This window comes from Nelusetta ayraudi, unplaced genomic scaffold (assembly GCF_046127955.1).
Source record: "Nelusetta ayraudi isolate G7.1 ecotype Tasmania unplaced genomic scaffold, CSIRO-AGI_Nayr_v1 ptg000092l, whole genome shotgun sequence".
NCBI lineage: Eukaryota > Metazoa > Chordata > Actinopteri > Tetraodontiformes > Monacanthidae > Nelusetta > Nelusetta ayraudi.
The window spans coordinates 3,180,754-3,250,000 of record NW_027466142.1 but is presented as its reverse complement, the minus strand read 5'-3'; the positions used below and the strand labels follow the sequence as shown (position 1 = coordinate 3,250,000).

Sequence of the window (69,247 nt, the reverse complement as noted above, 5' to 3'; positions counted from 1 at the left end):
AAGATTGTTATTTTTGTCCTCATCCAATTTACTTAAACTTCACTATAGCGTCATGTTTCATGGATGTATCCACCTCGTGTTCAAAGACTCGCGTGGATTTCACGTTGAAACCTGATGTACGTTCATATCCAGAAACCTACGTTCCTCCGAGAGAGAGAGAAAAAAAAAGAGAAAAAAAAGATGTGGACGTTCAAAACTTTGCGAATACGAGTACGACTCTTTTGTATGTCCTGGTCATCCCGGAACTGAGGACACATGAGCGCGCGCCCCGCTCCTCCCTCGATACGCCTCCATAAATGAACTTTGCAGGGGGGTTTTTTGTTCTAGGATCGATCTCAGCAAGAAAATGATAAACGGAACTGACTGTGAACTACTTACGAACGAAGTAGGAACTCAGAAAAACGCAAATATCTCAGTTAATTAGTTACTAAACGGGCTTCATCGTATCTCTGCTCTCAGTCAGTCAGTGGTGACACCAATCACATCTTCCGCACTGGGCACGGTCACCCCAGGTCGATTTAGCAATAGCATGTTAGAACGAACGTTCCGTGCAGAAAGTATTTTTGGCTTGAAAAGAGTAATTTTACATGTCACCAAGATGAATAGCACCATGAACGTCACACTGCGCCGGAGAAAATCAAGTCACTAAACATTACGCATGTCTTTTACTGATGTACTTAGGCCTACTAAACACACACACAAACAAAATCAAGTTTTTTAAAAAAAAAATAAATAAATAGAATTTGTAGTTTGACCCACAAAAAAACAGCTTCTATCTTATTTTAAAACACAGGCAAGTAATGCTGGTGTGAAGACAGGAGGAACATGTGCTCAGTGTGCATCAGTGGAGTTATTTTTATTTATTTTTTAAAGAAATCATGACATTGTGATGATGTTTCTAATAAATCAAACAGCTACACGAGTTGAATTGTGCCTCCTTCATTGTTTATTGACAAAAGACACACAGAAAATGGCGTTACAAAATTCCAGGTAATATAAAAGCAGACAACATTTAAGAAATAATATAAAAGAGCTTGAGGTTAATAAAAAAAAAAAAAGTTTGGGCAATATTTAACTCTTCACATGCTTGTGTTTTGTCAGTGGATTAATATATATATATCAGGACAAGCAGATAACTTTTTACTCACCAACCATGCCAGCTTGTTCCCACTATGCTGTTGGTCAGGATCAATGAGTTGAAGCAGCCACCTCACCTCAACATTAATCAGTTAGATGATCTGCAAATTTCTCACGGAGATCAATGAAGTATCTATCTATCTATCTATCTATCTATCTATCTATCTATCCTGTCTGTCTGTCTGTCTATCCGTGCATTGGAATGAAATGCGGTTATAATATGGGGTTGACGTCAACATATTGAAATAAGGGCTGCTGCTCAGAGCTCCAACAGAACCACCCTGGAGAACCCTGAAACGTCTTTGGAGCCAGTCATCATCATTTGCCAGAACGTCCAGACGGTCTCTTATTTTTTCATGTCCTCCAATAGTGCCAATGCTGCCACGGTTAGAGTTATTTTCTACACCTCTGTGTGCCTGCTTTTATCCCTGTCCATCTAATTGAATGTGTTTTCACCATAGCCTCTTTGACACCGCTTCACCGTGTTTCCAACATTACCAGTGAGTGTTCCCAACGGAGCAACACGTGTGGAAACATATGGACACCAGTCCGGGAGTTGAGGTGAAGGACCGCACATTTCAACAGTTAAGTCATTTTTTTTTTTTTTTTAACGTGGAACATGCAAATGGGCGTGCAATGAGTTTTTGTGCGTGAGTCCCCAGCTCTTTTCCAAGAGGTTGGGCCCTTTGTGGTTGCAGTGGCTCTGGTGGTTGCCTGCCTCCTGGGCTGTTTCCCCTTTGGCTAGTCTCCCTTCCGCCAAACAAAGGGACGTCTTTCAACTCTCCATCCCTGCAGTCGACTCATCCCACTTACCTGCTGTTTCCTGATCTGACTTTGCCTACCATTTGTTCTGCCTATGGGCACAAGGTGGCCCTCTTGATGCTTCCGAGGTGGTTTGAGAGAGGGCGGCGGGTGATGTTCAGGGACTCCCACTCCATACAAGAGACAATTACATCATTGGAGTGCCCCCTAGTGACAGACTCCTTCACCCTGAGTGTGTGAAGGAGCGGGTTCCGTGGGTTCCTTCCTCCTGCAGTCAGACTGTACAACCAGAGCCTGTAGACCTTGACCACATACACACTTATGGACCTTCTCTGTGCTTTGCACCTTTTGCACTTTAAAGGCCACTGACCTACATAATATCATCCCACAGCTACATGTGCAATTTTATATGTTATCCAAGTTGTGATAGATGTAGTGTGTGTCATACATTTCCTCCCCCTCAGTACATATTGTTTAGATTTCATATTTTCAACTTCAATCCATCAACTTTTATTTGTACAGTGCGAAATCACAACCAAAGGCATCTCGAAGCCATTTGTCCGTGCATGCGTGGATGAGATCTAGATCTAGATCCATGTATACCTTTTCTCCTTACATTTACTACATGGCTGCCGTATACACTGCCAATTTCACAACTGTGGGACAATAAATGCTCATGTTATCTTATCTCAACCAATACACTAATAAGCACAAGTCCAATAAAAATAAATTAGATTCTAAATGACCAATCCTGTCTAAACCTCTCTGTTTTTGACTTGCAGGATAGCAACAGACCCCAAACCTAGGTCTGTAGGTCTGACTCTCTTTTGATTAAGGTGAATATGGCTCTAACACATAACATTAGCATTTTTCCTAAAATCCAATACAAATGCCAATGCCACACTAAAACTCCCAACTGAATGCTCCCATTGTTCTGTGTTGCTTACCAAGTAGCAAATGTTAAATGCGCACATTAGCTCTCTCTCTCTCTCTCTCTCTCTCCCTCGCTCTATCTCTCTCTCTCACACACACACACACACACATATGTATGTATATATATATATATATATATATATATATATATATATATATATATATATATATATATGTATATATATATATATACATACACATATATATGTGAGATAACATGTGTGTGTTTCACATTTGCAATATACTGTCAAAAAAAAAAGTGTTTCTGGCGTCAGAGCGACTCTCTCCTCCCTGAAGAGCTGATGATGAGGTGTGTGTGTGTGTGTGTGCATAGAAAAATATCATACACACCATATTGTATATAAAATAAATACTTTATATTTTTATTTATATATTAATTAAGAACACAAAACATTGATAACTGACAAGTTAATTTACACTTGAAACCTGAACTTAATCAGATCAGCTACTAAACAGCTACAAATCGCACCCAGGTGGCGGTACCTGTAAGATATTTAACACAATTTAAAAGAAAATACATAAAAATACTGACGCGCCTTGACTGCCTTCCAATCATGACAGCGCTCATAATCCCAGGAACGCCCAGGAGCACCAGAGTTTCTCTTTTTGAAATCAGGCTAATCAAAATTATTCAAAGGTTCAGGTTTGTTCTTGCCACACAACCAACCACACTCGTATTCACATTGTAACCTGCCTGATGTGAGTTAAGAAGATTATGCCCGTTATGTCACCACAAAAAACGCTGCAATTTACCGCCGCGCTCCATTCTTTGTGGATCTGGCCCTGAGTATCTTAGCGCGTATTCACACCTGCCCCTTTTGGAATAAACCAAAAAGGTACCTGGTGCGGACCTTTTGGGCTGGTCTGAATACAAACCAGCGAACTCTGGTGTGGAGCAAACAGCCGGTCCGAGACCTCGCCGGAGAGGTGGTCTCGGTTCGCTTCCAGACGAACCATGGTGCGGTTCGGTTGACGTGTAAAAGCGACCGCACCGTGGTTCGAACCAGCTCTGAAATCTCACACCTTTTCACACGTCACAGGCTTCCGTTGCCACAGGCATTATGGGAAATATTGTTTTGGTTAGCATAGTAGAAAGTTTAGTTGTAGGTCATCGGACCGTCAGGCTAACATGAGTCGGGGTTCAACGTGGAGCAATGAGGAGACGGTTCTTGCAACGTCTTCAATGTTGCAAAATGGTAAACATCGCGTCATAAAATTGATGTTGCATCAAAATCAAAAATTCAACATTTCCTGCAAACGCTTGTAACTGTATGAAAAAAAATCATTATGAGCACAACGAGTGCAGCACGCTGGAGCTCCATGATTGTTTACTTTCCGTATTTTACCGTTAACCCGTCCCCAGACCGTTTTGTCCAACGATTGAACGATCTTCGCAGACATGTGGGTTTGTTGTCAAATCCTGGGACTCTTGCGAAAATTGCAATGTGAAAAGGAACATTGGGTCTCTCTGAAAGCAATGTTCAATGAATTGCCACCAGTGGTAATTCTCTTAACAGTTAATGCTCAAATTATTTAGCTTGGCACTCAACGCTCTTGGGGAGGCTAATGCATTAGCTGCTGGTGAGCACAGTAAAACAAAGCTTGAAGCCATTTCAGCTAAGGACTGATGTCTTTGTTCATTCCCTACATACAAGTGCTACAAGGTTTCCACTTCTTCAGTATCCTCAGCCGGCAGACACATCCCTTTCTGTTTGCCGAGCATCGCTTCCTAGACCCCCCCCCCCCCCCCACGCCCCCACCTCCCTCCATCCCCCAAAACTCCTGGTGCTTCCATCTCCATCGCATCCCCAGACTCCCACAAGAAACTCCACGAGGGATCAGATGATGAATGAGGAGACAGCCAGTAGGGGTGTGTGTGTGTGTGTATATGTGTGTTGGTCAGAGAATGATGACCACCACTGCTAGAGTGATCACAATGGGATTCATTAAGGCGACAGACAGAGCCACCTCTAAAACACAGTGTGTGTATGTGTGTGTGTGTGTGTGTGTGTGTGTGTGTGTGTGCGCACGCGGGTGCATGTGTGTGTCTTGACAGGCCCTCCGTTAAAATGGTGCCAAAGGATTACACACTTTGCCTGTGTGTGTACGTGTGTGCGTGTGTGTGTGTGTTAAATTATTTAGATCATTGACAAACCAGCATCAACACTATTCATGCCTGCACCTGCTCTGCTGAGTGGTTCAAAAGATGATTTATGTGTTATGATCACATCTAATTTCAACAGCTATTGGTCTGCCGTCTTCTGGGACATAAATTGGTGGTTACAAAGTGCTACAGGCTCTTTTGGGAGAAGGCAAAGCAAGAAGCATGCAGCATCATATCACTGTACCAGGCAAACTCCTGTCAAGAGAGCTGTTACAACAGTTTGTTTGCTCTTATGCTTTGAGTCATAGGCGGTGGCGGTTCCAGCTACTGTGATACCCTGGGCGAGGTACACCGCTGAAAGCGTGATTTATGCTGATCAAAAGCAGAAAGGAAACGGGTCTATTGTGCACTGAAGGAAGATGGCTCTTCATCATGCTGGAAAATGCCAGGTGTTTCCAGGTCATTGTGTCGTTTGTCAACGATTGATTCGACAGGCTGAGGCTTTTGGCTTAAAGGTCCAGTGTGTAGTATTTGATTAATATTATTAATTCATATTAATTGATAAATACATCAACAAAAGTGTATAATTGCAGTACAATATAAGTAATTTGGTTTATATATATATATATATATATATATATATATATATATATATATATATATATATATATATATATATATGTATATATATATATGACCTCTGACATGGTTATATATATACTGTATGTAACTGGTGACACATACTCTTTCATGTCCATTGCACCTCAGACTGTTGCTGTGCCTACCTAAAGATCTGCCAGTGCACACCCCTGTTCACTGTGGCACTGAGAAGAAAGCAGCGTGATGGAATTATGATTCAGAGATTCCACCCTCACCTCTCACTTCCTCTCATAAAGTTTGATGTTGCATTAGTCCCCCACACTCGATCTAAAATTGACTGCCACTTCCAAATTAATTTGCAATGAGCTTAGCTTTGTCAGCTGGTCTTCGTCTCCTTCCCGAGCCACAGGAAAAGTCTCCGTCAATGAGGTGTTTTATAGGATTGCAGGTAAAAGAGAATACACATTACAGGACAACTGCTACCAGTCCTAGCAGGATTACCATTGCTTTGTGTTACAGGTTTCAACGATGTCGTCGGTGCATGGGACTGCACGCCCATTATGATAAAAAATCACCCTCAGGTGACAATGAGATGGATTTTATGACTAGGAAGTCCTTTCACTGCATTAATGTTTAGGTGAACATGACTTTTTGGTATTGTCAATTAATTAACTTTACATAATGCTTGTGATGTACGTTGATAGGTCTTTCTGATTTCAGCTCGGGTCTGCGTCGCTGACTGCCCAAGGTTGTGGCCTGGCTCAGTCTATGACTCTCCAGTCTTTTGGACCAATCACAAGGTGAGCCACACATTTTCTGTTAACCAGTTTTTTACATCATGCCAGTGCCAAGAATGCCACTCTATATATGAGGTTGTGCTGATGAGATTTTGTATGGACAGGTGAATTCTCTGCTGCGTTGCTGGGACACAGGGGATCTGCCTGCCCGTCTTCTCTTCTTGTCTTCATATACAGACCACCAGGAAGCACAACAGGCCTACAGTGGCCCATGATCACCATGATAATAATCATGGTTTCACAAGGGTTGGTCAGCCCTTTGAAGATATGTGACATCACCGTGGCCTGTGGCGTCCTCCACACTGTGGTCCGCCTGAGGAAGGAGATGACTCGCAGAGTGCCATCACACACAGACTGGGACAATCCTTCCATCTTCCCCAATGGCAGCAGTGGTGTTAAATTGTTTTTGTTCAGATGTGTGCTATACTTATTTACGTATTTATTTCCCTTGTCTGTCTGGCCATAACAACACACAGGAATGGCTCTGAATGTCTTTACGATGGCTGACCGATTTATTCTTGTGACCCGAGAGTGAGAAGCAGGCTGGTGAGATCAGGAACTAGCTGTTGAGTGCTGCTGGTTAGTGCAGCCGCTGTAGCCTCATGGCACCATGCCAGATAATGGCCCAGGCGGTACCGCGAGCGGGGAGCACCACCTCTCCCCAGCACCGCTGGCATCTAGGCCGAAGGACACCCCGCCCCGAGAAGAACCGGGTCGAGAGGGCAGAGTGGCAAACCCTCCAGGTAAAACAGGGACACCCCCCCGGGGTGCACAGGCAGCAGAAGCCAGGCCCCCTAATGGGGACCCTAAGGACAGCAGGCACCAGAACTACGCCCAGGACATGAACCCAGTCCATTCACCCACCCAGTAACTCGCCCTCACCCTCCACCACACCCCCAGCCAGACGCCCTCACCACCCAGAAGCACCCCGATAAGATTGTGTGAGTGCATATATGTGTATGTGTTTGTGTGCTTTCAGCCTTTAAAGGAGCTGAGGGTTTTCCTGTTCTTATTTATCCTTATTAAATACAATAACATCATATTACTAATTATCTAATGATTTCAACTTCATCTAAAAGCATTTATCTACAATGATTGAAATTAATGATCAAAAATGGTTCAATAATGACAGTGGGTCAAGTTCAGGGTTCAGTAACCCGCGGCTCTTGTGTGGTAAAAGCGAAAGAAGAAGAAGACCTGGAGCCCGGTGTATTTACAGAAGTAGCAGCTCGCTAACTTAGCACCACGATGACGGTGAGGTGCGCCTGTGAAAAGACGGCATGGATAGACGGCAGAGTTGAACTTCTGCTTCGAGTTACTTTAGAACACAAAGCCTCGAAACTCCACCACTTAAAGTTTGCTGACATTTTAGTCTCAAGGTTTTCTGGCTCGATATCCCAGTCCGCGCTAAAGTAGTTGTATGTTGTTTTCAGGCTCAGCGGCTGATTGCTGTACACTTTGAGTCCGAAACAGAAGAGAGGTGACAGCACATGCATTACTACCCTACTAGCGCCACTTCTTAGCTCTACGACTCTGCTAGCACTGCTTTGCTACTGCAGCACAATGCTAAATTTCATCCGCAGCCCCCACATAACGGAGCTAACATAGAATCAGCATAAATTAAAACCACAAAAATACAAAGGACCATACACATCAAAAATGATGTGAGCGACAACGTATCAGCTTCACTTTAATATTACTTTTTATTGCATCATTTTCCCTGTAGTCTTTCATATATGCCAGTTATCATTCTTCTGCTGCAGATAGTGGTGTGACCCAACCATTTACATAAAGCCCTCACAACACAGACATGCAGCAGTATCACATCAACACACAACAGCTCAATATTTCATAGACATATGAAATATGCCTGAATATGTGATCTGCATCTGCCATCTTTGGAGCTCCACAAGCCACAGGAGGCTTGTTTGATCTGTAAGTGGGTGTTGTGTTGAATTAATCAGCAGTTAATCTACTTTTAAGTTGAAATGACAATTAAAAAAAACACAAAACAAAACCAGTGGTTACAGCGAAAAACAGCAGTGATCCTTCCATGTTGCTTTTTGTCTGTTGTTACTGCTAACTCATGGTTCACTGAGATTCAGGGGGAAAATGACAAACATAGATTCACAAAGAACAAGGAAAAAGATCTCTGTGGTGAAGTCAAAACATCGTCTTCGTGCTCTTCACAGAATTAATATTAAAGGTTGCACCGCCATATTACTAGCAAGCCAATTTGGACAATCCAGCCTACCTGGCAACACGTCTCGTATTTAGAGGTGTGACCAACCTAAATACGAAATTATACAAAAATTTATTGTGAACGCGCGTCTTCAAAGAAACTCATACGGGTGGATGGAATATTTAGATAATAAAATCAGCACAGCCTTTCCATGCCTGCTCCAGAATAACTGTGACTAAATGTAGCATTTGACCGTTCCGAGCTGTGCCGTGTCAAGTAGAGCTCCTCCACATTTTTTTCAAGAAACATTTATTTATTTATTTTTTAATCAAAATATAACCCCATCACCCTTTCATTTTGCATTTTTGTTTGTTTGTTTTGTCCATATGTGGTTAAAGTAATTGTTGTACAACTTACTGACCCACTGACTGTATGGAGTCATCGTACCATTTCAGGTTTCTGGTTCATTTGAAACTGGAGCCTTTTTTCTTTGGATGTGTTGCTGGCCAAATAATAGAATGCGGGTTTTTGCCACTGACGTGTTGGCCTCCTTTTTTTTTTTTTAAACCAGATGCTCCATCAATCTTTAAGTACAATCCATGCATCAACCCTAAATTAGCCACAGTTGTGGTGTTTCATTTAATGTGTGCAATGGAGATCAATGTCTGTTTTAGGAAGTGAGTGAGGGGCCGGGTTCCATTGTTTGTGCACTCTGTGTTTTCACACTTTAACACAGATCCCCCAGCTGCCAAATGACAAATTACAAGCATTTTAGAGTGCCCGTTTGGTATTTGGCATCATTGTGGACTGGAAATGCAGGTCTGAGACAGCAGTTGTCCCAAGTGCTCTCCAGGTGGGAGCCCCTTGTGGCCCTTACCGTGCCTTGAAGGAAAGGATGTGTTATAAATCAGCCGATCTAGGCGACTGTGCTCTGCCTCACCATCTATCTCAGACAATGGTTCCTGGTTGGTTTGGATGTAGAGGGGTTTTCATACTATAGGGTTGGGGGTAGGGTAAGTAGGGAAACACAGGGATTTCGTCTACCCCCATGTTAGAGTTACCAAGGGACCGAGAGATAAGATGAGATGATTGGAGTACTGCATTACTCAAATTATATATATATATGTATATATATAAATAAATATATACATATATATATATATATATGTTTGTTTAACAGATAAAACACAACCAAATGTCAAGATTATTTATCATGTGAAAGAAAACGTGGGGACTATATTGTCTACACAATATTTACAAGATGCAGACAACTCTGTTAACTGTTGTATGCACAGAAATGAGTTGGCACTAAAACAATATGTAAACGAACATTTAGCAAATAAGTAATAGGCCAGAGGCTGCAACATTACACAGCAGACTCACGCTGCCATGCCAGCTCCATGACTTGGCGGCAGTGTCCCACCCAGTACATGGAAGGTTACGAGGCCTCAATTACTGAGATGTACGTCAGCACTCTGCTGCAACTGATCTAATTTGTGTCAAGACCAACACGTAAGGCAGGTGCGAAACAGCACCAATGTGTATCTAATCAGTACCAACGTGTATCTAACCCTGCTCTCCTTTCAATCAGTGGCTTTGTCACAATCTTTTTTCTGAAAGTTCAAATGAGAGCACAGCCTCACTTAACATTGCGATTGGCTTTTCAGATAACTCCATGCAAACTTTTGTGTTATATGTAATGTCTATATGTTCCTTCTATGTTGCATATGTTGAATTACATCTTCTGTTTTTTTGGGAATGAAAAACACAACGTAAGTGCTCGATTCATCTCTTCCAAGGTGTGATTAGGTAGTGATGCTAGCTAACCCAATGGTTTTCTCTTCTAAGTTAGAGGATTTTAGCAAACTGCCACATCTGAGACTTAACTTGTCTGTCGCCTGGTCCTGGTTGGATTGTTTGTCTGATTTCAGCTACCTGCTTCATTCCGCACACCTGCCACTGACCCTCTTGTTTGCCACCACTTACACTTCTTTTATTTAAATCCAGTCAGATCTTCCAGTCTTAACCAGTTTATTCCATCTTCCTCAGTTCCTTCCACATCCTTTTTCCACTCTGCTACAATCTGCCTTTTTAATGTCTGTTGATCCAGGTCTTATTTGCCTATTTGCTTATTTGCTACACTCATCCTCTACTCTTCCCTCCACGATCCTGGACTTCAGATAATTATTTATATAACTAACATAGCAATCAAGAAACATTTCAGTGTGTTATTAGCTCTGAAAAATACCTATATTTCCACAACTGGTTAAATCATGACATACAAATTTTGGATTATTATTATTATTTATTTATTTTTAATCTCTATCTTTATATCTTGAACTGGACATGTAGCGATGTAAATTTTTTTGTCCATGTCCAGAAAAAAATTCTCCAGGAAAATGAGTGTTGATGCTGAATGTTACTGAGGAGGGGTACTCATCAGAACACATCAAAGTGTAAGAGTAGAAGCAAGAAGCTGATTTAGATTCTATGAGTGACAGTTGTGTTTCTTTGAGCATTTGCGTGTATGTATCTACAGATGTGTGTGTGCGGCTGTATCAGTCGCAGGGGTCGAGCACAGAGAGCTTTTGCTTTATGTCTTCAAACAGCCCCATGGTTTTTGCAACAGGACCCTGCAGATGGTGGCATTGCTGGAGGCTGATGAGGTGGCAGAGAGAAGTCGTGCTGCTTCAAAAAAAAAAAAAAAAAAAAGCAAGACTCAGCTGTAGGGCAGAGCATGTTATCCAAGAGAATGAGAGGTTGGCCGATGACTCTTTGAGTGATGGCTATCCCAACTCTATCGGTACAAAGAGGAGAGACAATGATAGAAACAACCGGTGTACTCCACTCAGCTCTATCTCGTCCATTTTGTCCTCCAGGAGACAAAGGAGGTTAAAAAAAAATGTGAGAGCTAAAAAACAAAAAAAACAAACAAAAAATGAAACATTATGTTTGAGACAAGAAGCTCAAGAACAAGGAGTCGGGTGGATGAGAGGCCATTGTAGAGCACTTCAACGCTTCATAGATAGATAGATAGATAGATAGATAGATAGATAGATAGATAGATTAGTCTAGTCTTAAATAAACTAGAAACCTTCCTTTTTCATTAGACTTACAGTTTGCAGTGAGCAGCAGTTTTGGCTAGTAGCAGCTTTGCTATTGGCCAAGGCTGCTGAGGGACTTCTTTCTCTCCTGCTAAAGGGAGAGTTCCTCAGTACATTGGGAGCATCTGTCACTTTCCTACTATCCCTGAACTCCTCTATCACCTATATATATATATATATATGTATATGTATATATATATATATATGCCGCAGCCTTTGTGTCACCCCGGCAGGCAATGAGCAAGACCTTAGTGGCGAGAGAACCCAGTTCTGTTATAGTCTCTGTGTCAAGACTCTATACACCGCCAACACAGGGCTCAATTTCAGCGACATGAGCCATCTTGTAGGAAGCAAACAAGTTGGGGAATTGAGAAGTCAGAGGGGGAAAAAAAGTCATAAGGAGCAAGATAAAGTGAAACTGTGGTCCCAGATTATTTCTTTATTATTTCCCCAGCACGACTGCTGTTTTCATTAAACCCTCATTAATTTGCCTCCTTATGCTCATTTGCAAGTCAATGGCTGTGGTTGTAGGGCCGTCAGCTTTGAGCCGTGATCTCTGGATTCTCCAGCCCCTCCACCCAAAACGCACTGGATGCAAGCCTTCCTGACAATTAGTATAAAAGAGATTCATGCTCCGAATAGCCAATGCATTATTCATACTTTCTCCTCACTTAAATAAATCATAATATACTTGAGGGTTTTTACTTAAACAACATGCGTTCTCTCTCTTCCCTTTCACAGCTACAACTCCTCCTCTTAGCTTACATCTAAATTGAATTAAGTTACCCTGACCTTGGCACACATTTGTGTTCTTTAGCTGCTCATAAAGGCGGGCCTGTACATTCCACTTCAACAGCAATACCTTAATTCCGTGGAACCTCCTGGTGTTCCAAACACATGAAACAACAGACTTCATTACTAAAAGGATACATATGTTAACCTGAACAGCTTCTGAATACAGATGTTACACTTTTAATGAAAAGTCGTATTTTTTTTCTGCAAAAATTTTGGGTTTACATTTGCTCAGAAAGCTAGTGATGCTTCATCTAGATGCTTACTGCTTTGTATGTCCTCCGTAGTGATGTGTTCAATGCGTTACTGAACTTGCTCCGTCTGGACAGCGCAGAGCAGCTGTCTCAATGATTTAGCAGCCCTTTGTACTATTATTCATCTGACTTGAAGGAGCCAGTCTCTCGGTGAAGGTGTGAATCTTTTATGACCATTTGCTGTCCATTCAGACAAAGGTACTTCCATGGAATACATTTGGGACACGTAGGGGCATGCATATTGATGCCTATGGCTGCATTTTGATTTGAACAGTTTTACTTTATTTCAGGAAAAAAAGACATTATTCTGGCTTTGCTAAAAAAAAAAATAAAAAAAAATCTTTTAAAAAAAAAATAAATCAATTTTTTTAATCTGATATTGATCCTGACAGATGTAGTCAAATCATGCCACACTTGTGTGTCAGTCAATCAACAATTCTGACAACTGTCTCTTTTAGTTAGATATTTTACTACTCATGTGGACAGTTGAACGGCAAGCTTAAAGAAATGATATCCTTTTCTTTCCCACTAAAGCTTCTCCACACAGACTGCTGTGTGTTTTCGCCCAGAACCAGGGGATCTAAGGCTTCACAAAGACACAGAAAGCCTGTCACTTGGAGATGAGGTGGAAACAGGTAGCACAATTATCCAGCAAAAAACATGTTCATACGTCAGCCCATTGCCGGATGTGATTTTGAGAAGAAGGGGGAGGAAGAATAGCGCTGTCCCTGGTATGTACAGCCTATTAGACTATTTCACACAACAAATTCTCAGACGCAGAAGCGGAATACCGGTGCGTTTACAGCTCATGCAAACACTTGCCCCTGCCCCCCTCCCACTCCCCACCCAATTAGGGATGGAATCTCCTTTCTTCAGCATTTATTATACCTATTCAGCATTCTGGATGCTGCCATCAGTTTTCCATAACTAGGCTGCACAAAGAGCAAACACTCCATTTGGTTTGATTTGTTGCCCCGCTTGACCACTTCTTTGTCTCAGCCAGCGCGGCTAAGCACTGTAGAATGTTGCACCCCTGCTGTTGTATCAAATCTGATGAATCCTTAATGAAATAAGTGAGGGTGACAATGACAGGGGGAGCATGCACTTGGGGGAGCTTATTTTCAATCATTTAGGCAAGATGCAATTATGCCAGAGCCAAGGTGGAGGAAACAGCCAATTTTAAAGGCAACACAAATCAATGGGTGAGCTGATGGTGATGTGTTTGACAGAAGTGCCTGTTAGCGGCATACAGCTGCTCCTGAGGATCATAACACACCCTGAAGACAATGTATCATCACCAAAAGAGAATAATGAAAACTGAATTGCTAGCAGCACTTGACACTGCGTTACTATTAGCAAATGAGACATATCTGTATTTTGTTGGCACTTTTCTAGCACTTTAAAGAATATCAAGTGAGTTTGTTCGTACACATGGAGACTACTGCGGGAGTTATGGGTGCGAAGAGGGGCCAATGGCGAGCCATCAAAGACCTCTCTCGCGCTGCATTAGACGGAAGTAAGTGGCTGTGGTCACAAATGACTCAACTTGGGCGCTCAGGTGAGCTTCTCAGCTGAACGGTCTGGAGGTGTTGTGGGCGTATTCAACTGAACACCAAGGATGGCGAGCCTGATGAGCCATAGGGTGCGGTCACTTGCAGGATCACCCACAGAGTCTAACGTATACAACAAAGAGATCCTACCGAGGTTCTGTTTTGTTATTTCACTTGATTCTTTATAATTGCCCAGCCACTTTTGTTATTACCAAATTTAGATTTACATTAGATGCCATGGTTCTAACTCTTACCACCCACCAAATTGAAGTCATAGTCTGTTCTTATGCTTGATACTCAGATCTTTACAGACATACATACATACATATGTACATATGTACATGTGTGTGTTTGTGTGCGCGTGCGTGCGTACACATCAAATGCATCAAAGGTTCAACACTTTCAACTCATGGATGACAGCTTAACCATCATCCTCCTCTCAACTACTACTGAGTCTAGGGGATGTCCCATGACAGAGCTGGCCTTCCTGATCAGTCTCTCAAGTCTCTTCCTGTTCTTCCTTTCAGCTGTCGAGATGCTGCTCCCCCAGCAGACAACCCCATAAAAGATGGCTGATGCCACCACGGTGTCATAAAAAGGTCTTCAGGAGTGCCCCTGCACTTCAAAAGACCTCAATCTCCTGAGGGGGTCTTGTTGTGGGTCCAGTCCAGTTTATTGTTCAAGTGAACTCCAAGGTACTTATAAGATGTCACCATCTCGATATCCGGTTACTTGATGTTCACTGGTGTCGGGGGGCAAAGTGCTCGTCGTGCGGAAATCCACCACCAGTTCCTTGGTTTTCCGCACGTTGATCTGGAGGTAGTTCCACTGGCACCAGTCCACAAAGTCCTGCATCAGTCCTCTGTACTCTTTGTCAACCCCTTTTGTGATGAGGCCGACGATTGCAGAGTCATCAGAGAACTTCTTTATTTAAAATCTGTCTAATTGATAATGAGAGATTTAGAGGAGCACTCAATGAATTGTTGTTTCATGAAATTGACAATTAATTTCAGCACTGGTCAGTAGCTTTACAGGGATTCTTTGCAAAGCACAGCAACAACATAGCTCATAATCCAAATGTATGGCGGAAGTGCTACAGCAACCATTAGAACTGTTGTTACCCATTCTCACTTGATCGCTGCGAAAGAAGCATGACGTACTGCAAGCAATGAGTGTCTCTCAGTGCCCTGTAACGTACGACTTCCTTGTTCGTCATCAAATTCTCATTCACTGCCTCACAGCATGGTCACATTTGGTTCGTTCGCGATTCATTCAAGATTTGTTCGCAAACGTGAACTGGACGGCAGATTCGTTCATTCCTGATTCATTTGCGAACGTGAACAAGACAGCAGATTTGTTTGTTCGTGATTCGTGCGTGAAGTAATTGCTGTCACGTGCTTGCAGCACGGTCACGCTTCCGTTCAGGAAGTGATCTCGTTCAGTTCGTTAACTAAAAAGATTAGTTATTTTAAAACGAATTGTTCATTAACAATACAACACTAATTGAGGGGTTTAATGACTGAATAACTACCTTACTGCTAACAAATAATCCAAGCTGCAGTGTAAATGTGAGGTTGTGAAAACAAGCGACTCCGCAGAATCACAATCATCATTATCGTACAAATGTATGCATATTAAAGATAATTTCTAGATTTTTACAGGTTGTTTGTTATTTTTTTTTGATTGGTAGGTATGATCTGATCATAATATAAAATACTATAGTTTTCAATTTCAGATACATGAGACTGCTTTGTATCCACTGTGATTGGTAAACTGAAATACACAAACATACACACATTCACGTATACTACGTTAATTCTTTTTAATCGCGATTAATCGCAGGATCTTTATCTCATAGTTAACTGCGATTAATCGTGGTTTGAATTGCATGTGTAAAATCCTGTTCTTTTGCATTTCAAGGCAGTTTTAACCCCATAAAGTATTTCTTAACAGAAAATATTAAAAGGGACAAAAAGGTTTACGCCGGGTTCACACCGGATGTGGAAGCACTGCAAAGACGGGTTCCACTAAGAACAGGTCTCCCCAAGATTGACCAAAGAAGTTAAGTGCCATGCCCAGCCTCATATTTTGATGCTTTGTCTTGGAAAAATGGAGTGCAGCCAGCATCGCTGTAGATGTTGAAGGGGTGAAAGGTCAGTGCTCAAACCATATGCTGCGCATTGCATCAGATGGGTCACATGGCTGCCGTCTGTCGAGGGCAGCCCTTTCTAAAGGTGATGCACACACAAAAAAAGCCTGCGCAGAGTTTACTCAAGACAGGTAGACTAAGGACATGGATTACTGGAGCCATGTCCTGTGGCCTGATGAGAGCAAGTTCAGATGGTGTAAAGCATGTGTGGCAGCAACCAGGTGAGGAGTACAAATACAAGTGTGTCTTGCCTACAGTCAAGCATGGTGGTGGGAGCGTCATGGTCTGGAGATGCATGAGTGCTGCCAACACTGGAGAGCTACAGTTCATTGAGGGAACCATGCATGGCAACATGCAGAAGCGGAGGATGATCCTCTGCTTCAGAAACTGGGCCACAGGGCAGCATTCCAACACGATAACGACCCCAAAAACACATCCAAGATGACCAGTGCCTTGCTAAAGAAGCTGTAAGCTTAAAGGTGGCCAAGCATGTCTCCAGACCTAAACCCCAGTGAGCATCAGTGTGGCATCCCCAAACGGAAGGTGAAGGAGAGCAAGGTCTTTGACATCCACCATCTGGAAGAGGATTCTAGTGGCAACCTGTGAAGCTTTGGTAAACTCCATGCCCAAGAGATTAAAGGCAGTGCTGGAAAATAATGGCAGACAGACAAAATATTGACATTTTGTTTTTTTTGTTGCCAGCGGTTTGTTGTTGTGTGTTGAGTTATTTTGATGGGACAGTGATTTTTGCACTGTTATTCAAGCTGTACATTGACCATCTTACATTGTATCAAAGTGCAATTTATTCAGTGTGGTCCTATGAAAAAATATGATTGATATACACTCCCTTTTGTGAGATACTGTATATATATCAGCATCAGGGTAAGAAGAGAGGCAGATGAAGTGATGCACCCACCATGCCAAGTGCCTACTGTACAAGCCTCTGGGGTTGCTGCAGTTGGTCAGGTCTAGGTTCGGCAACAGTATGTGCTCAAAGAATGAGGTCAGCTGACTACCTGAATATATACTGAATGACCAGGTTATTCCATCAATAGATTTTTTTCTTCCCTGATGGCACGGGCATATTCCAAGATGACAATGCCAGGATTCATCGGGCTCAAATTGTGAAAGAGTGGTTCAGGAGCATGAGACATCATTTTCACACATGGATTGGCCACCACAGAGTCCAGACCTGAACCCCATTGAGAATCTTTGGGATGTGCTAGAGAAGGCTTTGCGCAGCGGTCAGCATCATCAATGCAAGATCTTCGTGAAAAGTTAATGCAACACTGGATGCGGTCCAACGAAATATTAGAGTGTGTGACCTTTATTTTTGGTAGCAGCTTTTTTTTTTTGGCCAGGCAGTGTGTGTGTGTGTGTAATATATAATATATATGTATATATATATATATATATATATATATATATATATGTATATATATACATATATATACATATATATGTAAATTGCACTGTATGTGGCAGCTGATGTAAAATGAGTCTGACACCCCTAAAGCAGACAATCTTTGACTCCTCCTGCTATCTGGTTTCATTTTCATGGGCTCAATTTAACATTAAACAAGTCTCCATATCATGCAAGCCGTGCTGGATACACTAAGTTTGACTGAGCCCAGTACCTCAGGGACATGTTTAGCACCAGTACTTCTGTCTTATTCTCTTGTTGAGTTCCTTTTTTTTTCCCTCTCTGCCTGAGGACAAGGCCATCTGGTATGCATTACTGGAGCCAGGCATGCTGACTGGATTTGGTGCGGGCCAGGCCAGTCTGGAACACAACTTACTTTGAATATTGCCTCGCTTTGGCCAGTGAACATGGTTAATCCCTGTTAGTTGAAAGATTCTACACTGAAACATTTCTAATTTACACTTGCAGTGATGAGCCACGCAGCAGCTGAAAAGCAGCATCATAAATAAAATGATCACATCAAATGAAATTATCGGCTAAGAAATCATCAGCAATTCTCCATGCGTGCACTTCTTTCACTGGTGAAGGCAAAGCGGAGAAATAAAAGCTGTGTAAGAACTGTAGGAAATAGAAGAAATCAGAGACGGTGGATTGTCGGCTCAGTGCTTGCAGGACGATTGAGAGACTATGTACACGGAAGAAGAGTCTTTTGTCTGCTTTTTGGATGGCTTGTTTTCCAAATCTTTGCAAAAATCCATAGGGAAAAAAGACCCTGGAATCCTTTCAAATACAAATCATTTTGTGTATGTGGTTATCCCTCTTATCCGTTTTGTTTCCAGGGCTAACATGGCTCTGAAGAGAACCATGAGTGGCCGGCTAGGAAGCGTGCTGGTCCACCCTTTATTTATCAGTGACACTTCTGGCTGACAGAGCACTTATTCACATTTGCTCATGAATATTTAATTTATTCCGACTTCAAGGATAGAAAAGACATATGTATACACAGGAGAGGAGAGCGGCATCCCTCCTCTCCTGAAATATCACTTTCTTTCTCCTCTACCTAATTCTTCATATGTGTACAAGTTGCGCACATTGGCAATGGAACGCGGCCACTAATTTAATGCACGTTTAATTAGAGGCGCCGACCAGGAGACATTTTTTCCCTGACACTTTGAGTAAACCGACACAATCCTGCACCGTTTGCGTGAAGGAAAAATCCCCTTTGTCCTTTGTCAGCACAAACACTTTACTCGCTCCTGAGTAAGCAGCGGATATCCTCAGAAGCCCTGAGAGACAAGAGAAATTAATGTGGGTCCCTCAGTCTTTCCCTCATCAACAGTGGCACACCTGACTCGATGTGATCTCTGTGTTTTTATCAGACATGGCCTGCTGAAGTCAAAGAGAGAGAGAGAGAGAAGTACAGATGTGTCAGAGTAATAACAGCTATTGGGCTCCTGCAAGGTCCTGAAATGCATACGCTGTAAGTGTGAGCATAACTTTACATTTTCTTACATTCTTTGATTTTTTTTTTTACAATTGATATAGAATTTATCACTATACATTTCAATTATTCAATTATTTTGGCATTCTTCACTTACTCAACATTTTAGTGATACTGCAAGCTACTTGGCACAGAAGGTTTTTTAAGAATTGCAGCAGCAGCCTTTTTTGAGTTGTTTTTGTTATTAAAGACAGTTTATCTCGTATCCAAAGAGATTCAGACCACAACAAGGAAATGCGTTAGTTTCTTTTGTAATTATGTGTATTTTCAAAGCTTTTTTCCCCTTTTTTGTCAAACTCCTGTGGCACACGGCCTTCTGATTAGCTTGCTGACGATTCAGTGCTAGCTACGCAATTAAGCTAGCAGATCCAGATTTGTGGTCAGCCTTGGCCCAAAGTAAGTCCAAGTTTATCGTCTTTCGTAACAAAAAGCGATGGATGTGAATTTGTTCAGAGGTTCTATGATAGTTCATCAGTCTATTATTGTGTAATGAAATGAACATTAGCACATTGTGATTAGCTGAGGATTCACCTTTGAGTTGTTTGTGTTGGTCGGTGCTTGTGGCACTCTTTGTGTGATGAGTACTTAATTAACAATGAGTGGAATAGATACAAACCTTCTGTTCTCATAATTGCAATTCTGTCATTTGCCTGTTCATCTAATTGCCTCCTCCACGGCTGTCTCTATGGAGGTCAGCTGACTGGTCAGGTGACTGCAGATAATATTGGGCAGTGCTGCTTTCTAATCAAGAGAGATGTGCCAGGACAACAGGAAGGGATATTTTGACAGCTCCTCGTGGGTTTTATGCACGCGCGTGTATCACCGTTTTAAGTCTTACGCCAGGGCACCATCTAGTGGCGGATTTCAGATCTGTACTCAAACAGCTGTCATCCGTCACATCATGAACGTGTGTGTGTGTGTGTGTGTGTGTGTGTGTGTGTGTGTGTGTGTGTGTGTGTGTGTGTGTGTGTGTGTGTTTAATGTCCGTAATGCTGAAGTCCAAGACCCTACAGACACTCCAATTGACTGGTTTTCTATTCAATCAACTACTTAAGTTCTAACCTCACCTAACCTTCTGTTTAGTTGTACTAACTCTGATGCACACTTATGTATACAAGACCTAAAAAAAAATAATAATAAGACAGCTCCAAACATACAACACGAGGTGAGGAAATTTCTAAGAAAATCTATAAGTTAAATACAGACCAAAGTTGTTATACTTATAGGGCAACCACAGAAATTAAAAGCAATTATATGTAAATATACTGTTAAATTAGTGCTGCAATGTCATTAATTTAGGCTAGAATTCGGAGGACACGCCTAACACTGGCTGAGAAACAAAGCCGTGTGATGGAAAAGCAATCTAGTCAAACAATTCACAGCACAATGTTGCAGAATCGTAAAGTTTTATTTCCACAAAGATGTTTGAAATAAATTAATTTTGAATAGATAAATAAATTGATTATATGTGTGTAATTTTGTATAATAATTATATAAAAAAAAGTACACTTTTCTGAACTATTTCATTGAAACAAAAAGGCTTATGCCTAAAATATCATTCATTCATTCATTTTCCATACCCGCTTAGTCCCGAGCTCAGGGTCACAGGGGTCTGCTGGAGCCTATCCCAGCTGTCATAGGGCGAAGGCAGGGGACACCCTGGACAAGTCGCCAGTTCATCGCAGAAACGGACAACCATTCACACTCACATGCACACCTATGGACAATTTAGAGTGTTCAATTGACCTCACATGCATGTTTTTGGAGTGTGGGAGGAAGCCGGAGAACCCGGAGAGAACCCACGCAGACACAGGGAGAACATGCAAACTCCACACAACTCCAAAAAGAAAACTAGACTTTTCAAGCGTAAGAAATGTTTGTAGTTCCTCCCACAAATCGGCCCTTCTCATTACATCTGAGAACAATTAAATCGTTAAACTCTTGTTGTAATTTCATGTGCTGAACCAAAGCATGTAACTCTGAATTTCATAGTTTGCAAATTCTGCCATAACAGTTGTAAGATGGCTAAAATAATAGGGTAAAAATATTTCTTCCATTGCCATCGATCACTGACAGCAAACTATTTGCCACATTTTTCTTTATCAATATGTGGGATAGACATTTCCAACAGAAAGGGAAGAATAGCTATTAGCAGGAGAAAATGCAAATAGATGAGTGGGATTTACCAGTCCTGAAACTGATGACGGTGGCTACAGACACGGGTGGTCTGATTAAAAAGCTACTTTTCACAAGCTATTTGTGGGAGATTTGTTTTATTTACACAAATGATTCGTCCACTAGTCTATAAACATTCCAATCCGTCCAAAACTATTCCAACTCACAGATGACTATAGAGATGAGATCCACAGACTGACAGTGTGGTGGTCAGAAAGCAACCTGCCCCTGAACACCACACAACAAAATCCCAGAGATTAGAATAATCCTCGAGTGCTGGAAGGGCAGAGCTCATCCAGCCCCACGTTCCATCACTGGGGACCTTGTGCACTCCATCAGGCGTGCAAGATCTCCAAGACTTCTCCTGGGACATCATGTACAAAGACTTGCGTGGATTTCATACCTGACGTTCAAATGTAGAAAACATTCCAGAAAATTCTGTGCAGAACTTGCGAACGTGCAAATCCGAGCATGTTTTCTTTGTATTTCCTGATCATCATGAACTGAGCGCACATGAGCACACGCCACGCTCCTCCTCCACTGGCACGCCTCCACATACATATCCAGATTTATAGAAATTAACTTTGCAGGTTGGAATTTCTTTTGTTCTACGATCGACCTCAGCAGAGGTCGATCGTAGAACAAAAGAAATTCCAAGGCATAAGCGAAGTAATTGAGTTTAGGGTTCACTAGGGGGCCCCCAAGAGCAATAATAAAAAAATAAATAAAAATTAAAAAAAAACTATTTAAAAAAAAAAGAAAGAAAGAAAATTTCCATGTGTAAATGATGATTTCTATATGATCAAAGATATATTATTCTACAAAAACACACTTTCAACAGAGTGCAGCTGCTAATTAGATGATATACCTAACTTTGTGCTTTATCACTTGGAATGTTGTGTAAATCAACCCCAGGACACTCTTGTAGCTGGATGTGCTACCCTTTGAGATTGAAAACCATATGTGGCACCCTGGACGTGATCCATGATGCATTCATTGAAATTATTTGTTAAGTTTGCATTGGTATTACTTATGTTTCTGATTACTTTACCTTTGGAGATACAGCAACAGCATCATTTCAATGTGCAATACATACATGTGTAAAGACATGTCAGGCCGTCAATAGGATGTAAACAACACTGCCCGAGCTGCATTGAACTCATTGTAGGTGTGTGAATGATCAACAATCAATATTGGCTGAAATAGAGGGCCCCAAAATCAAATTTTCCTTAGGGTCCCAAGGAAGGCTTGGGCCGGCCCTGGACCTCAGCATAAAAATGAAAACGTCACTGAATGTAAAGTGGGAACACTTCCAAAAATATGCAAATATCTCCAAGCGACCAGTCAAATCTTCCAAGGCCACCACAGAGACACACGGCCCCCCCTAGGTCTTTTTGACAACAGCACGTTTGAATAAAACAAAATAAAAAAGAGTTTGAGGTTTGAAAATAAGTTTGACCAATATTCTTCTTTTCACATAGCCTTCTTGTTTTGTCAGGGGATTCATATTTATCCGGACAATTAGTAAACTTTTTAATCACCAAGGAGTCAACCGTCGCGCATCAAGCCAGCCTGATCCCACTGTGCTGTAGGTCAGGATGAATAAATTGTGCGTTGAACCAGCCACCTTGCCACAATATTATTTAGTTACATGTGTGCACCACAGCTGGTGTGCACATGGATTGAATGAAATTCTCACGGTTGACGTAAACATATTCATCATTTGATGGAACCTTTATGCCAATGTGTATACAGTCAATAGCGCTGATTGCACTTGGAAATGCGCTTCTCTCTCCAAAACTTTAATGTCGGCCTGATCAACTGCATTGTCCCGGAATTTCATATACCTCGTTGACTGGCTGTATAGATCACATGTGTCAAACTTGGGCTCGCGGGCCAAATTTAGCCCACCATAACTATTTATGTGGCCCTTTAGACATTAAAAATGATAGCTGTCTAATAAAAGCAGCTGCTCTCCATCACTTTCTACATTGCAGAACACAATTCGTGCAATGACGGCATCCTGCCAGCAGAGGGTAGTGTTCTCATATTGACATTTAATTAATGGAAGGTTTTTTTCTTTTTTTTTTTAGCAAGTGTGAAAAAAAAACACATTATCCCATTGAAATTGACGCTTATTGCAGAACATTTAGCAAGCAGTGGTAAGCCAAATACTTATTTGTGCCTCAAGTAGAAAAAACAGTGTGTCTGTTATGAGGCTGTGTCAGTAATGGACTACAACTTGTGCCGGCACTTTCAACACAAAAAACGGAGCTAAGTATGCTACTGTTAGCCTCGATGAAAAACGGTCAACTGGTCAAAGAATTAAAAAATAGTCTGCAATCCCAGCAGAATATGTATACAGAAGCCTCAGCCTGACTGCAAAGTGTTTTTGGGAGGGTGCATTTTTGAAGAAGTGCACATTCAAAGTATTTAAATATATGGGTATTAGCTGTTAATGAAAGCACCAAAAATACGGACACTGCAAAGTTGTCCATTTTGATACGCGGTGTGAGGACGGACATGAGTGTCAGTGAAGAGCTCTTGGATGTAACAACAATGCATGGGACGACAGGAAGGGACATATTTGAAGTGGTGGAGAGGTCAGTGAGTAAAATCAATATACCCTGTGAAAAGTTAGAGGGACTGACTACTGACAGGGCACCTACAATGTGTGTGTGTGTGTGTGTGTGTGTGTGTGTGTGTGTGTGTGTGTGTGTGTGTGTTTGGGAGGGGGCGGGCTTGTTAGAACTAATCCAATCAAGCAGGAACTCAAAGAAAGAAACTATCATATTCACCCAGGCTCGCGGCCTGAGTCACGTCACATCAATCAGTTCTAGCAGTTTTTTTGGAGGAGGTGAGTGCAGAGCATGGTGATGTAACGTTCCGTACAGAGGTGAGAAGGCAAGACCACAGCGCTCCAAAAAGTTTTTCAGCTTAGGGAAGAAATTGCCATTTTTATGCAAACTTAAGGAAAAGCCCAGCAGGCTGCTAGACTGTAAAACCAGTTTTCCTTTGGAGCAGAGCAGCTGTCAGCCGAGGTGTGGCTCCACTGAAGATGTTCAGCTGGCTCCATGGAGCAGAGATTGTTTTTGTTTTTTTTATTTCTTTGCTGCTTTCAAGCAAGCATCATACTTTAAAAGACAATTTGATGAAAAGGAGGCATCCCATTTAATTTGAGAAAAATTTGAAATCAGTTAAAAACAAAGCAGTATCCAGTTCCAGTTAACTCACCTCTCTGAAGATGCAGCTGACCACAATTCTCCATACCCCGCCCCCTCCCTTCTTGGTAAAAACAGCACCCCCTGTAGCACCCACTGGAATCTGTTCCCAAAATAATTGATTTTTTTTTTTCCTGAATTAGGACAGCCAGTGCTACAATGAGGACTCTGCCTCTATAAAGCATTTGTGGTAATAACCACTTCCACTTTTTTCCCTCTATCTTTTCCTCCACACCTTCCACACCAGTTTTTATTGACAATGGCTTTGTTACCCAGGGAGACACCAAGGTATTTTAAGTCTTCTGTTTTCCAGACCAGGTTCTGGGGGGGAGTTTGGGAGGCCACTTCACCAATGCCCGACAGCAATTGCTTCATTTTTTTTTTCCCCAATTTATTTTTGCAGCAGACAAGGTTTTATAGTTGAATTTAACTTCAGTTAAATTGGTTAAAATATTAACATCATTTTGCATCTTTACGAAAACAATCATGTAATCTGCGTAGGCAGATTAAACAATGCATCTGTTAAAACCAGATAAAAATCTGTTCACTTATACTGGATCATGTTTCAGAGAGTAGAAGTTCTTGGGAGAGTATTGCATTCCAGACAAATTGTCATTTCTGGGTCCAATGAAATAAGACCAGCACCAGTGCCCAATGAGCCAGAGGCCTCCAAAATTTATGTCTACTATGGACCTGCTTGGAGCACAGTAGGTCTGGTCCCAGTGGATGAGCTGCTCCACAGTTCCCCTCAGCCCTAGAGGCCAAAGCTTTTGATTGAATTTTGTCGTCCACACACTGTACACACACAAGATGTCAGTTCTTCACCTCTTAAAGGTTCCCTTTCTTTGGGAGAAGAGTCATCACTGCTCTGTGGCAAGACAGAGGGAGGGAACCACCTGCCGGACTCCCGTTCAGAACTCGCAGCAGGTCAGAACCCATGTGTCCCAAAACTCGTCAATGCCTGGAGCTCTTTGACCTTGCATGCCTTGTAAATGCAGCTGCTCCAGCTGGAGGAAGCAGCCCAGCGGAGAGTTTGTGTCAGCTGACACTTGAGACATTTCTCTCCAAAAGTCCTCCTTCTCCTCATACTCAGATGAGCAGAGCAGGTCCTGTGCCCATCAGCAAAGTGTGAACGTGCTTCCTCTGTCCATGTTTTCTCTCCAGGGCAAAGACAAAGCCAGAGGGAGCATCGACCTCCGTGATGTTCTGCACCCACGACTGGACTGGCACCCCCTGTGTTCTCTTGACAAGCAGGTTGGCTAAGGATAATTTTTATTTTGATTTGGGAACTTCAGTATGTCCTTGATTTCCTGGGAAATAGTCAAGTGCTTCTAATTCCACTATTTCACTATGCAGGTCCGTAACTAATCTACGAGTAGGCTGCGTGACATTGAGAGAGCCCAGCTGACAAAAAATCTTGCCCAAAATTTGAGTTCGTACAAAAAAAATCTTAAATATTCTCAATAGCGCCCCCTAGAGCCATTGAAGAGCGTCTACCCCATTTTGACCCCTTTAACGTTCTTTGATTTCAACAAAATTTGGGTCACATGTCGAGGCTGATGGAATCTTTCTGTGATGAAAAGCACAAGAACGCAGGTGCTCCAGAGCGCCACCTACAGGCCGAGACAGGTCGAGATGTGGAAGAAAGCGCTTCAAAACACTTCAAAAATTCTAACTTTCTCTAGGAGCGTAGTAGCGACCCGGGACCAAAACCCACGCGTTCCTATCTTCTAGACGAACATTTCGTACACTCTAATAAATGTAAAATTCCAAACAGGAAGTGAGATATTTCCATTTGACACACTAAACATGGTTATTTTGTCATCAAATTCAGCACACGTGAACGCAGGTCCTGACATTATGCTTGCAAAGTATCAGAAGAAGCGGACAAACATCGCTACCTACAGCGCCACAAATAGCTGCCCTAGCTATTCCTCTTTTTTTAAAGTGCACACACATGAATGGCTCCTTGGGTTAAATTCAATTCAATTCAATTCAATTCAATTCAATGTTTCTAAATGCGATTGAGATTAAGTCAGTGCTTCACCAGCTATGAACCTCATTGCACATCACTGCACATCACTGAGTGCCTTTGACTGGCTTTGCTTCTCTAGTGCTGTAACATCATCTGGTCTTTGGACAAATAATAGTTGGATCAAAAAAACAAACTGTTATATGGCTACTTCACAATCTTGGGACATTCCTTCACCTTGATCTGCCTGCAGATGGTTCTCTCATGCTCATTTCTCTGGTGGAGTCTTTAAAGATCTCCACCAGACTGCTGAACACCCTCCGGCTTTAACTGGCTAATGGGGAACTCCCATCCTGGGTTCTGAGACAAGGAGGATTCAGTTTTTGGCATTGGAATCCTGTGCAGGGGTGGTGATGTGAGATTAGCTGCTCTCACCTGAAGAGGTGAAGAGGTGACTTGTGCAGTCGAGGGCGAAGATGGGATCACCACGGGTATGGTAGAGATGCTGGGTGTGATGAACATTGAGAAGCAGCTACTGGGAAACCATAGTAGAGATTAAAAATACATCCAAATGAAAGCTGCAAGCAGCATTAGCCTAGGCGGTAGAAACTGAAAATTTTCATCAAATAAAGAGAAAATTGCAACTTCCAAACTAAGGACCCGGCCTACGAAGGACCCATCCTACGAATGACGCATCCTTTGAATGACCCATCCTACGAATGACACATCCTTTGAAGGACACATCCTGTGAAGGAGACAGCCTATGAAGGACTCATCCTCCGAAGGACACGGCCTCCGATTCTTCTTAATATTATTCAGTCACGCTAATTTGGCCCTCTGAACATGCTCCAAAAGCTCACCAAATTTTGCATGGCGGTAGAAACTGGTGAAAACTTTCATCAATTGAAGAGGAAGTTGAAACATTTGACCGAAGGACCCATCCTATGAAAGATGCATCCTACGGAGGACGCATCTTTTGAAAGACTCATCCTATGCGTCCTTCCTTCCTTTGTAGGATGCGTCCTTCCTTTGCGTCCTTCCTTTGTAGGATGCGTCCTTCCTTGGTAGGATGCGTACATACTACTATTACAAATACATAAGATTGTAAAATGACGGAATGGAACCCAATAATAATAATAAGTATGCGTCCTTCCTTGGTAGTATGCGTCCTTCCTTTGTAGGTTCGTCCCTCCTTTGCGTCCTTCCTTGGTAGGATGCGTCCTTCCTTGGTAGGACGCATCCTATGAAGGACACATCCGTATGAATGACACATCCTTTCAAGGACACTGTGAAGGAGGCAGCCTACGAAGGATGCATCCTTTGAAGGACTCATCCTGCATAGACTTCTTTCAGAGTCAGCAGATGTCGCCGGGCGTCGGTAGAGGACGGGGGTCAATTGCAGGCGTTGGCAGAGGTCGGGGTCATCAGGGGTCGCGTCGGCCACGGCGGCTCAGTCCCGCAAACGCTGCTTGAACGCTTCTTTGAAACCTTTATCTAAAATTAAACTGGAATTACTGTTTTACTCTTAGGTCAAACATTTTTAAATATTACATCACGTAAAACCAAAGAGTGACCAGAGAACCCACAAGGCAATCTTTGAAATGTTAGAATGACGACTAAAATAATAACCCTTTATAGTCTGGCTAAAGAAAGAACCCACACAGACACTGGGAGAACATGCAAACGCCACACAGAAAGGCCTGTGACCTTCATGCTGTGAGGCGACAGTGCAAACCACTGCAACACGACGTCGCCTCTGGCATTTATCGTCTCTAAAAATCTCTTCCTCTCTGCTAAATATTGGGTGTATAAGTATTGTTAAAATCAGGGTTGAAAGTTGACTTTGCAGTTTGTTGCTGTGTGTCAAAGTGTGTGTGTGTCTGTCTGTCTGCCTGTCTGTCTGTCTGTGTATTTCACACAATAAATCTTTTTTTGTCAGATTTTTCTCACTTGCTGTGATGCTGTACGTCATGTTTCGCTTGCAGTCACTCTGCTCTCCCAGAGTCACCTTTCCGTGTCCCTATCAAGAAATGCATTTTGAAAATAGCTCTGTCGCCATAATGAAGGCTTACATCTGGACTACAGGTCTCCAAAGTGATTAAAAGTTCAATTGTAAACTTGCCAGTTTGAGCTAGGAAACTGCAGCTGTTTCTACCGTTCGCTACTCGCAGATCAAACTGGCTCGTGGTGACTGCGTTTTCCATTTCCAGTGGAACACAATGTGACTGTTCAGCTCAACTAGATAAATTCTTCCCTCTGCAGAGCCATGCCTCGACTAAGGTTTGCATTGTGCCCGATTGGAGCTCCATTCTATTTTAAGGACAAAACCTTAATTTGGCCTGTGCCTTTCTCATTGTGTCTCGCATCTTTGTTTATTGCAGCGCCCATTAATATTGATAGGGCTGCTTTGAAAGGTGGTCTCTATGGTGAAGATGTGACCTCCTGCTGATGTCAGTCAGGTCCTTAGTAGAAAGCCTGATTGATTGCGCGGGGCGAGACATTAAAACAATCTGCAGTTGTCAGATTAGGCTGACAAACACGGCCTCAAATTGCTGACTCGTCGAGGAGGTTTGTTTAGGAGGTGCATGCTTTTTCTACAAGCAGAGGATTTGCGAAATCCTGTTGGCTGTTCGCAATGTTGTCAACAGGTTCGTTTTAAATGGTTACGAAACAACTTTTCTACAGCATTTTAACCGTCTTGTCACGTTTCTATGTTTCTACATTTCAAGCTAACCATGCGTGTTTTGTCACAGGTTCATATCATTAATTAAATGTTAAATTGTATCTTTTCCCCCCAAAAAAGAAAGAGTTCAATTCCAGTGTGTTACTTTGCCTCCCTGTAAATCTCTACTAGGCTCTCTCTTCTGGGAAAACCTTTCATCCATCCTCCACATGTAGGTCACTGGTCTTTTGTGCGCAACAATGTGGACCCACCAAGTGTTTGACGTTTCCATACCACTCTTACAAACCCGAGGTTGTCATGGAAATACACAGGCTGGTCATGGCAGCAGAGTTACAGTGGAGGGAAAAAGCGGGTATCTATCTATCTATCTATCTATCTATCTATCTATCTATCTATCTATCCATCTCAAAAATGTCCATACGTGGCACAGAATAACAATTTACATGTTCAAGCAGAGGACACAATTATAAGACTCGATTTCCATTTTATTTTCTGTTTTTTTTTTTTGTCTTTATGTTGTTCAGGTCACTCTAGAGTTTATCATATACTTCTCTGGGATACAATAAGATTGTCAGTTTAGCATCTCTCTGTCAGCTCGCCTGTTGACTGCCACTGCTTTGTCACATAATAAACTGACCAAATTACCAAATTTCCTCTTTGACTTGGCGTTTGAAATCAGTGTTAAAGACTTTTTTAAAAAAAACATTGAACGATTAGATTTTTTTTTCCTACATGCATGATGCACTTAAATCAGAACTGAATAGTGTTTTCATATGTGAAAAACAAAACAAAGAAAGGCAATCGCATTTACCGGTCATTGGCAAGTGTTTTCATATGCCATGCTGCGGCACGCTAAACTAGCAGAAAACAATCTGTTTGTTCTGTAGATTTTGATAGACAGCAGCTTCGTTCAGCCTCCTTCCACGCTAATTATGAAAAGGCCTCGTCAGATGTATGTTTGCTGTAAGTATGTAATTACACTGAAAACAATTCAACCATGACAGTGAGATGTTTTAAAATAACGTTGATATTCGTACCAGTCAATGGAGGAGAAGCAGCCATTTGTTTAGCTGATCTTCGTCATGTATTTAGGTTTATCATGCGTTTGACTGATGCATTAGAAAAAAAAATGTTGGTTTTAAAAGAATAAAAGCATTTTGCTCAAAGCGACTAGAAATCAGAAAAATTCTTTCATTTGTGGTTACATTATTAGAACTTTTCAAAATACTGTCAAAAATGAGCATAAAAGAAAGTTCAATTTTTTTTTTAGAGAGAGGCTATTTCTTAAAATCTCAATGCTTTTGACAAAACCTCTTGGAGCCAAATGCTTGCCACTGCTTGCGTAAGTTGGATTCTTTTAAAAATGACTTCATTTGCATCACAAAGGCAGATGACTTCAGGGTACGGAGCAGGGAGGGAGGGAGGAGGGAGGTTGTTTGGCAGACAGTCTGGAACGCCAGGACAGAAGTACGCAATTGTTTGTACTGGGATCACTTGCTAGTTCTCATGCTGGACGACGCCGGACACTAACGCTAATGGACTGGAGAAGGAACATAGACCGGTTTGATGATACCACACATGGAGTTTGTTCCAAGATTACTCCTGAACCTTCTCTGCTGCTTTGGAGAGGAAAATGGGACGCTGCAACTGAATGTGCAAGAGTGTGTCAGGACTCATGATCACCGAGGGTATGAACTTGCTGGGTGAAAACTGACTTTTTTTTTTTCTTTTTTCCTGGCGTGGGGGTTAATTACTGTGTTGATACATACTGTTTCTGAGATTCAAAAAACGCCTGGCTTATGGAGGGGTTTTTTTGTTTTGTTTTTTTAAGTAAACGCCATCAATTATTGTAACCGGGAAACAGCACTGACCTAAAGATGACGGGAGGCCTGGATACTGGACTCATATTCGGCTTGTTTGTGGTAACAACCTTCAAGTTTCATTACAGACAATATAACAAGTTGTTGACATAGTTTTCAGACAGATTATGAGTGATTTGGTTTATGTTCACTTTTAACAGAGAACATCAAACATTGCTGAATTGACTGCCCTTGAGTTTTGTTTATGGATTGAAGCAAGATTTTTCTAAAATAAATAAATAATTAAACTCTTTTCCTTATAGGCTCTATGTGCAAGTGAGCCAACACACACTGTGCCGGACAGAATGGGAAAGTTAAACGGTAAGGCTATAAACCGCTTGTAGTAGCCTGCATTTAGTCATGATGGCGCCCACTATGGTCAAGATAAGTAAATGAAAGACTGAATGAAGAACTGAATGACAAAATAACCGTCTTATCTTTAATATATATATATATATATATATATATATATATATATATATATATATACATGCATGTGTGTGTTTGTGTGTGAGTGATCATGCACGTTACGTGTGTATTAACAATTGATATTGGTATATCAGTGTTTACGTGGCTTGATCTTCACCCTTCACAGGACAGTCTCGGCTGGTCCACGTAACGTCTCGCTGGGCCTTTCAGTTGGTCAATGAGTCGGTGACTTTCTCCAGGGCCGACAGCTTCTGCAGGGCCCAGTTTAGCTCTCTCATCAGCCCGGACCAGGCAGAGGACAGAGAAGGAGCCGTGGAACTACTTGGCCAAAGTGGACTTCACTCTCGTATTTGGGTCCAAAACCCAGGCCAAACAGCATTGAAACCAGCTGCCGTCTCAAAACAAAGCAAGTGTAAAACCAAATTGCACAGAACACCAACAAAACAAACTCTTTAAATATCGAATGAATAAAATGAACTGAGTATTTTTTTTTTTTCCCTTTATAGATTTGAAATTCTCAGCTTTGAACTTCCCAAGGGAATCCCATGAGGCCTTTGCTCGCGTCAACGTGTCGTTCCCTGACCTGTCACTCCTCAGTGTGTGCATCCGTGTCCAGTGGGACCCAGAATGGAACGAGGTATCTACCATCTTCTCCTATGCTGCGCCCGTCTTTACCAATGAGTTCCAACTGAGGGGCCAGTTGGACATGCAGGGACGAATCCTGTTGGCGCTCATCATCCACGGGAAGCACTTTCCTTACAAAGCGTCCTTCCCAAATGATGGAGCTTGGCATCACATTTGTGTCACGTGGAATTGCAGCAACAGCAACTGGAATATCTATGTGGACGGTGGGAGGAGAGACTCGGGTTCTGGCGCAGACACTTCCCGGGATATCTTTGGGAATGGGATTCTAATTCTTGGTCAGGACCAAGATTCATTTGGAGGGAACTTCACGGAGCCTTTCTTTGGAAACATGTCTGATCTGAATCTATGGAATATGTACCTGGAAGACAGCCACGTCCTTTCCCTCAATGCATGCGCACCAGTAACACAGGAAGTACTTTTCAGCTGGAACCTTGATCACGTAAGCCGTCACCCAAAGGTCAGACAAGTCCAGGCACTGTCTGTTTGCCCAGGTAAGATAGCATTCCCTGCTTATTCCTAAATTAGAGCATATACTGTAAGTCAAGGACATCGCTTAAACACAAAATTATTTCCTAATGTACAGTAAAGAGGTTTTATATCAAATCTATTGTAACCTGGCAAATGACAATTACGCAGAGCCCATACATTTAAAAAAGTAAAGTACTGCAAAAAAAAAAAAAACCTGCATATGTTGTCAATTGAAAAAAGCTTGTGGGACAAGATAGATTTAATGAGTGGTACACATTTGGGAAAAGAAAAAAAAACGGTGGTTGGACTTAATAAATTGCAATAGGTTTGAAACGTACAAATGTTTCTTCAGTATTTGGCCTACCGTTTGTTTAAAGTTGCAAAGCTGGAGCACCTATGCTTGATTTGTTACACATGTATTAAACTTTAGATGCTTGCTCGTAGTGCCACCATCAAGCCTTATTGGTATGTATTGACAACTGTTTGCAAAGTTTGGTGATTTGGTGGCGTAGAATTTCCTCCGTGTTAGAAGAACTGGCGGCTGTGGCGGCTCAGCTCCCAAGAATGAGTAAATAAGAAGTTAGCATGTCCGGCAATACCTTGTCAAATTGAGTCTAATTTACCGTCTTAAAAATAAATAAATAAATAAATAAATAAATAAATAAATAAATAATAATAATAATAATAATAATAATAATAATAAAATAAAATAAAAGTCATACAACAATGAATAAAATGCTTGTCAATTCAAGCCACACCTGCTCTTCTGTGTGAAATACGTTTTCTTTGAGTCGTGTGTAATTTCATTGGATATTTACAAATGTACTGTCAGCGGTCCACCAGCAGATGGAGATGCAGGCCTGCGGAGTGCTGGAGGGCTGGTCGGCCAAGTTCCCAGTCCTCAGCCTGACACGGTGCTCAGAACTGCTACCGTTCATCTGCAGGAGCAGCAGAGGTAGGCCGAGCTTCTTGTTTTCCTTTTCTCACTGCCACAGAGTTTCGGATATGTATTTAATGGTAACCAGAAGAAGAGATTTAAAATAGTCTATCTAACTATGTTTTTTTTATATATATATATAGACGCTGAAGAAAATCATCACTGTTTAAGCCCCTTTAATGCTCAAAGTCACAACATTACAAATGTACAAATCTGCTGTTATTGGAATAAGAGCGGACCGTAGTAGGTCAGAGATCAGTTTATGGATCAGAGTTACGTCATTTGTTTGTTTGTTTTTTTTGGGTGAGTCTCAGGGTGTGCAGTTCGCTAAAACATCTTCTGAGCGTCACGGCATTTTGATGTGACTTTATTTGCGCGAATGTTGTTGTGTTTTTGTCACAGAGCGGTATCTGAAGATGAAGCACATAAGTAATTCTCAGAGCTCCCAACCTACTGCGTTTATGAACCATCTGATGACGCTCTCCAACCAAACGCAGGTATAGACAATCTATCATAATATTATCTATAAGCATACTGAAATGTTGTGCCCTTCAATTTGCAGTGCCTCTCAATGTGAAAGACGAAAGAAGAAAATCTCAATATATGTAATTACTGAAGAAAAGAAAAGGGCATTACTTAAAAGGCATAAGATACTCAGAACATTTAATATGTGCTAAATTGCAGCATGTAAACAAATGTACTGAGATAAATTAACTTTTATATATATATATATATATATATATATATATATATATATATATATATATATATATATATATATATACTGAGTGATCAAAGTCAACCTGTGATGCTTATATGTATATACATATATATATATATATACATATATATATATATATATATATATATATATATATATATATATATATATATATGTATATATATGTATACATATATATACATATAAGCATCACAGGTTGACTTTGATCACTTGATTAATCAACTTTTATTTGTAAAGCACTAAATCACAACCACAGGCGTCTCGAAACGATTTGTACAGTCAGGAGAAAACCAGGTGAAGCCTCTGAGTCCAAAGCAAGCAAGGCGCAAGAAATAAATTCCCCCTGTAGCAAGAAACCTCGAGCAGACTCGGGACTGCAGAGCTCGGTCTCTGCTTAGGAGACACAAAAAAATGAGGAGAAAGAGAGAGGCAAAGGTAACAGTGCTCAGAGTGGCAGACAGAGCAGAGTTAGGTTACATAGTTATAGATAGAAATATGTATATAAACAAATAATTCAAATATAGAAAGACACACACACACACACACATATTTTAATGTAATTGAAAATAATTTTAAAATTGTAATATTTTTAAATTTATTTTAGGGGCCTGTTTTAAATTGCTGTCCATAGAGAAAATGTAAGTCTGTGATGGAACAAGATCTGCCGTTAATTTGAGTCCTGGGTGGTGAACTCAGCAGGCGAGGTGCAGTCATGGAACCGTGATGTCCAGTAGTAGGTCCTCACCTTCAGCTGCCAGGGAGACACAGAGACTATGACAGTACCTTGCATGTACTTACACTTGCTGAATAAGACATCATTAGAACAGGCATCGTAAGAACGTCATGAAGAGCAACTTCAGCAGCTGATTGAATACTGACTTGCAGGGGGTGTTGGTGCACCAGCCGTCCGGTCTGCGGGGTTTGGCTGAGGCCTCTGCCCTGCTGGACCTCTCCCTCCAGGCCCTGGAGGACACCCAGGACAAGGGTCTTCAGCCGGCAGACATGGTGTCTCTTGTCCAGCTGCTGTCTCTGACCGCTGACCTCCCAACGGAGCAGCTTGAAGGTGCCACCAACCACAGCCGGGACGACATCCAGAAGCTCGGCCACCACTTTCTCAATGTGGCTGATAGCATCATCAGCAAAGAAAATGCCTTCAAGTGGCAGGCCATTAAAGAGGTGTGTGTGTGTGTGTGTGTGTGTGTGTGTGTGTGTGTGTGTGTGTGTGTGTGTGTGTGTGTGTGTGTGTGTGTGCGATTGAGTGTGTGTGCTCTGTTTGTGTGTAGACGTTTGAGCAGTTTGCTAACCTCCACACACAGACAAGCAGAAAATTCATCGTCACTCACAGTACGAAGGTCGAGCGTGAAGGGCTCAACTCCTTTCTGTGGGCCTTTCTGTGTGGGTATCTCATGCGATGTGAAATTCGTCCTCTGCATTTGACCCAGAATCCTTGGTGATCCAACCCCAAGGTCCGAAACTAGTGAGTGCAGCAGAGAGGCAACGGGTACCATTTTTTGAGTTTTTGCTACGACCCAGCTTGAGATCAGACCAACAACCTCCCAGTCTCAGGGCGAAGACTCTACCAATAGACCACTGAGCTGGTTTTCTCCATTGGCTTGCACCCGCAGCCCAAAGGCAACAGTCCTAGTGTTCATTCCTTGGTGTGATTACTCTAAACACCTGATTATAGATGTGAATTTCAGTGCACGTTTGTGTGGCCCTGCGAAGATCTGGTGACTTGTACAGAGCCTTCGTTCCAAGACACCGTAGGGTTCATGCACCGCAAATGTTGATAATAAAATCAGTGGATGCAGAGCTTACACTGGCTGAATCTCATTCAGTCAGATTTTTTTTTTTTTTTTTTTTACGAGATTGTGTGGGATTTTTTTTTAATGTTATAAAGTTGCACTTTCAAGTTCTTTGTCATTAGCTACAGTATCATGCAATTTTGCAAATTCATTCCTTTTAATTTTAAGTTTTTAGTAGTGAAGATTTCAGGATCTTTTTCTGCTTTTAAACTCAGACTTTCATTTTTTTTTTTTCTTGAAGTTGAAGGATCTTAATTTTACAGGTGTTAACCGTTTTAACCTTTTTTTTTTTTAAATCATCTAAAAAAAAATAAAATACATTAGCGAGTCTATTTTTAACCTTTCTGTACCTTCAGTGTATGCAACTCGACGGTGCTGCTTTAGGACAAATCTTATGTTTCATGTTAGTACTCGCCTCCCTTCCCCCAGCCGGGCCTCTCAGTGCTACAAGGACACCTTAGTCCAGACTCAATGGATGAGAAGCACTCTGAAAAACTGTGGCTATGCTCCTCCCTAGCTGTGCTCCCACCTCCGTGTCCAAGGCTCAGCACTCAGATGGCTATATTGAATTCAGAACGAGGATTTTTTTTTTTTTTTTAAAGCTCGACAATGGCAGCCTCTGCGATTGTACCTCACATTAAATGCTGTTCTATTGAGCCGGCAACGCTCTTCAAAACTTTCCCCAGAATCTGGCATTCAGTTAATAATGCAGAAAACACTTTTTTTTATTATATTGTATTTGAATGGTCATTTTGAAATGTGCCTCTCTGGCTGTGCTGAATGTGCGCGGCGTGGCAGAGTGCACGAGCGTCGCTGTCAATTGAGATGCTGGTGCTCCGTGTCTTGAAGGTGGTGAATGGCCCCATGGACGTGGTCAAGACAATAGATCACATGATGAGTGGACTCTGCCCCCGCTTGATGGAGGAGCGCGAGCACCTGACGCTCAACAGCCCCAACATTAGTGAGTCTTGCAAAGTCGATCACAGAAATATTTAATACGGCGTCATTAAATGAATTTCGTTGTGAGAGGATGAAAATAGATTGACTTGCCTTGACACACCAACACAGGCACTAAAGCAAAAAAGAAAGAAAAGAAAGAGAAAAAAGAAAGGCCAGCTTAGCCCTTTTATTATAATTCATATATGGATTATTAAGTCCCATCGTCTCACAGCATGATCTCAGAATGACAGGTTTAAGCGCAAGGTCAAATGGTTTAAAAATAAATAAATAAAAAAATCTCCAAAGTGCAAAGTTTGGCTTGGTCCATGTTTTGTACAGGTGCAGAATGAAACAACGACGACATAAACCAGTGCAGTTGAAGAAACAAGTTGGTTGTTCAGTTTCAATTTATCCTCTTGCAAATGATGTTTGTTTGTTTTTTTGTTTGTTAGCAAATCCATAGAAAATAAATTAATAATAGTAACTTTAGTAAGTATTTTCAATTATAAAAACATAACGTAGACTTTAGATGTGATTCGCACATGTTTTTTTTTGTTTGTTTTGTTTTGTTTTTAAATAATAAAAAAAAAAACACTTAATCTTTGGATGTCCAATTTTCCTGACCTTGTCATTGTGCTAAAAGATGCAGCGAGGGAAAAATGGGATTCCTGAGATATATTAAAAAAAAATCACTGTCTATTTAATTCACAGAAAAAGGGCTAAAGTTGCCATGGCAACACTAGTTTCAGTCTACGTTCATCAATATTGATTGCTGTTCAAAACATCAGAGCTGATAATTGATGATTTACCTGTTGAAAAGGAGAGAAGAAATAGGGCTCTTGTCTCTCTCTCTCTCTCTAGCACACACACACACACACACACACACACACACACACAAATTTTAATTTTCAAGTAGTAATTGAATGATATAGAGCATTTTGACTGGAGTTGAAATTGTAGCTTTAAAACGAGATCGCACGTCAAGCTTAATAAAGATTATTGTCGCCATCAGACACTTTTGTTTTGTTTTTTCTCCCTCAGAGGTGGAGTTGAAGCAGCAGATTTTGCAGAAAGGATTCCAAGTGCCGGGCTTCTGTGGGCCTGATGCTGACAAACACGCCAACTTAGACTGCATTTCAGTCTCACAACCGGACATGCAGGATTTTCAGAACAATGGTAAGGGAGAAATGCAACAAGTAATCACTTCCTCCTACGCTGCAGCAAGCACCAATTAATGTTTATCTCCCTCAACAAAAAAAATAAAAAACTGAGTGTGTGCAAAAAAAAAAAAAAAAAGACAAGACACATTTTATTCACTCAAGTCACACAGTGCACTGAGGACAGTGTTGAATGTGTAGCATGTATTCACCTAGTTACACTCTCAAGGTCTCGCAGTGAAGTGCAGATGGAGCTGCATTGTTGGCTTTTGCAATAACCATTCATGCTGAACAATACGCAATCTAAAATGATCCACATTTCTTTTAGCACTGTTTTATTTGGCTGTCTGATTGACACTGTGGTGTTGATTGTGCAGGCTTCCACAAGCTCACGTTTGTCAACACGTGGTACGGCTCCCTGGACCCCGTTTTCACTCTGGGAGAGAACATTACGACGGTTCCTACTGTCACCGACGGCAGCCAGAGGTAACGTGCATAGAAGCTGGAATCCAAATTGATATTGACGCTTCTGCGATTGACTCACTTGTCGTGTTTGTGTGTTTTTATGTCAGATAGTATCTGAAAATGCACACAATGCCACTACTGCTAACTACGTTAGTTTAAAATCCACAACAACACGTGTATTAGAATGAGGACGTTGTGAACAAAACTACAAAACGGAACTTAAAAAAAATAGTACTGAGATAGTGTGTTTAATATGGAACTTCTCAAATGGTGTTTTACTTTTACAAACATAATATTGTTTTAAAAATAAAGTCTTCTGCCCTTACAATCTTAAATATGTGTCACGTGCTAAGTCAATGTTTCCCAAAATGTAGGAAAATTCCCTTTGTTTCCCTTAAACCATAAAGAGGTCTAAGGTCTTTTGCTACCATATTAATTTCAATCTAAAAGTATAATATATTCTACAATGCAAAAACAATTTGATTTATGAAATGAATGTATACTGCTGGACTGTCTTCTGTGTGCAAATAACTTTACTGGCTTTATCACTGTGGTTTGTATTTTTTTTTATAATGTAACAAATTGGTCTGTGTATGAACAGGTATATGGGCACCATTCTGGGTTCTTCTGTGATATCTACTACAGTACTGGCAGACAGCCAGCTTGTTAGTGCAGCTGTTCACTTTCAACTCCAGCACAGAGTAAAGGTGAACAAAAACTTTCTAAACTCCAGCTTTTCGTTTTTAGCCAACACGTGCCTCCTTTTAATTGACTATGATATTTTTCTTTAAGAATTCGGCGACTACTGTTTATGACCCAGTATGTGCTTTCTGGGACTTCAATTTGAAGTAAGTAAAGACTTACGGGTTGTTGTGATCTGTAGCGCTACAGTTTGAAGAAAAAAAAAAAAAAAAAACTAAGTTTGCAATGTTTGTGTCTGCTAAGCCCTGAAACTGGTGGCTGCTGGAACACCAAAGGCTGTCAGGTCGTGTCCAAACAGTACGGATACTCTGCGTGCTACTGCAATCACACCACCAATTTTGCGTTGCTGCTCCAGGTGTATGAAGTGGAGGTAACGATCTTCTGTTCTGTTAGCAATATGCTAGTTCGCGCAGGCATGCTAGTTCACGCAGTATGTGCCACTTATCTGCAACTCACGTTCCGTGTGTGTGTGTGTGTGTGTGTGTGTGTGTGTGTGTGTGTGTGTGTGCGTGCGTGCGTGCGTGCGTGTGTGTGTGTGTGTCAGAGGAGCCAGGAAAATGAAAGAGCTTTGCAGGTGCTGACGTTTATCGGCTGTGGAGTGTCTCTGTGTGGCCTCCTCTTCACCTTCATCCTCTTCATCGCAGTGGGGTGAGTCACAAATGTTGCGGAGTGCACTCTGGAAAACGCACAGGGTGAAAAGCATTTTATAAAATCCGTCCAGGTTCACATCAATAAATGACAAAGCGGGGCGGGAGGGGGGTAAACAGAACGCTGTGCTTCTTTAGATATGTCAACATCATCATGGTGAAATATTTTGTACAACGTAAAAGATTGAGAGTTTTTTTTTTTTTTTTTTTTTTTTTCAGTGACCTGCCAGCCAATATTTTACGCCGTGTGTATGTTTGAATATATTTCTCCTATAGTGTCCCTAAGTCGGACCGTACGACCGTCCACAAGAACCTGATTGTTGCACTGGGTGTCGCTGAGCTGTTGCTAATGTGCAGTGACTGGTTCTCTGCCAATGAGGTAAGAGTTTCATTTATAAAAAGAAAAGTACAATGCAGTTCCATCACATAACTGGGCACTAATTGCATCAGTCAGCTATTTTAGTTAATAAACCTATTTCCTTACAACAATGATTTTCACAGTTGGACATTTGAAATGCTTTAATTACAGTGTGGAAAAACCCATGCTAGCATAAAAAGCTAAGGTGGAAAGTGAGATAGAGGGTTAGGGTTGGATAACAGATTTTTGTCAAAGAGATTTAAAACAACATTAAAAAAAAAAAAAAATTCAAACAATAGTAACAATAACAATTCCCTTCTAATTTTCAATCAGTATTTGTAGTATCTGTCACAGTATTCAGTCAATCAATCAATCAATCAAATGCGGCACCTTCTAAACATTCTAACTTTAAAGGTCTCGTGTGGAAAAATCTGGCCTGATTTATGATTCTTATATTGATAAAAACCTCAATAAACTACCCACAAACACAATAATAAAAGTGTATACTCAGAGTACAATACAAGTCCTTTGGTTTCCCGACCCATTGAATGTATATATTACACAGCAGCGCGTACACTGGCTTTGCAGCGGAGCCGCAAACGCTTTTGGTGGGCTTTGGCCTTCAGTGAAGGCTCTGCGCTTCAACCACCTGAGCTTTAATACATTAACCGATGGCAGCATCATTTGATGAACAAATCACTGAAAGGTGCCGTGTGTGAAATTGTGTCCTCTAGAAGAAAGATTTGCCGCATCAATGGCAGCAGATGAAAAGGGTGTCATCGACCACAATGACAGTCATCACAACAACATTTTACCATTTTGATTGACCATTAAATACACCTATTTAAACCATAAACATCTGTATCTATATGTGACATTTCTAAACTATCAGTCCAGAAGTTATATGATTTATATATTCCCATTAGAATATCTTTCGCCGGAATTGCTGATGAATCCAGGGTTGACATGCTGGTGTGAATGAAGCGGAAGCAAACGCTTGCTGGGCATAGCAACAGTAACCACGGGGACTTAGCGAAAGGTGACTTGTAAATGTAGGTTGTCTAATGTCAGTCAGTACAGTATTTATGCCAAATATGCACAAAAGATTCCGCTGCATTTCACCGAGAGTAAATAATTGGTTCTTAGCTTTTGGTTTATTGGAGGGCAATGCAAAGCACCTGCCACGAATGTGACACACAGTTTCTCTCAGGAGGCTTGAATTGTCCGTACAGGGCTGCCTTACAAACACGGTGGTCCAAGATGGTGACCCCTGTGAGCAAGCCTTGCAAAGATGTATGCAGATGTGTGAATGAAGCGCTCTATGAGCAGGAAAACCAAACTACTTTTATTTCACAGCGATTGTACACTTACACAAATACATTTGTGGGTATTATTTTATTACATTACAAATTTTACACACACACAGTGCCTTTAACATGCGACATCCTTGCACTTGCAGTATCTGTCTCAGCCAGCCATTTCTTCAAGCGTTGACGTTCCAATTTGCAGATAGCGTGCCACATCGTGACCGCACTGCTCCATCTCTTCTTCATGGCCTCCTTTTCTTGGATGCTGGTGGAGGGCCTCCTTCTCTGGAGTAAAGTGGTTTCGGTCAACATCAGCGAAGACAGCCGGATGAAGCTCTACTATATAATTGGCTGGGGTAACATTGCATTTTTTTTTTTTATCAAGTATGTAAAGTATGCCCTTTTACCTCCAGGAAAAAAACAAATATTCCTTCTTCAGCAGTACAAGTTGTACTGCTGAAGAAGGAAGGGAAAATAATCTAGTTATATATTGACTTGACTTGCATGGAATTGCAATCAAAATTTCAATCAAACTTTTCAATTTAATCAAAACTTAAAATTAAGTGAGGAATTACAGCGAATGACATTTCTTAGCTTGTCACATGTTTATTCTTCTATACTTTTCCCACAAGCTGAACCCATTGTAGTTGGTCACAGCTGTTTTGGGAGGGTGTGCCGAGCATAAACACGGTACTTTAATCTTGAGGTATTTCAATGATAAGAATATGCAACTTTGCACTGGTTACAGATCACTTTGGACAAATGCACCAAAAAATACCCAAATATTACTCTTTTTTTTTCAGTTCATGTGCTACAAAAAAAAATGTTCTGATTAGTTAAATCGTGCATTTTGGTCAATCACATGTCAGCTTGCTAACTATCCAGTTGTGCATCTTGCATACTCTTGATGAATGAATAAATGAAGTTTACCTTCTAAAGTTATGTCGCCCCCAACGTTTGTTACGTCAATGTTATGGTGTGAACCGGGCCAAACTGTCAGTTGTGTGCAGAATGCTCCCTTTCAGACTAAACAGTCTGGAGAGTCAGAGTTCAGATTCTGCAGCAGACAATGTACCATAGCATACTGTACATCTTTAAACATTCTCCTTCTGCTGTTGCATTGGCGTCACAAAAGTTCAACTCCCTGTCTGTTTTTCAGGACTACCTGTTCTTATAGTTGGTGTAACATTGGCCGTATCAGTTGATGAGTACAAAGCAGACGATCACTGTTGGCTCAACATGAAGACTGACACCATCTGGGCATTTGTGGGGCCTGTTTTGTTTGTCTTAATGGTATGCTATTCCACTTATTGCCAGTATCATTCTTATTTGTGATCATTCCCAGTGGCGTAACAAGGACTGCATTTAAGAATTGTTGATTGTAGCACCCATGGAGTGATTCAAATAATCTAAATCACCATTAATATTTTGTCAGACTATGGGGTAAACATTTACCCTTTCCAATTATTTGACATTAGACGGCAATTTCCCAAAATGTGTTTTTTAGTAGTTTTATTCATATTATTGTATTTGAATGAATGTGTTTATTTCCCTGCTCTTTTTGATTTTAAAAAGTTATGAAATGCAAGAGGAGAAGGTTAAATAGCATGATCAGCTATATAAGCTAAAATTTAAAATGTAAAAAAAAAAAATTGTCTCACTGACTTTTGCATTGTTTTTGTTTCTGTAGAAACAAACATCACTCCTTTATTTATTCATTTATTTATTTATTTATTTTACATATCTGCCGATTTTTGTGGTCAGACATGTACAATAAAGATACAATAGAGAACAAAAGAAAAAACAATTACCATCCATCTTTTGAGGATGAATAGCCTATTCAAAATTCCATTTGGAAAGATTATGGATTATGGACAATTCTAAATAACAAAATATAAAATACAGACTGTATTGATGCAGTTGTACCTTCTTTGCAGGTAAATGCAGTTGTACTCAGCCGGGTTGTTATGGTGACGGTTTCCAGTGCTCGGCGCCGTGCTAAGATGCTCAGTCCATGCTCAGCTTCAAAGATGCAGAACTTTGACCTCACTTGGTGAGATACAATGGCTTTTCTCCCGCTCTTTGTCACCACTTCTACACAATCTTTGTGTGTGTGTGTGTGTGTGTGCACGCGTGCGTGCGTGTTTAGTTTAATTTCCCTTGTCCCTTGTGCACCCACTCTGCAGCGCTCTGACTGTCTCTCACACACACACTGTAGAACAGATAAGGACAGTTTGAAATATTGGGAGGTATTATAGGCCCAGGAACCTGCTTTGGGAGTTAGAAGGGGTTATCAGCATAACACCTGGACTTGAACACACATCTATTTGTGTGTTGGGAGAGAAAAGGAGGAGGGAATAGACAAGCAATACTATAGAATGTGTGTGTGTGCGTGTGTGTTATTGAGTGAGAGAGACAGAGAGAGAGAGAGTGAGGGAGAGAGAGAGAGAGAGAGAGAAAGCAATGAGCAAAGTGCTGATAAAAAAATACTTTATTTCAAAGCCCTGTTACAACATGGCTCGATTTTTAAAAATGGTACAGTTGTAACAGGACCACATGGTGCTGTTAAATCAAATTAACAAATATAACCAAGATAGACTGTTAAAAAACAAGAGCTATCTGACTAGAACGAAAAACACCCAAAATGGGAAAGGAAAGCCTCGCTATATAATCTATAAACCAAAAAGCAAAACCCCTATACACTAAAACTCCTAACATAAATACTTCTATAAAACGAAAGCAAAATACTAATCCCAACAGTGCAGTAGTTCCGAGGCGTACTGGCATGGTGTTCAGTCCCACCGTTCAAAGGGGAGCAAAGGACTCTGCAAGCTTCTGCCCCGTGATTGGCTTGCTTGATTGGCTCTGTGGCAGGCGGCAGGCAGTGTCGAGGCTTGGGAACAACAGGCAGAGCACCAATCAGATTGTAGCGATGGCACACCGGAATTCGCATAAACTGACAAGATAAGTGGCACGGAGGGAGGGGGTGAGACAGCGAGTGGCCTTAACAGTCCTTTCCCTTGCCTTTCAATTTTGCCCTCCTAAATGGGAGAAGTCTCTTCCTTACGAAGTTATGACAAGGCAGTCCTGTCGTGTTCTGTGGTCATCTCGAACTGATGGGATGTAGTTCTTCCTGGCTGGCTAACCTTGCCCGGTTGAGTTTTGCCAGATTGCTAGCTCCTCATCTTTCTTTGACGCCAAAATGAATACACGGAAAACACAGTGCTGTTACAACTATTCAGTCACTTATTCAAGCATTAATCATAAGACAGTTCAATAAGAGCCATTTTTAATAACTGGTTACATTCATTCGAATGAAAGAATGAAACCCCTGAGCGACTGCGGCTCAGGAGGTGGAGCGGGTTGTCCAATGACTGAAAGGTTGACGGTTCAAATCCCGCTCCATCCTAGTCCGTCGTTGTGTCCTTGGGCATGACACTTAACCCTAAATTATTCCCAATGGGGATAGGCAGCGCCTTGCATGGCAGCAGCCACCCATTGGTGTATGAATGTGTGCGTGAAGGGGTGAATGAGAGGCCTTTGTAAAGCGCTTTGGGGTACCGTGAAGGTGCTGGAAAAGCGCTATATAAGTGCAGTCCATTTACCATAGGTGCAGGTGGCAGCACCTGCTTTGACTTGCCTACATCCTGACAGATATTCCAAGAGTTAAATAAAAGCACATCTGCTTTTATTACTGGACCATAAGAAGTACTTCAAGATGGGGTTATATGTTGTGCAGATAATATGTGCACATGAACTAAAACTAGCGCCAGCTTTCAATACCAAGTGGGAACTACTATCTGATGAATAGTATTCCAGTCCTCAGCCACATCACCTGATAGGGAAATCCACACCCGCATTATCACACCATCATCCAAAGCCAAACGTAGCTTTGGATCATTCATTCATTCATTCATTCATTCATTCATTCATTCATTCATTTTCTAACTTGTGTCCTGTCTGGCAATAGTAACACGAGGGAATGCCTTTGTTATGCCTGACAAATTTGTTCTCAAAGGCAGCGCTTGAAACTAGCGGGTGTTAACCAGACAGGTTGGTTCAGAATCCTGTTGAGTCAATTCCTTCATTCTTCTTCATGATGCAGGATTTTTGGATGGGTACACTGGAGGTAGGGACGAGGCCTAAGAAGAGAAAAAAGGGGACAGAAGTGCGGGCATGGGGAGGAAGACAGAGAGGAGGGGAGAGAGAGTGTAGCAGCCAAACAAAACACAGCAATATGGCATTGACAACACAAATATGTAGTTGCAGATACAGCAACAGGAAAATAACAGAAAGAAGAAGGGAGAAACTGATTTTTATTTTTTTTTAGTAGTAGTGGAAAAAAGTCACCCAACACCCTTTTAATAAATCCCAAATATTGCCATTAAAAATTGCCAGAGATTTTTGGGGGGTTACTTTGTTTTTCATTGTCAAAGACAAAATAAGAACATTAAATGCTTATAGTTGTTTTTTTGTACTCAGGATGTTTTGCAAGGGATGTCATCTTGAGTTACACAATCATTACATCACAAATGCATGGTGTCCATAAACTTTTTTCGACCACTGCACAACACAAGACATGTGGAAGCTCTCCTCCACCCCGGTTCTCACCTACCCGGGTATCGCAGCCAAACGGAATGGATGAAGCTTTTCCTTTTCTTTTCGAGTGTCTTTATTCCTGTGAGTGTTGCTGTTCCGCAATGCAACACGAATTAGGGAGATTTAACAGACAGCAATGTTAAAAGGAGAGCGGGAAGTGGGTGCCAGCTTTGTCCTTGCAGACACGGTTTAAAAACTCAATCTCTCTACCCAGGTGCAGCAATGTGACAACAATGGGGTTTTGAACAAAGGCCACCTTTTGACCATTGAAAAGATGATTGCGGAGGAACAGGAGCATGACTGTTGTAGGCAGTAAAATCTATAAATTCACAGAGACGGTTGATAAGGATTCAAGGCAGAAATATTTCAGGGGAAAACATTTCTGGACACATCAGTATGTACCTGTATTTTCTGAAACAGTTGCCAAGAGAAAAGTACAAAGAGATAAATGTTATTTGTAGCCATAAGGGGCCTGAGGTATGAAATGAGTGGCTACTCAAATATCACATGTTTCATTCAGGCTTATCGCTTGTTGCTGTTTACAGGGCTGTGACACGTCCCGTTCTTATACTTCTACCAGTGCTTGGTCTGACGTGGTTGTGTGGAGTCCTCGTCCATCTGTCTGCCGTTGTCGCATATATCTTCATCACCCTCAATGCTTTTCAGGTAAAGATTTTCTTTCATTCTGTCTATTTTATAAAAACCCACAATGTGGCATTGCGCTGTCCAGTTGCCAACGAGATTCATATTTATAACGATTCAATTCATCACATATCAATCTAGAAAATAACAGTGATGCTGAATCGTTGCTGCTGTTTTTAACCTTCAGCTTTCCAAGAAAAACAGATTTGTTTAAAAACCCTAAAGCAGTTTCTGTTGCTCGCAGGGAGTGAGAGGAATATCAGTCTTAACAGTGCTAAGTTTCTAAATATTGTTTAAAGACGCTCCACAATAATGTTAAGACCTGGGTTTTGAAAATGTCAAACGTCAACATGGGCAAGAACACTGTGATTTGTTTTGTTGTCATTCTAGTTCATTTGTAATTTACAGGGAGGTCACAATGTAATAATAATAAAAAAAAAACATCAGATTTAATTTATTAGATAAAGAAGCTCTTTCAATTTTCTCCCACAAGTGTTCTATAGTGGAACGCCTGAATTACCTGAAATGTCTAGACAACTAGAACTTACACTGGAACTAACCTGTCTGTGCCCGTTTGTGTGGACTTGTGTGGAGCTGAGGGGCAGCAAAAGCAAGACGTTCAGAGCTAAAAAAAATTGTTTGACTGGGTATTAACTCCAAGGTGTTACTTGGAAGGGTAACTTGAACCTGTCCCTGAATTAAATAGACCCTGACGGCATCATAGTCCTTGGGATTTCCCTCTCTGTTGGTTGTCACCCGAGATTACAATCTAGGGAATTTAGGCTTCACTCTGAATCTGGACAAGATGTGAAAACAAGCCTGATACTTGGAGACAGTGAGGTATGAAGAGGTATGAAAGCAGATAAGTATAAGAAAGTAAACTTTATTTCCGCACTAGTTCTCCCAGAGAGAAGTGCTTTACAGTGGAAGTGGAAATTAGCATAAGATGAACTACAATAGTAACATATCACAATAAAATAACATAGAATATACTATGAGACAGGATGATTAACAGCTTGCCTCAATTCAGCAATGTATCAAAAGTCAGCCAAATCAATCAGTCGCAAAAAAAATAAGCATGGGTGGTGCGTTTCATGTGGCAAGGAAGAATGACAGATTGGAGGACAAAAGACTTTATTATGTTATTTTGGGTCTTGGCCATGTGCTGCTCTAAATGTCACACCCAACATTTTTAGACCACACTCAATAAAGATATGCAAACAGGTATTACAAATACCTGTAACACATTCTATACAAGTAACTAATAAAACTAAAATAGTGCAGGAAAACCATAACGTTTAATTCACTTCTCATTTAAAAACCAATTCATACCACAAATCAGAGAGGCAAGAAGCATCCCGCCCACCCCTGCCACTTCCTAGTCCTTCAATAATTAAACTCCGCTATCCCCGGTTTGACCTCCAGAAAGCTGCTAGTTAAATTAGATTTATGGCCAGTGAACTCTGATAACACCAATGTAGGAGTTCTTCTTTGAGTACGTAGGAGGACAGCAAAAAAGAATTCCCCCTCTTTACAGCAAACGCATGCTTAGTTACAGCTCATTAGACATGGATCAGGCGTCCACAGCTTGGGCTGTTTCCTTATTTTTATTGACACTGCTGCTTTGTATTGTTTTGTAACTGGACTATTCAACTCAGAGACAAGGAACAAAGAAAACCTATTAATATGATCGTGCTTGTGTATTTAACATAACACAAATACATGATGCTCATCAATGAGTGATTATTAAAGAATGGAACAAGCTTTCTAATGGCACCTGAATCTTAATGAGAATAAGAATTATGATGGACCAAGCATGTATGTATGTATGTATGTATGTATGTATGTATGGACACGAACAAACACATTCTACATGGACAGCCGCTATATCACCCTGCTACTTAAAATGTATAATTTGATCTATAGGACACAACATTTATGTACATCTACATGTTTATGTTGATATAGCTCATATACTGGTGGTGGGTCTTTCCCTATTTCTATATTTGAATTATTTCTTTTTCATAAAATCTACATCTATATTGTGAGAGCTTTGATGTTTCACCTGCAATTCCTTCTGGCTCGTCTGTCACGCCGGCTACTTCTACTTCTGTTTTTCTCTCTCTTTCTCTACATATTTTGTATTTCCTTCTCACTCCAACTGGTCCAAAGCAGATGACGGCCCTCTGAAGTCTGAATCTGCATTGGGTTTCTTCCCACATGGGAGTTTTTCCTGGCCACTGCCCAGTTGGTTTTTCCTTTGATTGTACATTGGATGTGAATTACCACTGTACAAATAACAGTTGATGTATGTATGTATGTATGTATGTATGTATGTATGTATTATTTGTTTGTTTGTTTGTTTGTTTGCATTGCCTAATGTGCAAGTGTATAGGTCTGGAACTCTGGTCATCCACACCATATACAGTAATTTACACAATTATTTGCCAATAATTACTATTTTGTCACAGTTCACACCACCTTGCTTGGTGCAAATGAAACATTTTAAATAATGAATAAAGCATCGGCATTAAAGTCATTCAGTGTTTAAGCCATGTTTGGAGGTGATGATAAAATAGATAGTTAATCAATACAACAAAAGTATTGTATGATACTGTCAGTTGTTCATCAGGGTTTAATAAACTCAACCAAAAGTGTCTCTCTTCTCCGCAGGGACTATATATTTTCCTGGTGTATGCTGTTTACAACAGTGAGGTAAGGAAGCATTCGGTCTCTTGTCCGCACAACCACTTCTGTGGAGTCTGTACTGTCTGAAAGGCTGCCAGCCTCCTGGATTACAACAGCTCTTCTCATTTAGGTGCGGAATGCCATAAAAAGGATAAAAGAAAAGCGGAAGGCCTTATCTTTTACAGTAAGTAAAGTAGAAAAAGCAGTCAATAGCAACCTTCGCTCTACTGCTGGGGTGGAGAAAATGATTTCCTTCTTTGGAAATGTTTCATTGAAGTTGTCTTGTTGCTCTGTGGAAGCAGTTGTGATTATGTAATCATACACTCACACACTTTATGTCTGAGTGACCTGTGTTGTGTTGTTGTTTAAAGAACTGCTCCCAGCCGACCAGCTTCCTACCATCCCAGGGGGCTCCAGCGACCACTTGGGTCTGCAGTCCGCTGACTCATTTGAGCCAGGAGACTAGTGAGACCTCAAGACCCTCTAGCTCTACTTCCACATCACTGGTCATCAAAAATGGTGGGCTTTAATTCATTTCATGGGAATTCTGTACGTCAACGTGAATGGAAAGTGATTGCCATTAATATTAATTATCAATGTGTTGTAAATCTTTTTACACTTGCTTCTGATGGTATTAAAGCAAAGACACCTTGCTGAGTGGAAAAGGTGATCTGAACTGACACGCTATAATCTGAGTTTGCTTCCATCTAACCTCATCCTCTCAATCCTCTTCTCTCACAAGTAATTTCCTATCCTTTCTCACTACACCCATAAAAGCTCTTCCTCTAGACCTCCCGCCTGGCTGTTTCAATCTCAATGTACTTCTACCAATATATCGAGTGCTGCTCCCTTTGTAAGTGTCAAAACCATCTCAGTCTGACCTCTCGTTCTCTTTCTCCAATACATCCAACTTGCCCTCTGATCTATTTGTCAGTGATGCTTTCCATCCCAGCCACTCCCAAAGACATTTCAGTCTCTTCATCCTACAGCTATTAAGATGTTCCAGTGCCATTGAGCACTTGGCTTCAGTGGTAGTGTGTCCACCAGGTAATATCAGAATCTGTAAAAATGGTACTGTCTTACTGTTTAACAGTCAGGTACTGCTGCTGCTCACTGCTCCCTGAGGTAATGGGTTCAATACAGCAAATTTCACTTTCAATTTCATATTTTTTATTTTTTATTTTGTAAACTTCAGTGTGTGTTGTTTGTTAGGACTCTAACTTGTTGTCCAATGAAGTCTGCACCTGTCACCACTTTCTCTTCTCTGGGGATACTCGAGGATTAGGGGTTGGATTAAGCCAAAACCCCCAAAAAATGTTGGGACATATAAGCCTGTTTATTATTCCCTTTTTTTTTTAGGGGAATCAGGGGGTGAATGTTGTACCCTGTTTCTGAAACATTAAAGGCTACAGAAACTATACATAATCTTTGATCAACTTGACCAAAGGAATCGCTGGCTGTTCTATCGGCTTCTATGGTTCTACCTTTAGTCACCATAAGCCTGACGAAGATTAGCCCAAAAAAGACAAGCTGATCTGCTCAGCTTAACTTCATTTTCATCAACTTTCCATCTCACTCAAAGGTTGTTTTGCAAATATGTTGTAATGGCAAAGTGACTCCCATCCATCAAGCAATGTACGCTCCAAGCCCCAAACTTGTTTGTTTATCTATCCCTCCAGCCAGAGACAATAGACTGATAAACAAAGCTACTCTCTATCATTCATGAAGTATTCGGTCCAGCCTGTCAGTTGGACAGACAGACATGCTGGACACCAGTCATGCTAACGCATTGCCTGTTGGGAAATCTCAAGGGGACATTAGACATCAGAGAGTCAAGAAAGCCAATTCATTTTACAGACAATAAGTTAAATACAATAAGTTCGCAAAATTATCACTGGCATCTGTCCTAATGGAAATGTAGTCACACCTCATAAAGTTGTGATACAACAATAAGATGTATTTTGCAATTTAAACATGGTTACCGTTCTTGTCTTACTGAAGGTTTCATGTATATATTTGGCACAAGCTTGAAGTTGTCTCTTTACCTACTGATGTGCCTTTTACTCTACAAGGACCTTGTTGGTCACCAGTGGTGGTTGTTGTTAACTCAGGCATCGACAAATCCGGAATGGAATTTGCAGAAATGATTGACATGTTTATTCAGTCAGATGGCTTTTCTTTCTTTTTTTTTTAGCTCTACATTGGTTCCGGTCACTTTGCAGCCTGCTTGTTCTTATTGGATATGATTAGTTGGAGGTGGGGAGCAACGTATTGACTTCAAATCGTATTTTCAGTTTTGCCCGTGTTGTTTGCACGTTGTTGTTGTTGATTAACTGCCTGCACACACAAAAATACAACATTTTATTTATTTAATTTGAACTTTTATCATTTTTAGTTTTAGTTTCAATTTGTGGAATGAAATTTAACAGTTAAGTAAGTTGAATTCTTAGGTCATGCATGCAAAGTTAGAAAACATTTCACAATGTACCAATACTTTCTTGCACTTCATTTAAACAAAGAAGTCTGTTTGCCCCAAAGTATATTTTGTCATTGTAGTTTTCCTGAAAGCAGTGTTAAAATGTATCTCGTCTCGTTCCTAAGTGTATTGTCACACTCCTACACCTCGAGGCTGTATTGAAATATCTTGTAATATATACTGTAAATCAATCACTCAGAAGAAAACCGACTGATCCCTCCAGAGAAAGCATGATGTACAGTGGCTTAGAAAAAGTCCCCAGTGGGAAGAAACCTCGAGCAGACACCAACTCTGGAGGGTGGCCGTCTGTTTAGACGGGTTGAGCAGTGGTCAGTGTAGTACACACTCAATACCCCAACAAACTTGAACATGCGGGGCATGAGAGAAGACCCATTGTGCAATCTTTGTGGGGATAGGGGCACCATGGCGCACATCTTGTTCTGGGGTAAAACAACACTCACCCAATGACGGTACAGATGGCGCCATTACAATGTGCTCATGACACTTGCAGAGATGACAGTAAGAAGAAACGCCAGTCAGCTCAGGGAACAACATCAATCCAGTTTGTAAGGGAAAGGGTATGACGGTGGACCTGGGAGCGATGCTGCAGTCCAAACAACTCTGAGGCTGGATGTGGTACTGTGGCCTGAAGAGGCATAAAGATATCCTCATATACCTTACAGTCCCATGGAGAGACCCGAGCGAAACATCAATAAAATACACCAAGACCTTCTGCACGACTGCAGGGGAAAACAATGTGAGGCATGGCTGCTCCTGGTCGAGGTCGGCTGGAGAAGCTTCCCTGCTCAAACAGTGTGGAAGATGTTCACAGACAATGGAATGACAGGGAAGGAGAGATAGACAGCAGCTCACTGGATGGGGGGAGGCAGCAGAAAGAGCCTCTTGCTGGTTATGGAGCCAGAGAGAGGAGTTAAGCTGGAAGCCAGAAATAGGAGATGGGCAGTGACTTGGCCACCACTGCTGACCCACCATCAAGTGGGTCAGCAGTGGTGGCCAAGTGAAGGGTCGAAACACCCAATGAGCCAAGGAGACTGATGATATCCGGTCCTGGCCAAGTCAACATTTGCGTAAGGTGAATGGAGAAGAAGCATCTTCTTCTCCATTCCTGATTGTGAAATTCGTGAAATTCTTATACTCATACTATAATAAAGTGTGTGTGAGAGAGAGAGAGTGAGAGAGAGAGTGCGATTTATCTGTTCGAGTCTTACCAAACCAAATTCTCGTCTTATTTATTGATCTGGTCTGTGCTTTGCTTTATAAAAGTGTTTATCTTTAACATTTAATGTTTGTCCAGCGTGCCGGTCCTTTACAAGTCCATAACTTGAATTACCTGCTTTTCTCTTTCAGAAAGCTTCAGAAAGGAAAGCTGTATGAGTTTCTCTTTCAAGTCAGCATCAGCAAATCAAGTAAGTAGCCTCCATACAGTATACCGTTACATAAAGCACGGTTATATGTATATCTTTCTGTAGGCTTACTACTTTGATAAATAAATAATGTCACATTTGTGATGGGTGACAAATGTCATAAACTCCTCATGAGTACGAAACAACTATGTACAGTAAGAGCTGTTGATCGACTCGACATGTAACAAAGTGCGATAAAAAGAAATATAAAATACCAAAACAACACCCCACCCCCCACCCCCCAATATAACGATGTGAAAGAACATATCACCAAAAGATCACACAGGATAAAAACAAAAATGTGCAAAACAAACAAAAACCAGCACCCATCAAAAATATTCCACTTTTACCAAGATTGGTATTCAAAAAAACTAAATGCCTCAGCTTTGAGGGAATAATCAGGTTTCTCCTTTCAGCAATTCTTCTTCTGATAGATAGATAGATAGATAGATAGATAGATAGATAGATAGATAGATAGATAGATACTGTAGGTAGATAGATAGATAGATAGATAGATAGATAGATAGATAGATAGATAGATTATTTAAGTGAACTAGGTTTTTGCCAAGGTTGTAAACAATTGTCTTTGTGTTCTTTCATTGTGCTTTTGCATTTAAGGTGGTCCAGCTGACTGGGTACAAGCCATCAGGTATACTTTACTTCTTAAATTATTTCCAAGTTTGCATGACTTGTCTCAAAATAAAATATTTTTCATTTCCTGATTACCCCACAGTGACAATATTACATGTCTTTAGCTGTGACTTAGTGATGTACAAATACAAGGTGATTGATTGATTGATTGATTGAACAGTCAGTTTACCATGTCATAGTTTGATTTTAAACCCCAATGCATATGCATGCACAAATACAATTTGAGCTGTCTGTAAAAGAAAAAAAAATGCATTTGCATTTATTATCGTCAGAATCACTCATTTGAGTTGACTGAATGAACTGTTGGTTCTTAACAATGACCAAAAAGACAGTGAGTATATTTTTACTGTCTTCGAGTGGCAATCATTATGACAGGCAACAACCTGACCTAATTGCTTTGGTAAATATTTATGTGAAGCAATTAAAAGACATAAGCTGAGTTTTCTTCTGTGGAGACCCGATGGCCAGAGTATAAACAGCAATAACACAATTGCGGTTTCATTGCTGCCAGATTGTCTCCACTTACCTCCGCATAAGGCAGCATCAGGACTGTGTTAAACCACAGTGCCATGTCTTTTATTTATTTCAATGTGCAGACGTGCACAACAGATGGTCCCTATATTCACGGGGGGTTAAGTCACAGTCAATGGCTCTAAAATATTGGCTGTACGGGGAGAGGAATGCGTGATAATGACAAAGCGTTTAGCTGCCTGTGAATACTGCATGATGCTCGGTGTTTGAGTGCTGCTGGATGTTCATTGTTGCCTGATGAGACAAAGGAGAAGTTCATTTCCTGAAACGGAAAGAGACCATGCTAGCTATTCAGGCCTTCAGCCATTAACCACTTCAACACCTGCTCACTCCCACTCAGCCTTTCATTGCCCCCCCCCCGCACCCCCAGACCCCACCCCACCCATCCCACCTAACCCCACCCTGTCTTGTTTTCCATTTTGTACATAAACACACTTGCACTTTCGGCAATGCAAAACACTGACCATCAAACCCGGCCGTGGGCCCCGACTCATGCTTCCATTTTTATCTTCACAACAGGTTGCTGAACTGCAAATCAAAGTTTATTCCGACATTCAAGACACACAAGAAGTGCGAAGCATCGTGAAAGGAGAACAGGAGAGCGAATGAGGACCAACACGTACAGACACACATCAGCTTGCACTCTAACAACCTCACACAAATACAAACTTACATGCGTAGTCGATGAAGTGTGAATGATGAACAGAGGCGTGAGGCACTTGCCTCACCTTTCTTCATTCTATCATCCTATACTAGTGTTTGGCAATGTATCATATGAATGTGTGTGTGTGTGTGTGTGTGTGTGTGTGTGTGTAAATCATTTTCGGTTGATGTTATTGGCCGAAGTTGTGAGGAAAACAATGATTGGTGATTGTTGACCAAACTCAATGTGCATACCAACCTGTGTGATTGTGAATGAGTCAACTTAGTTCATGTACCTTTTCAGTTATTTTATCGCACAACTCAAGAGAAGGGGTCTGATGCTGAAAATCACCATCTGCAAAAGTTTTAGGAGGCTACACTGCATGTTTCTGGTGATGAATGTTTATAAATGATGAAAGTCCCATTTTTTAAGACAATTTTGAGCCATTTTGAGAAATACCCTTTTTTGGTTTTTTGGGGTTTTTTTTTAATCATTCTTGTTTAGAGTAGGTAGGGCATCTCTCAAATGAGGTTTTGTGGACACATTCATGTAAGTTGCTGCCATCGTGAAAAGCTTCCACGCGGAGTGAAATCTTTTGTATTTCCTTGGTGTTGGTTGGAGGTTCAAGGACATTTGAAACCTCTGGCTGTCTGGCTGTGTCATCACAAAGCCAGACTGCCAAGTGATCATAGCCGCTGGTGATTACTGCGAGATGAAGGCATCAGACGTTCATGTCTGATGTATTTCCGGCGCTATATTTTCAACATTCGAATCAAGCCACAATTCCTCACGGTCACTTGCTGGGCATGTATATGCCGTGAGAGCACTTGCTCAGAAACATGATCAGAAATGTACTACAGTGAGAGGTTGTTCTTGTGCCTCATCCATGTGGACCTGGTGTGAACCGTAACCTGCTCAGATAGCTACACTCTGAAATTTTACTGACATTTTAATCTAGCATCCGTGTTTTGTTTTTTTGGTTTGTTTGTTTTTTTTAATCTTCCGGTGTGATAAAATGTTGTCTTTCCGGTCTTTTGCATCTGTTTGCAATTCACTGTTAAAAAATTGGATGTGGTAGAAGAAGAGATGGTGTGCAAATTGAACGCACAGGCTTTGGGACAACGAACACACCGCCAAACTGTAAATGTACTGCTGTTGATTATTCAAATAGAGCATGCAGTTTGGAACCCAGCGTTTCACTTGAACGCCGCCTCACTAGAACACCTGCTGCATAACTGCCATCCTTTAACACATCTCCTTGTAAATACAACTGGTCAAATTTAAGCGTGTTCAAAATGAGAGGACAATTAGAACATATGACCTGGTAAACATTTTTAACAAGAGTCTTATGAAAATAAGATTGTCATCGTCAGTGTAGCAAAAGTATATACTAAATGTATGTTGTAGTTAGGTCAAACAAAGTCTAATTGGTATGCACGAGAACTCTCGGTTGCAATAGACAACAAAGTATTTTCTAACTCTCCTTTGGGGGATTTAAACGTGTCCCTAGATGGGATGTAAAACTCTATGCTTGAGTCTTTTTCTTCTTTGCCTTTTGCTACTCCAAGCAGCTGTTCAAACCTGCCTCCGTCTCCTGCTGTAGGGTGAACTGCTAAAAAAAAGAAACAGAGTCCATTTGTGAACGTGTGCCGCTACACCGTTACTGGGATTTTAGTAGACAATGTATTTAGCAACATAGTGGTTGTTGATTTGGCCTCAACCATTTTGATATTCTCCTCATGAAGTTCCCTGCATGTTTTTGTTCAACCATAAAATGTGATCTTTCATATGCATGTCTCTGATGTGAGGATAGCAACTGGTGTCTTGGTATGAACAATGTCTATTTGAGACATTGATTCATACCAGTTTTATGTTTAAGGTTTCAGTATCGAGCCTATGTGAATGTTTAACAATTTCAACGAGGCATTTATGGTTCTGTTGCTTTCAGAATCTCACCATGACTGCTAAATTGAAGCCTGGACACATGCAACCTATGTACCATTTATGTCCAACTGATGAATGTTATGTACAAACAGTCGATTCACTTTTTAAATTTGTATTGGTTTGATGCTATTACAATAAAATATTTTTAAGAAGAGAGCGTTTTGGTCATTGATGTCACTGACTTTTGGAGCAAACGTCCCTACTTTTAAGACAGACAGGTAGACAGACCGACAGACAGACAGTAAACCGTGGAAGTTCACTTCATTGCTTGGAAATGTGTTTTCAAATTTAAAGTCACATTTCCACGTTGCAGTTTAGCACAAAAGAACACAGCTTTCACGAATTGAAAAGGTGTATGTAAGGGTTTGTTGTCGTAACAGAACACACATTAGGATAAAGCGAGTGGATGATTATGCAGAAGCACATGCAGCTTCTGCATAATTGAATGAACGCAACAATCTCAGGTATCCATTGAGAAAGTTAGCTCATTGTGCGTCCACTACGTCTCATAATCTTGAACCCTTTCTATATTGGTAACTTTTATATACCATCTTCTATCTACCTTCTTCTTAGAAGGTACCATGACACACACCTACACCTCCTGGGATAGTTGGGACTCTCCAAGCTTTTCTGAAGAACTGAAGAAGCCTTTCGGATGAGCGGTGAACCGTCTTCAAGATTCTGTTGCCTTAACTTAATCCTGCTACTTCAAGATGACCTGGATGACTACAACCTTCACAGATAAACAGCGAGAAGCAACAGCAGTCAATCATCACTTGCCCGCCATGACTTCAGAACACACGTGTTTTGGCCCTTCTGCCGTCCTGCCCTGGCTCTTCTCGGGGTGCGTGTCCTTCAGCCGGGGTGTCCCGCTGCTCTGGGCCTCGGCTCAGCCCGTTGAGCTGGAGATATTGATATTAATCATGTCTAAACACTTTGGGAGGCAGATCTTGGGTGGATGTATTATCTTTATTTAACTCTGGAATATGGATTTCCTCCTACTGTTTCATAGTGGTGCCGGGTAATATTTGGGGTACTACCGATAGAAGGCTAAGGGTTACCAGGATACTTTCAATGAGCTGTGGGAACCATTGTTTAGCTCAGCGGTCACCAATGTGGTGCTCGTGGGCCCCCCTGAGCCCTGGTTTGGCAACATAGCAGCAGAGGTGGCCACCCTCCTTCAGGGGGCGAAAGCCATTTTAAACTGGGCAAGCTCAGGGTGATCACTATCAACTTATTCTACCTGAGTCATAGATTGTTTATCGATTTATGTAGCTATTCAAGAAGTCATTTGTTACGACCAGCTCGGGAAGTTAGGAGAGGAAGATCGAAACATAAAAACCCTCTGGAGATCCGTAGGTGTAAAAGGTTAAAATGGGCTTTATTATCCTAAACCAAAAGGAACGAGGCAAAACCACAACTGAAGGAGACCAAAATGGTGCTGTTAAATCAATAAACGAAGATAACAAAAAGAGACTCTTCACAACCGAGAGCTGTCTACTTAAAACGTAAGTTGCAAAAGGGAGAAAAGAAAACCTCACTTGTTTATCCTCTTCAGTGGATAAAAGTGGGAATAAATTGAACTGAAGGAGCCAATTTATGAATTTACCTGAAGTTATAATCATTTGGTCTCTTTGTAACTCTTCTGATTGTATTATTCATCTATTTATTTTATTATTCTATTATGATTATTTATCTCATTATTATTATTATTTGTCTGTTAATTTTGCTGCGCTTGGTAAATTTTCAAAGTTCGACCTTGACCTTTTCTATTCATGGAACATGTTACATGTAACAATGAAGGTTCAACACAGATATTTTTGCCAATGTCATGTTGACTATGTACCATCAATCTGTTTGATTTAAAGTTAAAGTATTCATACATTTTTGTATCTAAAAAAAAAAATAATGGTTTGGATTTATGTTAGTATAGTATAGTATATAGTATGAACCCAAAAGCAGTGCAACAAGGTACTACGGGATCAATGAGAGGCTCACAGGAAGCTTGGTCAGAGCAGGCAGATACTCCCATGGAGAACAGGCAGCAGGGGCAAATCCGAGGGACGAGTCCTGAAGCCAGCAAGGCTGAAGAAAACACACGTTGGGCAGGAGACAGGGGAACTCACACAGATCTAAAGCAAGACCAAGCAGGTGGGTTGGAGACGGACTGGGTGGATACCAGGAAGGCAGGCAGAGGAGTGCTGGAAAGTCTTGCAAGGACAATCTGGCGAAGGAGCTGGGGAATATTCTGGGGTGGATTGCAGTTACGATTCCTCAAACATAAGTCAATTATATTAATTGTTAGTTCCAAACGTGCAATTTTGTTTTTTTGTTTTTTTGATGGGACAAGTGGCACTCCAAGAGTGATGATACCAAGCAGCAGCCAAAACAGCAGTCCAACATTATTCACTTTATTTCACAGATGTGATCACTTGCTCACACCAAACATGACACAGATGTGTGCCAAGCAGTTTCATGAATAACTTTTTTTCTTTTGCACGAATTTTCATTTCCTGTACGATGCTGTGTTGCAGGTAAAGTTTTGCAGAGTTAAGTTTTCTACTACATAAAAAGCCTAATAAGCTCTCTACGCTAATGCATTGTTGTTGTTGTTTTAATCAATCCAACCAATAAACTGATCAAGTGGAAAGAATTCTTGTTTACCGCATAAGGCAACAAACCGATAACTGTCTAAAAGTGACAGAGTTAGAAAGTATTACAGTCATTATAGTGCTTGTATATACAATGACCACTTGGTCAAACTTACCTTATAAGGCTTTGTCTATGTAACATTTATTTTAACATTTTGTGTGACATAATCTATGTAAATTATGTATATGACATAAATAAATGATGTAAAATTACAGATATGTTTATTTTCTGTTTATATAAATGAACAGTATGAGTTTTTTTATTGATCTCTTTTAATTTTTTTTAATTGACCTTTATTGACCAGGAAAGCCACAATGACATTAGAATCTCGCAGGTGCGTCCTGACTGACACAGGCGGCAGCACAAAACAAAATTAAAAAACCAACATTGAAGAACAAGTAAAAATAACTCACAGCATAAATGTCACACTCATTAATCATCGAAAAAGCCTGGGAAAAAAAGCATAATATAACAATTGAATATTGATGAAGTAACAGCTATTTGATTTGATAATAATGATCTAAGAACACCCAAGATAAACCGGTTGCACAGAGTCGTGTTGGGCTTTGAGTCAACAGGCCACCAGTTAACATGCAACACAATGATGTTCTGATGTTCTTCTTGTTCGTCTTGCGCGAGCATCTGAATTAACAAAATATGGACTTTCCTCTGTCTCTGCCATAGCTGCTGACCTCCGTCTTGGCGTGTAGCATCGGAATCACATGACTTTGAACAAGCAAGACTGCTGTGAAGTTTACCTGGTTCCGACTTCAGACCAAAGTTTCTAACGTGGAGTCCTAAAAGAACCAACACGACGAAGTCTGTCGCGGCTGTTGACAAGCCAAGTGACGGGGGATTTTCTTTAAAACAAATGCGGGGAGCTGCATTGTCATTGTGATTTGATGGTCATTTGGTTACATTTGTGGAGTGTGTTGCTTAATTTATTAGATGACGATAACCAGTGCAGACTGCAGTCTGTTTATGTTACCAGTAACGTTTTTTTTTTTTTTAAGGCAAAACAAAGTAAAAAGTCACAAGGTTTTCTGTCCAAGATCCACATTTTCTTATGAATATGATAAGAATGCCCTAATATACTGTATGTATGTGTTCACATATATATATTTATATATACACATACATATATATTAGGGATGCACCGATATCGGGTCTCAGGTATCAGTACCGATACAGGGGTTGAGTACTCATAAAATACCGATACCACGAGAGCGATACCACTTAATGGCAGCGCGCAGTTTACATTAATTGACTCCAACGCCGGCGGTGAGGAAATATTTTCAGGTGGATTCAGGTGGTTCCTTTCGTTTGTTTAAACTTTAGTGAAATGTCAGTACACGACCGTTTTTGTTAAATTTGTGTTTACTGCCGTGAAACCTGTTCAAACATATATATATATATATATACGCATATATATCTAATTCAATGATGACCAAGCGACACAACACTTGTGTTTCTTGCAAATACAATTTTGCACTTGTCGCATTTGGCGTGAACACAGCTTTAGAGTCACGTATCCTTCTTAAATATACTGTTGACGGGCCAATTAACAACATTGTCCCTACTCGAAACAAAAGCCCCGCAATAGATTCCGGTGAGGACAAATCTATATTCACAGAGTTACACTCTAAGCTCATTCACACTTCATCCCGGGAACAAATGGCATCACAGCACCCCGTGTGCTTTTTTTTGTTTTGTTTTGTTTTGGGTTTTTTTTGTTTTTTTACACGCACGCTCGTTTGGCATGCAGCATCTCAATGAGCAGGTTGTTGCAGGGCACCTCCCCGCTTAGATGCATGTAGCACAGGTAGTCCTCTGCCTGCGTGCTGAGGGATCGCAGCTCAGGCAGCCGCACCATCAGCTGGCTGAACTTCTCTTGGAACTGAGGGTAGGTAGACAGAGTATATTCCAGTAACGCACTGTTCACCTGCTCCTGGACGCCCTCCACAAAGGCCTGGTCCTCCAGCAGCTTCACATCTGCGCACACACACACACACACACACACACACACACACGTGTGAGAGGGTAAACAGGACTTTCATCTTCTGACAGCCAGGCTTCCCTGTGTTAATCCTCTTATATGGCATGCCATTGGTGTGTAACATAACGCGTGCTTTGTCATTTTTACCAAAATAGTACAAAAATAAGAATTTGAATGTTTGTTTTTTCACTTAATGACTTTAATTTTGACTAACTTAACAAAAAAAGATAAGTGGCACATAGCATACGACGTCACATAAGTTAAATATGTCTATGAAAATACTTTGAAGACGAGGTATTCATGTTTGGGTGCGCTGGCCAACGTAGTTCACGAGCAAACTCAGGAGGGGGAAGGAGAGTAAAAGCGAAACCACTTGATGTCGCTGTTTCTTCTTCACAATCATCACACGTTACACACTGGACCTTATAGTTTATTCTACTTTAGTTCATCTTTCTGGGATTAGACGGCCCAAGTGTACAATTTCTGCCCTACACCAATTCAAACAGGCCGAATTTAACACCGATGGCCATTGGCAGCTGTGCAACCTTTCAGGGTTGTGCATCCAATCCATGTCTGGCAGGCCTCAAATATTTAGAAAATTTCATTCAGGTTCAGACCGGATGCAGCCAGCTTTGTGAGAATCGTGGCCGGGGGGGGGGGGGAATAATAATCTGCTGTGTAGTATGTAGAATGCATGCAAAGCCCTGAACATGTCAATACTAATAGTAACCATAGCAACAGTAACTACATGGCACAAGCTCTCTGTTTGGTTTTTTTAACATTAAAAACAGAGCAATTCTTGGATACGTGCTCAGTTATTACTTTCGCAATTAGATGTGACAGACGTGCCTCGTGCCACACTATTTTTCTGTTAATGTTACATTTTGTACACAATTTTACCATTTTCATCTAGACCTATTTATCAGTGGTATGCTGGTATTTCAATGATAAATCAAGCTGAGGTCATTTGGACAATTAACAATCGAATTCCATAAATTACAAATCATTTCGTAGAGCATCTTGAACATCACATGCAGCCTTTGAATGCAGCCGCTAAATGGAATACTGGCTTGTACTCCGCCTGTACCTATATTTTACATATGAAATAAAGTGAATAGGAGCATAAGTGTGTGCGCGCGCGCGTGTGTGTGTGTGTGTGTGTGTGTGTGCCCGCGTGCGTGCGTGTTCAGTATCAGCTGAGCCCATCTTGGAGAATCCATTCACGCAGTAATTAAATGCTTTGAATCAATGTCCTGAATCATCTTTTCAAACTGTGCAAGGGCAATTAAATTACCCCCGACAAACCTGACTCCGAAGATGAGGGAGAGCACGAGCAAAGGAGCCACAGGTAAAGACAGCAAATATTTTCCGCCCGCGACAAGTGCTCTCAGCGCTCCAAAGCTCTTTGTTCGCCGCTTTCGTAACGTTAAGCGGCAAACACTTCTGGGAATCTGAGCAAGCCTTGTGTATGCTCTCCCCATCTGTACACGCCGCCGCATGAATGTGTTCCCGCTACTGCGCGGTAGACCCTTCCATTACGCTTCTTTTGAATGCCATTAGTGGACAATGAAGGCAGATGTCTTTGTTAATGCTGGCTTTTGTCGTCGCTCAAAATTTAATTAAGTGAATGTATTGGAGGGAAGAAGGCCAGTTTGGAAAATACTGCTCTGGAAGGTACTGCAGATAATTTGCAATTAAGACATTTTTTTTTTTTTTGTACCAAAACACTGTGATGCCCAGAAAAGGATGGTGTCAGCACGGCCACGCAGCCCCACACACACAGCATTGATTTTTATTTTCAGACTGGCTTTTATTTTCTAAAACGACAACATTCTTTCTAGCTCTGCTTGTTTGTGCTTTCATGTGTGTGTGTGTTTGTGTGCGTGTGTGTGTGTGTGTGTGTGTGTGTGTGTGTGTGTGTGTGTGTGTGTGTGTGTGTAAATATATATTTATACATACATATATATATATATATATATATATATATATATATATATATATATATATATATACATATATATAATATACACACATGATATAGATAGATAGATAGATAGAGTAAGTAAATATATATATAAATATTATTTAGCAGATAGCAACCAAAACTGGATTATTCAGCTGGCTTTACACTGTACAGGCTCACAGCAGAAATGAATCCTGGAGGATTGAGTCCCTCAAAGGGGAAATAATGGCGGATAAAACATTATAGCACCTTTGCATTACCAATTTGGCTTCTTTCTTTTTTCGTCATCATTTCGTACAAATATTCCTGAGCGACAAGGTGGAAATGCGATGGACTCACTGGGATTGAACAGCAGGAGGAACTTGAAGCAGGCGATCTCTTTGCGGTCCACCTGCAGCCCCCGCAGCCTGGTGGCCAGCTCCTGACCTCTCTGGACCAGACTTGACAGAGTGGCCTCAGCTTGGGACAGTATGAACGAGAGCTCCACCTGAAAACACAGAGCCCAGGCCCTGGTTATACTCCTGTGTCCAGTGTGTTCCACTGGCTCACAAATTATGACCCAAATATTTACCCACTTTTGATGATGTAATTCTTAAAAGTTTTGTTTTTTTTGTCTTTGATTTTTTTCCAATCACGTACTATTGAAACTTGAAAGAAGTTAGAGTTCCATGTATTGTCCTTGCAGGGTGTTAAAGACCTTTATATCTAAATATGCTTCTTTTTTTTTTTTAAAGAACACATAATATTAAATATTTATGTTTAAGACAAATAGAAAACAAAAATTACAGAGTTAAATTTTGCACTACTGATTCGTTTGCAATGTTTTATCGAAGATGTTTGCGCGCTCTAAATTTAATGGCTCTCAATGAATTACACATATAGGACAACATAAATCAAATATATATGAATATAAATATTGTTTTGCTTCTTTTTTCATATCTAAAATTCAGAACACCCAAGTGCATATATTAGCAAGACTGTGTACACCCCTCATGTTTTGTGAGCAACGTAGAAGCATCAGCCTCTAGGTGCGTGCACAAGTGTGTGTGTGTGTGTGTGTGTGTGTGTGTGTGTGTGTGTGTGTGTGCGTGTGTGTGTGCGCGTGTGTGTATCACGCACGTACTGTATGTGTGCGCGTGCGTTTAAACAGGAAATAGGGGTCGAGTCAGCTTTAAACTCTTGCCAAAGCCAGTCAGGCAAGAGGCTGAATCCTTCCCCAGGCCGTTCTGATAAAGCTGCCATTACTCATCCAACTTTGGCAGCAGCTAAGCTCTGCCGTTACTTCCTGTATTTCTTCACATTCACCTTCTTGTAGCAGTTGCTTCCTGCTTTTGTCACAGCTGAAGATGATCTAAGGCAGACTGCGAACGCCATTATTTGAGCCGGGCAAGACGGACGAGCGGGTTCCTCAGCCGCTCGTCCGTCAGCCATCATGCAGGGTTGATTGTTTCATTGTCCCTGTTGGACTTTTTAAAATCAGCACCTGTTTGATGTACAAAGATGTCATTTCCACTTACTTGAAGTATTGAGCGCTGCCACATATGATTGAAATCTTTACGACAATTAACGTCTCAGCCCAAATATTAAGGTAAGGCAAATCCTAAAAAAGGTGACAGAACTAAATTCTGAATTTAGATAATGCACTGTGATGTCAAGGACGTTCACATGAGACGTTTTAGGGACCTACTAAGAGCTGTTAAAAAAAGAATAGTTTTACTGAAATCTTTTTTTTATTTTTTATTTGAAAACACAACAGTGGCTTTTCATTTTTTTTTTTATTATGCTGGTTATTTGTACTAGTTTTGTTTTTTTAAAGTTGTAAACCTTTTTTAACCTTTATTATTAATGAATGTTTTATTTTTTTTTAATCATTATTTCAGTGTACAGTAAGTGTTTGGGTTTCTTGTCTTACTCATACTCTATAAAGACAAATGAAATGTTATCCTAAATCTAAATTTAAGATTTAAAAAAAAAAAAGAAGTTTCCAAAATTAATTTGCTTTTGCCTGTTTGTTTTCAGCTGGTTAGACAAAGTTTAAAACTCGACTTCAACCGAAGGCTGCATTCAACACATCTGGGCAAACGCCACTCTTGCATTATATTTTACATGACGTGCATGAGGTGTGTGAGGGATTTCTTTACCTCCTGGCCGGTCACCAGCAGGATACTGTCGTCCTGCCCATGTTGCACCTGTCTGAAAATGTGATCTAGGACCAGAAGTTCAGACCAGCAGTTATGGAGGAGCTTCATTTGATCCCCCACCTCCAGGACACACACACATCCATGAGACAAGAGACAGGGAAACATGATCAAAAAGCAAATCTACAATCTGAGGCTACATTTGCTCCTGCATTCAAACTGTGTCTGTTTTATGTGTTTATCTGATATCCGACTGATATTCTGAAGAACACATGAAAATCATCATACGTACATACATACATACATACATACATACATACAATATAGAATATTTATACATATACAATATAGGCTCGGGATACTGGATTACATTAGAATTTGGAAATTCTAATGGAAACCAATGATCTCTGGCAACTTGTCCGTTCAGGAAGATGGATGGATGGATGGATGGATGGATGGATTATATGCAATGCATATAATGTTTATTTTGGTTTTTAAATACATCCCCCTGTGTTAAAGGTCTAGCGTGTAACATTTGGCTTGATTTATGATTTTTACATGAATAAAAGCCCAACATACTGACCACAAGTACATTAACGAAAGTGTAAACTCACAGTCCAATTAAAGTAATTTGGTTTTCGTACCCTTAGGTAGCCCACCTGACAATGCCCTAAATACAAAAAACGCTGTCAGACGAGCTTCCTTTTACACACTGGACATTTAACTCAAACAAGAAGAGAAAGAAGAGTTCACACAACAACAACAAGAATAATAATAATAATAATAATAATAATAATAATAATAATAATAATAATAATAATAATAATAACAATAATAATAATAATAATGCTCCAAGCATATCTTATGTTGTCTGTACTCCCTAACTTGTCTGTGATGCAATACCATTGGTACCATTGCTGTGCTAATAGTTTTTAGCCATTAAATAGTAACGGGGGTATCATTCCAAATATCAACACAGTTGATATCAATGTTGGTAGCCATAAGTGCCAATGTAATGAGATTTATACTTTAGTTTCAGCCTCTCTCCTGTGTGCACTGCTGCAGTTTCATCAGAGCGTGACGACCTGGCTGTGTGTGTGTGTGTGTGTGTGTGTGTGTGAGTGTGAGTGCTTTTCCTCACGGTGCAGCTCTCACACTCACACACACACTCCTCAGCAGCCTGGCCAGCTGCACACACATACGAGCAGCGAGAAAGGCAAGGAGACAGAGGACCGCCATGTGGCTTCGGGGCAGTAACATACAACGGCAACACATTCAGTTCGTACAAATTCATGAAAAATCAAATGTCAGAAAACACCAAGCTCCAAAAAGAAGAGAAAAGTGGAAGAATCCCTCGACCTCCTCCCCCAACTGACTGGTGTCCCTAACCCAGAAACACTGTTGATATCAAAATTGGCGATACTGGCCCTGTGTTACGTGGATTGATAGCAGATCTTGCACTATCATACACCAAGAATATCAAAATGGTTTAAAATGCACAGAAGATAATGAACAAATGCAGTATTTGTGTATTTAGGTTAGTGGTGAATTTGAAGACTCCTTCTATTTCTGTGTTTCAACAATAATGAAAGCATCCTGTCAGATTAGCGTGCAACAGTAACATATGCTCTCACTCTGGTGGGAACTTTAGATAACCCCTCACACACACACACACACACACACACACACCCACACTTCCAATAGTGTATAAATTGAAGGACACAGTAGCAATTAATTTTGTTTTGTAGCCACGGGGTCCAAAAAGTCAAAGTAACACAATAATTCAACACAGACAGTTGATCTCAACAAAACCATAAGTCACTGAGAAGAGCGCCCAATTCTATTGGCCACACATGGACTGTGCTGGTGGACTTAGGGTGTGGGCGTGCCGTGATAAAGAGAGGATAGAGGAAGCAAGAGGTCTGAGTGACCTCAAGTGCTTCCTCTTCGACCGAAATTTAACACCAGATGAACGTAGTTGCAAAAATAATAACAATACTCCAAAAAAGTTTTGAATGACGTGAAAAACCTCCATCAATACAGAGGACTTAGAACAAGCGGCTGCTGGTTCAAACAAGCCAGTGGCACCTTATAAGGTTTATAGTTTCTGTAAGCACAATGCAAGAGTGTGTTTGAGTGTGTGTGTGTGTGTGTGTGTGTGTGTGTGTGTGTCTGAGAGAGAGAGAGACAGAGAGAGAGAGAGAGAGAGAGAGAGCGGAAAACTCATTTTGATTCTTCTTGTATCAAAATGTACCCTAAAGTACATGGACCCAGATTCATTGTGTGTGTGGACCTCTGCAAAGTTTACTTTGTCAGAGAATCAGTGAGGTTTGGAAAGGCCAGATGGGCGAGCTACCGTCCGCATGCTGCCAGTGAATCGAATGAAATGTGCAACTTCATTCACTGCTGACGCTTCAACGCCCATGTCAATCTGTTGGCCTCGTGCAGAATTGGGTTCAAGTCCAAACCTAAGATTGATGGGTGGTGTCGCACTTGGCGTCCTGGGGCACATGGACCCTGAATTCAAGTGAATGAAGCTAGTGGGAAATCGAGCATTGAGAGTCCGTTTGAAAAGAGAGTTTTCAGTGGAGATTCATGTGTATTTGAGCACATTTGAGTTTACCAATAATGAACAACTGCATTCCCACTGTGAAGGAATACCAACGTATTAAACAATTATGAAACTATACTGTAGTTATTATTAGGGCAAACGTAATTATGTTGTATCTAGTTGTATCACTATATAAACACAGCAAATTTCCAAAAGAGCTGCCATGACAACTGCTGGAGGTTTTTCTTCAAATCACATGAAAGAGCACCGCCAGTCGGCTGGACTAGTTTGCTTTGTGTCTGTCTTCTCAGATGAGACACTAGAATCAGCAAGGCACTTCTAAAGCCAGATGCACAAATACTTTCTGGATGAATTTCACATATTTAAAAAAAAAAAATAGGTATGCAACCATCTTTTCTATGAGAAGGTCAAATTTCCTCTGTTTCTCGGATGGGTCTGTAGAGTTCGCTATAAAAAACCTTTACATGCATTGTGTAAAGGCCTTAACACATTTCAAAACACAGTGTAA

The 69,247-nt window shown here is 40.9% G+C and overlaps 2 protein-coding genes across 4 annotated transcripts in view; one reads left to right on the top strand and one right to left on the bottom strand.

Annotated features, from left to right (window-relative positions):
- Window positions 1–30,838: 30,838 nt before the first annotated feature.
- adgrd2 (adhesion G protein-coupled receptor D2) lies at window positions 30,839–55,860 on the top strand. 3 transcript variants are annotated; one of them, XM_076046991.1, is made up of 26 exons: window positions 30,840–31,048; window positions 31,192–31,282; window positions 31,483–31,540; window positions 31,815–32,054; window positions 32,155–32,784; window positions 33,594–33,716; window positions 34,101–34,195; window positions 35,326–35,616; window positions 37,095–37,206; window positions 38,226–38,360; window positions 38,719–38,827; window positions 39,408–39,513; window positions 39,599–39,654; window positions 39,752–39,878; window positions 40,053–40,156; window positions 40,432–40,534; window positions 42,023–42,176; window positions 42,980–43,113; window positions 43,758–43,873; window positions 46,965–47,085; window positions 49,735–49,776; window positions 49,880–49,933; window positions 50,121–50,268; window positions 53,594–53,652; window positions 54,268–54,298; window positions 55,351–55,860. In XM_076046991.1, the coding sequence occupies exons 2-26, from the start codon at window positions 31,238–31,240 to the stop codon at window positions 55,356–55,358; spliced, it is 3,201 nt and encodes a 1,066-aa protein (XP_075903106.1). In that variant the 5' UTR covers window positions 30,840–31,048; window positions 31,192–31,237; the 3' UTR covers window positions 55,359–55,860. The 3 variants fall into 3 exon arrangements, 2 of the variants coding, with proteins under 2 accessions (XP_075903106.1, XP_075903105.1); XM_076046990.1 differs by lacking the exon at window positions 54,268–54,298; XR_012929055.1 differs by lacking the exons at window positions 53,594–53,652; window positions 54,268–54,298; window positions 55,351–55,860 and having other exon boundaries at window positions 30,839–31,048; window positions 47,000–47,085; window positions 50,121–50,204.
- Window positions 55,861–61,348: 5,488 nt separating this feature from the next.
- LOC142902151 (nuclear receptor subfamily 5 group A member 2-like) overlaps window positions 61,349–69,247 on the bottom strand; it is a 15,060-nt gene continuing 7,161 nt past the window's right edge. The window contains exons 5-7 of the mRNA XM_076047004.1: window positions 66,171–66,290; window positions 64,369–64,516; window positions 61,349–62,062 (exon numbers count right to left, since the gene is read on the bottom strand). Of these exons, the coding sequence (XP_075903119.1) occupies window positions 61,809–62,062; window positions 64,369–64,516; window positions 66,171–66,290 (522 nt within the window). The 3' untranslated portion in view covers window positions 61,349–61,808. The remainder of the gene's footprint in view (window positions 62,063–64,368; window positions 64,517–66,170; window positions 66,291–69,247) is intronic.

Coding starts and splice junctions, on each gene's coding strand:
- adgrd2 (XM_076046990.1), top strand. CDS start 31,238: ATGACGGGAGGCCTGGATACTGGACTCATATTCGGCTTGTTTGTG. Junction 38,828..39,407: donor GTCACCGACGGCAGCCAGAG/GTAACGTGCATA, acceptor GTGTATGAACAG/GTATATGGGCACCATTCTGG. Junction 50,269..53,593: donor ATCACTGGTCATCAAAAATG/GTGGGCTTTAAT, acceptor TTTCTCTTTCAG/AAAGCTTCAGAAAGGAAAGC.